General features: G+C 31.0%; 3 protein-coding genes across 3 annotated transcripts; all 3 read left to right on the top strand.

The window, feature by feature from the left end:
• The first annotated feature begins 21511 nt into the window (after positions 1–21511).
• Positions 21512–22240, top strand: LOC135139358 (odorant receptor Or1-like). Its single transcript, XM_064069562.1, has one exon. It carries the CDS (start codon positions 21512–21514, stop codon positions 22238–22240), a length of 729 nt encoding a protein of 242 aa, XP_063925632.1.
• Positions 22241–25484: 3244 nt separating this feature from the next.
• LOC135139359 (odorant receptor Or1-like) lies at positions 25485–26213 on the top strand. Its single transcript, XM_064069563.1, has one exon. The coding sequence runs from the start codon at positions 25485–25487 to the stop codon at positions 26211–26213; it is 729 nt and encodes a 242-aa protein (XP_063925633.1).
• Positions 26214–64149: 37936 nt separating this feature from the next.
• Positions 64150–64906, top strand: LOC135139360 (odorant receptor Or1-like). The gene is made up of 4 exons (XM_064069565.1): positions 64150–64517; positions 64567–64666; positions 64715–64819; positions 64895–64906. The coding sequence occupies exons 1-4, from the start codon at positions 64150–64152 to the stop codon at positions 64904–64906; spliced, it is 585 nt and encodes a 194-aa protein (XP_063925635.1).
• Positions 64907–72089: the final 7183 nt, after the last annotated feature.

Raw genomic sequence — 72089 nt, forward strand, 5'->3', positions numbered from 1 at the left:
TAGTTTATTGATTCATCAAAAATGACAGCTTGTTTTATTAATAATAATGCATAATGACTACCGGTTGTTTTGGTTATTGTCCTAAAAAAATAAAAGGTGGAATTTCAGTCACCATTTCTACTAAGAAATGAGACAGTAAGCCAGAGGTATTCACGCATTAGGTGCGTGCAGTGTTGCCAATTTTACTTTTTCAAAATTTCGTTCTTTTCGTAATCTACACTATGAAAAACTTTTTATTATTTTTTTTAGGACTCCCTAAATTCCCGTACATAACGTACAGAAGAGTTAATCCGCTGTTTTCCAAACATCCGGTATAGCCAGAAGTTTCCTCGTTTCTGAAGAAAAATTCATTAACAGGTCTAGTTTCTTAGTCAAATTATAAAACTTGGTTTTACAAATTTAATTTTTTTTTTAAAGAAAATATTTTAAAATTAAAATAGGGATGGATTATTAAACTATAGATAAATTAGCATACTGTGCTACATGTCTCAAGTAAGATTTGCTTAATACATCTTGTCGTGAAATCATCAACTAATAGCAATGTTGTGTATCCAGAATTTCGGGAAAATTAGATAAAGTGTTTTGGATTTAATCACTAAAACAAACCGCTTCATTCACTATGCTTTTAAGGCATATTTGATAAACAATTCTAAAAAATATGGATACGCTATTCACCTAGAAATTTTGAAATGACGTCATAAAATTTTTAGAAGCATTGAATCGGTGAATTCTAAGTACGATGTCGTCGGGTATAAGCTAAACTGTACAAATTTATTGCATTAAGTGAATTTTTGAAATAACCCATATACATAAAGTTGAAAATAGAGGTGATTTAATAAATAACAGATTTACTTTAAATATGAATTACTTATTTAGCAAAATTTTGAGGTAACGTCATCAAATTTTTGGCGGGGATGGTTACACAAATTTTGGTTTGCGTTTTATCATCTGCACCATCTGCTGAAACTAAACCTCAACTTTGATAACAATGTCAAGTAATTTCTCAGATTACTTGTCTTAGAAAATCAGTAACAGATGACATACAAACGGAAATGGGCGACCTACTGTTTCATGTTCTAGGAGTCACAAAATGTTGAGAAAATATGAAAATACAATTTATCGTAGTTGAGGTCATTGAATCGACTATGACTACGATGTTTAAAACTCAGATACATAAATAGAAGTTTCCAAAGTATAAACTGACAATTGTGATACTTTGAGAAGTAGTTCTATTAATTCTTTGAAAGTTGCTGAAAAGTGGATTCCTTTTTCGATGCAGTTCAGTACCATGAAGGTGTTTTTTAAAACATTTGATGCACTTAAAGTCATTCTTATTCTAATTTGTAAATAAATCAGAAAATAATTAAAGTAGTTTGATTTAAATATAACAAAAGTCAATAGAAAAAGCCACTCTTACCTTTCTTAATATACTTCAGATATTTAGAGACAAATATTTTTGTAGGATAATTCTTCACTCGCTCAGATAAGTGATAACCTTATAAATAAAATTGCCCAATAATTAAATTTTTACAGTAACAATGAAAAATTAGTTCTCTTGTTTATGATAAACAAATTTGAATTTTATAATAAAATGTTTAAAGAGTATTATATTTGAAAACCTTTATTTGTCCATTTGAGACTACTAAATTTAGGACGGAAAATAATAACTCGATGTACATATTATATACCAAAATAAGAACATTTTCTTAAAAAAACAAAAGTAAAGAAGCTAAATAAAATTACCGGTGAGACGCTTTTTTTGTAAATTTCCAGGATATCTAGTGATGTAAAATTTTACCTTGCTAATCCCCAAACCAATTTATGTATTCGGTGCCTTCTACGTTTTTCTTATTAAAATAAAGATAAAAATTAGCACACTTATCAATGAGGATTCTTTTTAAAATTTCGTGGTCAAAAACGTTGACATGAGCAATAGTAGCATTGTGTAGCAAATTAAAAGTTTCATTCTTCAGTAGTTAAACTCCCTAAACCATACCAGGAGTCATCAGTTCACTCTAAAGTGTATCGATACAATGTGACTTAAATGCATATAGATTTTGCATGTTGTACACTTCGTGATTAACTTACAATATGTAACGCCCTGTAGTATTCTTGTTGAAGTTAAAGCTAAAAAAAAACTATTAGTAACAAAATGTAAACATCTGCTAATACGTAACATCAAAATTACATAATTGCTTACCGATTTTATAATTTTTTGTATTTTTATTATATTTCTTTTGGTCACCAGGTTTTCTAGTATTGAAGCCATCTTTATAACAGTAAAATTTTTGCCAAGTTACATATTTTACTATGGGATATTTGTTGCTATAATAATCAGTCAATTCTGTGGCAGTTTGTTACACACTGGCTTGCTGATGATTTACTGTAGAAAAACTAAAAAAATTAAATTATAAAATTTTCATCCATCTAAAAATTAGTAATTACATGGTATAAGAAAATTCGAATATCGTGCCTACGTTTCTACCCCTCAATTAAAATTTTCAGTCATTTGGAAACTACGTATTAACTCTTTATCAAAACATTTGCGTGGGAACAATCAGATGTAAAAGAAAATCAAAAACCAGGAAACAGTCCTTAATCACTTTAATCCAATTTGTACCTACTAATTAAATAAATAAATAAATGAATTTTATAGGTAATAAAAAAGCGGCCGCCGCACAAGGGAAACATTCAGTGTTTAACTTAATGTCATTCACTTAGTTCTAAATGGCGAATTTTAGTTGGGAACATACAATTCGTGTTAATATTCTGATCCTGAAGTTCACAGGATTGTGGCCTAAAGACAACGAAGGCTATAGATTCAACACATACGCAATATTTTCAGCAGCGGTGCTTCTTCTTGTCAACAGTCACACCATTTTCCAAACAGTGAACATTTATTTTGTCTCCGACTTGACAGAACTTTCGGCAATAATTTTTATCCTTTTCACTGAGTGGTTGTCTTCTATTAAAATGTACTATTTCATTAGAAACATGAAAATTCTCAAAAAGCTCATGGTGGAAGCGGAAAGTGACGATTTTCAACCCCGGAATAAAGAACAAATTGCGACTGTCCAAGTGACTGTGAAAATGTGGAAAACTATTTACTTTGCATATTATGTACCGGTGATTATAACGCTAGTTTTGTGGAGCGTTTTTCCTCTAGTCGATGGAACATTTAGACAGTATAGACTCCCGTATTCTGTATGGTATCCTTACAATACCAAAAAATCACCTATGTATGAAATTACATACTTTTATCAAATGGTGAGCTTCTGGACTATAGCTATCACAGACTTCAACATGGACACAATGGTAGCGGCTCTCATGATGTTCAGCGATGCTCAATGCGACATTCTCTGTAATGACTTAAAAAATCTGCCTTCTTCTAATTACAACGAAAAATTAATACTTTGCATAAAGCACCATAAGAAAATTTTGAGGTATTATTAGAGGTTGTGCTGTCAGGATTTATAGTTTAGTCCCGTTTTAGGTTCTCTAAAGGTTGTAATCACTTTTTTAATGAAATTTCTTTGTGTCAGTTTTTTGTTAGTGTGGCATCTCTGGCAATGGCCATGTTTCGCCTGACACTGGTATGTAGTTTTTTTAGTTTTATTAAGTTTAATGTTGCATAATTCAGGTTAAACCGACAAGCGGTGAGTGCTTTTCAATTTTGTTCTACTTGGGGTCAATCACGACAGAAATTTTTCTTTATTGCTGGTTTGGAAATGAGCTGGAACTTAAGGTGGGTCCTTAGCGTGTATTTTCTAAGAGGAATTTTAGAAATTTCTTCTAATTATTTTTTCCCCAAAAGTGTAGGGTATAAAATAAGAGCTAGTTAATAAACCACAAGTATAGAGGCATTTTATTTTATAAAATTTAAACAGAATTAACCCACCTACCAGTTTGTTGGTACGAATAAACATCTGTCTAGCAGCTAGCTTCATAGACTACATGTCCAATAAAGTCGTTAACTGCAAACCGACAGATGAAAATGATGGCGCGCCGGTACTTTCTGTAAGCAAAAATACAATTTTATTCAAGACGCAAAAATACAATTTTATTCAAGACGCAAAAATTACGGCATTAAAATCAAATCCATGTGTTCTTGTAAAATACTATTATTACTTTATTCTTATCAGTTCTTTCCACACATAGACTGTGTTCTGTTATTTTTTTTTTTTTTAGATGATTTAAAAGTGTTCACATATACTTCAGAAATTTGGCTCTTAGATGCACCTTCAAAAATAATACATGCATTTAGTGTGTAAAATATTAACAAACTTGTATTTTTTACTTACCAATATTAAATCGTCTACGCATAAGTAACTATTCAACGTAATCAAATTTTTACTTAGACTAAGTATAACGTGGGTGATTTATGATCCAGTGTCGCCAAATCCGAAAAAAGAAGACACTCCATATTAAATAATTTCGTTCACTAATTGTAATGTCTTTACATAAAAATGTACTTAAAATGTTTTGAATGATCATCAAAAATATATTTGTAGCTTTGCTGTCGGGTAAGCATTTAAGTACTTTACTTGAACGATATGTTCAAAACGCTTTCGAAATTCATTTAATCTTCGCAGTTTATATCATTATTACATAAAAAATGTCTTCTTTGTTGACATTTTCAATTAAATACTTTAAATGCACAATAATTGCCGATTCAGGAGTCGTGTTTTTAGTTTGGTGCCTATATGCACAGTATCGTGAGTGCAGCAGAAACTATTGGTTATATCTATATTAAACCAATTCCAAGTATTGTCAATATGCGCAGGTAAAGGAGCAAGACATCTCATTGCATTCAAGAGATGGGGGGTCGCCATCAGACGAAAATCCAAGTATTTCCATTCCATGTTCTTTGCCCATAGATATTATCTTTTTCCATTTTTTGCAAACGTCTTAAAAATTAAACTTGTTATTGTTGTAAAAATTGATAAACAAAAACATGTTTTTTATCGTCTAAGGGTTGAGCTAAGATTGCAGACGCATATGAAGCTACTTCCTCTTCTTTAAATTGGCTTTCAATTTCGTCAGCTGGTGTTGCCTAAGATTTGTTATTATAAACTTAATGTAAATTAATTTAATTTTTTCCGCTTCCTACAATGTAAGTAGAGTAGTATGACTAGAGCCGGGCAAAAATAGTTGAAGGGCTCGATTATTTCTCCCACTCCTCATTATCATTGCTAGCAAAGAGGAGAAATATTCAAGAGGAGACACTCCTGTCGGAATCTTTGATGTTCACAGCTCAATTTAATTGACCTTGAAACTCCATGTCCCTTTAAATCGGGGTAGAATTTCGGCGCGAAGTTCAAATTAAGCACGTTAGCATTCGCAAAAAACTTAAGATATTTTTTTGATTTATTGAGGGATAAACAATCTTGTAAACACTCTTAATACAGATAAGGGGAAGAAGATTGACTATTACTGTTTCAGAATTTAATAGGTCTTTATTTGGATAACAAGCATTACAAGTTCACAAACCCATCAGAATACAGATTTTACGATTCTTTTTTGAAGTATTTTTGAAATTTCTGTTACTGTTCTTTATGACATAAAAAAGTCTTAGACGAACAAACAATCGTAATAAATAATCATAAGGAAAACTCGTACAAGGATGCGTAAAACCTACAATTTCTTTACATGAAAGATACAAACTATAACCAACTCTAGGTTGAACAAATTTGTCTTCGATATTACTAAAGAATACTTTTTCTAATAAGTAAATATAATTATAAAAACTTTCATGAGGTGTTTTTAGTCCTCCAAATAAAGAGTATTCATTAGAATACGCTTTATAATGAACAAACAAGTTACTATCGTCTAACTGTTGATTGTCGGTAGCAAACTGTGTACAAACATCACATTTGTGAGCTTGAAGACATTTGTGAATCAGATAACCGCACACGTATTTGAAGGCATTCTGTTCTGGTAAAGGCTGAGTATGATAATCACAATTGTTAACAGCAAAAGATAACTTATTTGCAGCTTCTTCAATTTCTAAAGATGCAACAGATACTTCACGAAACTCACTTAAATTTAAGAGTAACTGATCAAAATCTTCCATACAGTTCATTTGTTCTGAATGTAAATAATTGATGATGAATATTTTTTTAAAGGCACGTGCAAATTGCACAGGAGTTGGATTAACTGCATTACCAGATTGTTGCCGGACAGTTCCAAAGAAATTTTCCAGTGCATCCTGATTCAGCCTTCTGGTAAAAATGAAGGCAAAATTTTGTTCTTTCAATTTGGCCCATATGTGTAGTAAAGCATTGATGGATGTACACCAACAAGCAAGACATTTTATCAAATTTGTAATATCTCTACCCCGAGCATTGATGACCTTCAACTTTTGTAAGAGCTCTAATGCATTTTGTAAAAACTCTATTTGAAATGGTTGTCCACTGAAAGGCTTCGCATATTGTTTGCATGGATATAGTTTTGACGAATTAAAAATATCAAACAATTTATCAAAAAACGCAACAAATTCCATGGTTCCAGTGGCATCTTCAGGAAGACCTTTCAATTCAATATATGTGTGAAGACTTCCAGCTACAGTGGCACTTAATACTTGTGTTGCGTATTTCACGCGCATTTTCTCAAACTTCCCTGGTGCAATATGAGCGTTTGTGAGACGAGGAGCACATCTGTTGGTTAGATTTTTATCGCGATTGTAAAAATCCACTATATATTGCCAGCATGTTTTTTTGTCATCCCAACAGAAGGAGTTTAAAAGCATATTGTTCCTAACTGCTTTCACCAGGTGTGGTGGATCAAAAACATAAAAAATTTCTTTGTTTCCCAGTGTAAAAACTGGCTTCTCTTTCGTGACTCCCAGTAATTTAGACAATTCCATGAAGTTTGAACCCATATCAGTTACTAAGGCTATGGTGTTTAAATCAACGCTGTCTAAAGCTATAATAAATTTTTCTAGCAAGTCTTTCGTTTTCACTGCTGAATATGTTGTTGAGGTAAAAACATAACCCAAGGGCTGTTTCCAATTGCTTTTTAGTCCTCTAGCCATTATGACTGCAGCAGTACTAGCTGGTGTGAGGGATCTTGAAATGCCATCGTCTTCAACTCCTCTGACGGTATCTCTTCCGTAGTTGTAAAACAAATTGGCCTTTATTGGTAATTCGTCTATACACAAAACACACATTTTATCCTCTTCTCTCATATTGCTAGTTTTTAACTTTAGTATCTGGAATAATGTATCATTTATGCCTGGCACAAAATCAATTTTGTGAACAAATCGTTGCAACGATCTTGGCGATGGTAAAGAAAATGTTCTTTGCAGCTGTTTATAACATTTAGGTCCAAGAAAGAATAAAAATAACGAGAATTTTTTGAACGCATTGGAATATCTTCTACCCTGAGATGTTTACTAAGATAGAAGCAAAAGTATAGATTTAAAACACAAATACTGTATTATTTTTTTACAATTTTCCAGCTCCTGTGTAATTTATCCGAGAACGTCATATTACATTCGAATAAACCACACAAGAAACTATAATTTTAGGATAAATTTGCTACCACCACATTTTTCATCTATAAATAATAAAAAAATAAATAGCAACGACTGCCGTAATGTACGTTTTTAACAGTAGATCAATATTAAAACGTATAAGGAGGTGTGACACTCTGAAGCACTGCCTGGTATTTGATTTTATGTTAATTATGTACTGCAGAATTTAATATTAAGTAAATTACACGTTTGTATCTTATAATGTAGTGGGGTTAAAAACGATAAATGTCAGAATATTTCATTTTCCACAGATGCAATATTTCTCTTGCGGTGACAAGTAGTGGAAGTTATACAAGAATTAAATCAGTGTAATTACGCCACTTCTGAGTTCGTTAAATGTTGTAAATTGTGTTAATTTTATATGCGAGGATTAAACAAGTAAAAATCTGAAGGTATGTAATAAAATCTGAATGCAATTCATTTTGTGCGTTTTTACTTCCCGAGGGCAGATTGGGTAGGAATATCGTATATACAGAAAACGCTAACCAAAATTTCTCTGGTCTGCCCCATTAAAAATTTTATGTCACCATCTCAAAGTTTAACATAGTAAATGCTACTTAAATTTTATAAAATAACATATATATTTCCATGCTTACGATACAGACATCCCGATTTTTTGAAAAAAAAGTTCAAATTGTATTACAACATTTTATAATTTAATTTGGATCTACATTTTGTATAAAAAAAAAATCTCGATTTGGGCATATTTTCCACTTTAGGGAAAGTTTATCCTCATTAAGCCATAATTTAAAGGTAAAGTAAAACAAATCAATATTTACATTTTTTTGTTTTTTTTTTATTTTTCGATACAAATTTTGGGAAATTTTGAGATGACGTCATGACATTTTCTGGGAGAATGTTCAGACAAGTTTTTAATAGTGTTTTTTTAATGTTAAAATAAAACACAAAATTAATTCCTTCTCCAATTTTTTTAACCATTGCTCACAAACTAAATTTATTGCTTTATTATCAAATTGACCACCTTTTTGTGGCTTAGCTTTCGTGAGAAATTTTCATTTCACAAAATGAATATTAAAAATCTTTTAATGCAATCTGCCAAGCGGAGACTTACCAATAAAAAATATTATTTTTAGTATTTTTATCTCTTCTGACAGTGGACATCAGCCAATTATATTAAAGAAGTCTAGCAGATCACCACTTCTAAAATAATGAAAAAATTTATCTGGAAAGCTACAATTAAAGTGAATATTTTTGTTCTAAGATTAATAGGGCTCTGGCCTAGACGGAGAAAAAACTACAAAATCGATTCTTATACGTTGTATTCTTTACTTTTGTTAATTCTCTTTATGACCATGCATGAGATTGTGTTAACATACACACTCTTCCAAGTTTACACAAATCTAGAAGCATTAACCGAAATTATATTCATGTATGGTTTGGAAACTCTACTCATTTTTAAAGTGTGCTGCTTCATGAAGAATATGACCTCAGTTAAAGAAATAATGCACCATTTGAACGACGATCTCTTTCAACCGAAAAACCAGGAGCAAATAATTCTCGTCCAACCGGGCTTAAAAGAATGGAAAATTACTTACACCATATTTTCGACATCCATGGTGGCTAATATTTTTTTCTGGACGTTTTACCCAATCCTGGATGGATCAGTTAACGAGCGCCGCTTACCATTTCTGGCTTTATATCCCTACGATTTCAAAGAATCGCCGTTTTATCAGCTTACATATCTGCATCAAATTATCAGTGTTTCTCTAATGGCAATAGCTGCTATAAATATCGACATGTTTTTGGGTGCGGTAATGGCATATTTAGGAAGTCAATGTGAACTGATTTGTGACAATTTGAAAAATATAAAGGAAAACTATTTTGGTGAAACGTTTTTGGAATGTGTTCGTCAACATATGCTTACTTTGACGTATGTGAATTCCTATATTCAAAAATTGTCTTGCATGCAATGAAGTTTTTCAGAGTTGTGGAAAAATTTGAGCGTTTTTTCAGTTTTGTTATTTTGGGACAGCTTCTTACGAGTAGTGTGTGTATTGGCCTGGCGATGTTTCATCTAACTTTGGTGAGTTTTGTGTTTTATAATATTTGAAATTTGTACTATTTTGGCGTAGGTGGCGCCTTTAAGTAGCGAATTTTATTCTCTTCTTTTTTACATCATTTCTATTTCTTTGCAAATCTTCCAATATTGTTGGTTTGGGAATCAAATTGAAGCTAAGGTAAGAATCGTATTATCTTAAGTTAAATATTACAAATTATCTGAACTATTGAAAACTGTTATGACTCGTCATTTGACATTTTAGTAAAAAATTATATCAAATTTATCAACCTCAAATTTAGTAAATAATTTACTAGCGTTTATTTTATTATTCGTACCTACTCACTTTTACAATGACCTAATTTTATCCAGGACTTACATTTATATCTGTACACTGTTATGTATGTTGATAATAATGTCATGTCACAGACTTATGATTTCATAACGGTTATTAAAGACGTTATTCCACTTTTTCTATTTTCCCATTCGTTACCAATCACGATCACAATCAGGTCATTTTTCATTAACATGAAGTTAAACTGAAAATATAAATCACAAAATTTATTAATTTTATCCCATGTTGTTGGTCGTTGGTCAAAGTCTAAATTTACTACCAAACTAATAAGATTCCCTTGATTCCAAAATTATCAAACCTTCCATGAATAATGAAAATGAAATATTTATTGTAAAATCATTTCACGGAAGTTCGTTTCAATTACCCGAAGCTTTAATTTTTTTCTTATTTTGTGGCTTAACTTTCGTGGGAAATCCGTCATACGGGCTTCTAGTAAGTATTTGACAAAATAAATATTCGAAAAGTTATAATTTCATCCAAAACCTGTAATTAGGAGTAATTAATTATAAGAGCGTGTCTTTTATCCGCATCTAGTGGACGGAAACTTATCAATAAAAAATTATTATTTCAAGTATTTTAACTGTTCTGGTGGTGCCAATCATTCAGTCACATTAAAAAAGTTCTCCATATCACTCGGTTCTAAAATAATGGAAAAATTCGTGTGGCAAATTACAATTAAAGTGAACATTTTTGTTCTACGATTAATAGGGCTGTGGCCTAAAGGTAGAGACAATTACAAAATTGATTCCTACACACTATATTCTTTATTATTGTTAATTTTCTTTATGACCATGCACGACGCGGTCTTAACATACACTCTCCTCCAAGTTTACACAAATCTAGAAGCACTAACCGAAGTTATATTCATGTATGGTTTGGAAACTCTACTAATTTTTAAAGTGTGCTGCTTCATGAAAAATATGACCTCAGTCAAAGAAATAATGCACCATTTGAACGACGATCTGTTTCAACCGAAAAATCCGCAGCAAATAATTTTAGTCCACCCGGGCTTAAAAGAATGGAAAATTACTTACACCATATTTTCCACATCCATGGTGGCTAATATTTTTTTCTGGACGTTTTACCCAATCCTGGATGGATCAGTTAAAGAGCGGCGGTTACCATTTCTGGCTTTGTATCCTTACGATTTCAAAAAATCGCCGTTTTATCAGCTTACATATTTGCATCAAATTATCAGTGTTTCTCTAATGGCAATCGCTGCTATAAATATCGACATGTTTTTGGGTGCCGTAATGGCATATATAGGAAGTCAGTGCGAACTGATTTGTGATAATTTGAAAAATATACAGGAGTACAATTTTGCTGAAACGTTTTTGAAGTGTGTTCGCCAGTACAAGCTTGTTTTGACGTATGTGAATTCCTGTGTTCGAAAATTGTCGTCTAATTCAGTTTTTCAGGGTTGTGGAAAAATTTGAGGGGTTTTTCAGTTTTATTGTTTTGGGACAGCTTCTTGCTAGTGGTGTGTGTATTGGTCTGGCTATGTTTCATCTAACTTTGGTGAGTTTTGTGTGTCATAATATTTGAAATTTGTACTAGTTTGGCGTAGGTGGTGCCTCTAAGTAGCGAATTTTATTCTCTTCTTTTTTACATCATTTCTATTTCTTTGCAAATCTTCCAATATTGCTGGTTTGGAAATCAAGTTGAAATGAAGGTAAGAATCGTTTTGCACTAAGTTTGACATTACGATAATATAAAAATATAATATTAGGAAGTTATAGTTTTTTGTTCATTTCATTATTCGTATCCACTTTTAAAATGTTATTTCAGAATAAGCAAATGATTTTCGTGTTTAATAACCGATTAATTATGTTCTTTTTCCATAGTTAAGTGAGAATAAGTCAATAACCCACTGTGTTAAAATTTGGCGTCACTTAATAAGTGGTTTCAATTTGATGGGATATTGAAAAATGGTGGATGCGCCGGGATAATTTGTAATTCGGAAATTTCTTGGGAAATAAAGCGTGATAAAAAAGTGTAAGAATTTTTTTAATGAATTTTTCTCAAACTTAGGTCTATGGGCTTAATCTAAACGTGACAGAACTATTTTTCCATGAAACACTGAATTATTTTTATGTTGCCTTAAAATATGTGTACAACAAGTTCAAGCTCTTCGTTTATAATGATCTCTTTAGAATTCAATAATTTATTCTTAAACTGTCGCAATTTTGGTACACATTTAATTTTTCATTTAGCTTAACAACAAACACTCAAAACAATAATTTAAGTTAAAATATAACCGTGCTTATTTATTGGTTCATGGTGAAATTTCATTAATTTTTAGATTAACTGTACACAAAAGTAGACTATACCAGGTGATTTAATTTGGTATTCGTACCCATATAATTTTGTAATTTCTGACACAAATATGACTTCTGGGACACCAAATATATAATTATATAATTTGAAAATCTAGCTTATTCTTAGGTGAAACAACATAACCATGTATTAATTTTTTGCGGAAGAGTTTGACAAGTACCTTTTTGACTTAAGCAAGTTGGTATTTCTTTAGGTAATTAAAAAAAAACAAAAATCACAACATAAAACTGAGGGCACCAAATGTCTGTATTATATCCAAAATTGTAATTACAATATAATCTTTATAGATCTTTATTAAACAAATATATAAAGACATCTGTAAAATTGTAGCTTGATTTAAATATTGAAATTTTTCTTAGATTCGATTTTTCAAAATTTTACATTTATAATATCCATCCATTTCACTTAAATTAAATTGATATCAAGATTTTTACTCACAAGTATCAAGGAGTCATAAATAAGACGTAGGTGTGTTCAAAAATCTTAAAAAGCAAATTCCAAACTGAATCACCCGGTATATACATAAAAATAATATGGATAATGTATGTCTAATCTGCTGCATTTACTCAGTAACCACTAAATTGCATTTCTTCCTTGAAGCTTCTTACTGTTTCCCTTTATCCAAAAACCTATCACAACTTCTTGACGAAAATCTAAAAGCTATTATTTATAATTAATTTGTATAAAAATTTATCACAACAAATTGAATCTTATTCTCCTTCATTTCGTCGTCAATGTCCATAGTTTTTAACACCATACATAAGTTTAAGTATACATTGTGTGATGCTATGTACGTATAAATAGGTTTCACCACTATTTTTTTTAAAGTCACTTCTTTATAATAGTAACGACTCAAAACGATCCCAACAAAATCGGAAATTAATTAACCAACTAAACAATTAGATAAACACTGATCATTAATTTACGACAGGAATTTATCAAATTATAGGCTTCAATCCAAAGTTACCAGGAAAAATTAAAAATGTATTCTTGTGTTTCTGCGCTTAGTTTCGGTAAACCTGTAATTACGGTTTTACAGAGTACACCGTATCATTATCCAATAATTTACGTATTTTGAGAGAATAACACTAAAACATTTATAAAACTTTATAGTAAAACTGCTTTACTTCCGCATTTGTGTGTATTGCTTTCAACCAACTCGAACAAAAATGAATGTGTGGAAACTAACGATCAAAAGAAATATTTTGATGTTGCGAATTGTGGGTTTGTGGCCTAAACGAAACGAAATTTTGAAACTCAATCTATACACTTTCTACGCAGTTATTTCGACGCAATTATATCTCAGCTGTCACACGTTTTTCCAACTAATGCAAATGTATTTTGTCGACGATTTGGAGGCTTTAATATCAACAATAGTTGCTTCATGTTCTGAACTACTGGCATCCATAAAAGCAATATATTTTCTCATAAATGCCAAACTATTGAAACAATTGATGGATAAGTTGAATACCGAATCCTTTCAACCAAGAACTAGCGAAGAACTGGCGCTAGTGGAACCAGAGCTGTATGTGTGGCAAGTTATGTATTTAGTGTTTTCGCTTTCTGGATATATGACGATTGCGTTATTTACGTTTTTTCCTATTCTGGACCATTCGGTTTACGACTACCAGTTGCCGTTTCCGGCTTGGTATCCCTTTAATTTTAAAGTCTCGCCAGTGTATGAAATTACATATTTTTATCAAGCTATAAGTACGTGGTATTTGGGAGTGGCACATGTTAATATGGACTTATTGATGGCGGCTCTAATGCTCTTTGCTGGAGTTCAGTGTGATATTTTGTGCCACAGGCTGAAAAGTCTGACAGAATTAAGCAAGGAAAGTGATAATGATATAACTGAGTGTATTAAACACCATCAGAAAATAATAAGGTAATAACAAATTATTTACTTAATATAGGAAGGAAAGAAGGAAAATAGTAGTTGATTTATGGCCCAAAAAAAAAATACAAACTAGATGATCTTTTTAGTTTTACGAAAGAGTGCAATACGTTTGTCAACATGATGGTGTTAGGACAGTTTTGTTCTGGTTTAACCTCGCAGGCTTTATGTATGTTTGAGCTCAGTGTGGTAAGTTCACATCGTGAGTTTTTAACCAATACTCATTTTAACACTAGGTGGGATTTATGAGCAACGAGTTTTATTCCTATCTATTTTACATCAAGGCCGTAACTGTCCAGATTTTTCTCTACTGCTGGTTTGGCAATGAAATCGAACTAAAGGTGAGTCACGTTTATTAAAATTGAGACATTTCATTAAATACTTAAACGGTGAAATTTGCAAAATTTAGAGTGTATCATCTGTTTGTACTTTCAACAGGTCTTCACTTACAAAGTTTTTTAATAAATACTTTTCTAAAAAGCGTAAATTAAAAGAAAAATACACTGCCCTACAAAAAAACTCGGACACCTGAATTTTTGTATTCATTAATAGATAAACATTTTTAATCTACAACATATGAAAACATAAAAAAAGTAAAAAAAGTTATAACACTAAACATCGGGGCAAATCTACAAATACTCAAATGTCGGGGAACAGAGAACATTCTTTGATTACAAGAATAGCCTTGTGTTTTTTTTTTAAGTTGTAATCAAAAAATATTGCAGCTGAAACTGTTTTAATTTACGTTTAATCGTAGAAATCTTGGTCTTTACTGCATATTATTTTGAAATCAGTTTAAATTTGCAGTTATAATTGCATTAATCATGTTTTCAAATTTAGTAGCACAGAAAGTAAAGAATGTTTCAAGCACAAGATTTTCTGATTTAAAGTTTTCAGAATATTGTAAGCCTGTAAATACCGAAAACAAAACCTGTTGAAATAAAGTTCAAAATATTTGATATAAAGAAAGCTTAAATTTAGCTCATGATAAAATATGGGAAAACTCATAATGCTCCAGATTCAGTCACCCTGTATATTACATTAAAACTGTGTTCAACTTGCTGTATTATGCGTTAAAAATTTTCTGTATGAATTTTTTTAAATAAAAATGAAAAAACTTTTCGTAGGGAAAGCTTTATATACATACTTACATAGCATTTTACTTCCAAACATTCTAAATCTGTGAAAATATATATCATATTACATTTTAAATGTTTTAAGACAAGCATAGTGAATCTTTAATCGAAATTTATCCGATGGTCCTCCCTTCCTCCAAAAAATTTATAACGTCCTCTCAAAATATGATTGCAATAATATTGTCTAAAATGTGCAAAATATTATATGTTTTTCAATATTTTCAAAAAATTGATGAACGAGGACATTTATTTTATCAATCAAATCAAGAAAGACTGACTCGATTTTCTCAAAAATTTGAAAATGCAGTAGTATTATTATCTATGCCTCTCTTTGATCGGGTTTTTTATTGCGCTTTCGTATAATGACTTATGCGCATATGTCATTTAAAAACGTTTTATAATTCATAGTGCTGTACAATCACGTGTTTTTTCTTGAATATTTCGTGCCAAATTCGCACGTAGTTAGTTATCTCAAATTTGGAGAATACAGATATAATTAGAAAATTAAGAAGTATAGTATATCAGTTTAAAATATATACTTTTAAAAATCAACTGAAGTATTTTTTCTAACATGAATAGAAAATGGACAAGGCCTTTAAAAAATAAAATATTTAAAACTTAATATGGGTGGTAACAAGCCATGAAATAAAAAACTGTAGTTAAATTTTTTTGTTACAATTTTTTTGGTGGTTTTTCAAAAATTTTTCGACGATTTTAGAAATTCGATTAAAGATATGTTCTTACATATTTCGATTTTCCAAAATTCGTTTCGGACTCATTTCTTCGATAGCTTCATTTTCTAAAATCGACGAGTGAAATATTGCAATTTTTAAATTATAAAAGATATATGTTTAAACCGAATATTTTTCAAACTTGCACCGGCAGCAAAATTTTTCATAACCGGTCCCCTATAAAAATTTCGGCCAATACTCGACAATTTTAGAAATTCAACTAAAGACGTTTTCCCATAGATTTCGAAATTCAAAAGTCAGTTTCTGACTCATTTCGTCGAAACGCTCCTACGGTTTTTCTCGATTCGCCCATTGAAATATTGCAAATTTTCGGCATTTAAAAAACATATTTTCAAACCGAATATTTTTAAATCTTGCATCAGAAGCATTAACATGCTATGTTTTTGAAATCATCACGACAAAATCTATAACCTAAAATTTTTTGGGAATTTTTTGGCAACTTTCCCAAATTCAAAAATTTTCAATACCATCTTCTATGAAAGTTTCGGCGAATTTTCAACAATTTTCGGAATTAAACTAAACACATTTTCTTATAGATTTCGACCTGCGCAAGTTTGTTTCATACTCATTTTTTCGATAGCTCCTATCGCTTTTCCAGAATCGGCCACTGAAATACTGTACCGGAAGCATGAACATGCTATATTTATTTAGTAGCATTAGTACATCACCAAACGGTAATAGAAGCTTTAAACTTGTTTTGCGATAAATAATAAAACTTGTAAACCACACGCGTGCGTGTTTTGCGTTGCAAACATCAAGGGCGGCAGTTTACGTTGGCGATTATTGTTTTGAAAATCTTCTTTAAATTTTACAGCCTCCCTTACAAGTGCGGGAAAATTAAATACCGTCTATAAATCACCAAATAATTAAAGACGTGAAGAAGTACCTAAAGCTGGCTTATGGTATTTAAATTTGTATTGAAAAAACTGAAGTGATAAGATAATACTTATGCAGTTAACAGTACTACAGAACAATTTCGTTTCGATGGTGATTTCTGGAAGGTTCTAAAGTTGTTAAACTCTGTTATCATTTTATTTTTTACTACTAGAGATTTTATTATTTGTTATTATTAAAAAAAAAAATAAAAATAAAATTGTACTAAGCTTATTTCAAGATACATAAAATAAATTTTTCGCCAAAACATGTTATAAGTATTTTTAGCTTATTGCTAAAAAAAATAAGCGTGCGGCAAAAATGTAAAGATGACAGGTAAATAATAAAAGACCTAAAGTTGGCATATAGAAATTGTTGTGTGGTAGTTTTGCTGATTTTATGGGATCGCAAATCGTTGTCATGTTAATGATACATTAACAAGAGACTTAAATTTATAATTCACAACAAGCTATTTCAAACAAGACACAATGATATTTAAACAACAAAACATTATTTATTAACTCAGCTTTAAATATGTCTCATTTATATTCTGCTGTAGAAGACTATAATTAAAACCAGTAGCTACAATATTTAAGGACTTACCTCATCTTTTGAAACATTCAGAAATTTAGTTCGAAATTTAGATGAAAAAGTTTTTTTCCTCTGTCTTACAGTAATAACGATGTTATATGTTACGCTAAAACTATATGGGACAAATTTTTCCTTTCTGCTTTTAGTAATATCATTTCTGACGCTTTTATATTTGTTAACACTGACACAGCGACGTATCAGAAACCACTGATTTTCTGTGTCCCTCTATCAAAATATTTTTATCTAGACAACCCTCTTTTTGTGATAAGAACCCAGCAATTATCTTCTTATTAATTAACTTAACTGGTTATTACTTTTCATTTCAATTCTCTATAATTATCTAGACGTGAGAAAAGCCATTTGTGAAGCAAATAGTCGTTAATAATAAAAATAACTGAAGTAATTAACGTACGAAAAATGTAGGTAAAATTCTTTGAGACCATCAATAAAGAATGAACTCCCTCAATAAATTTAAAATATAAATTTGGGGCATTTAGTATGTCGGAGATTAGTAAAGGTGCACGGTTCGCTCAGTTCAAAGTTTTCAAGAGATCACTAAAGTATAAAATGAACCGATTTGACTGGAAAGCGGCAACAAGAATAAACACTTTAATGTTGAAATCTGTGGGACTGTGGCCAGAAGGTGACGGAACATACGCCTTCAACATATATACGATATACGCTATTATTTCCATTAACCTGTTTGTCACAGCACACACGCTTTTCCAGGGAATAAACATAGTTTTTGTATATTCGAATCTGGAAGCTCTAGCAGAAACCATATTTGTCACACTATCCGAGATCTTAGTAATCATCAAAATCTACTGTTACGTGCAAAATTTAAAACTACTGAAAAAACTGAAAGTCGATTTAGACTGCGATCTCTTTCAACCGAAAAATCAAGATCAAGTATTACTAGCCGACACAAGTCTGAAAATGTGGAGAATGACGTATTTCGGATTTTGGTTTCCAAGCGCCGCAACGTTGACTCTGTGGTCCATTTTTCCCATACTGGACCGAACGGTGAAGAAACACAGGCTACCATTTTCTGCTTGGTATCCATACGATGCCAAAATTTCGCCTCTGTATGAAATTACCTACTTATACCAAGTGATCGGTATATGGTTCTTGAGCGTCGCTAATATAAACATTGACACTTTAATCAGTGCATTGATGGTGTACGTTGGAGCTCAGTGTGATATTCTCAGTCACGAATTAAGCACTCTAAAAATTGAGAACCAAAATTTTGGCGAAAAATTTATTATCTGCATTAAGCATCACCAACATTTACTTAGGTAAAGATTTTTTCGCTGACATTTAGCCGGTTTATGGTTGAATATTTTTAGTTTTGCAACGGACTGCAACAATTTCTTTAATTTTATCGTTTTGGGACAATTTTTTACAAGTGCTATATCTACCGCAGTGACTATGTTTCATTTGACTTTGGTAAGTTATAAAGTTGGGATCAAATTAGTGTTGATTTTTTTTTTTTTTGAACAAAATTAGGTGGCGCCATTCAGCAGTGAGTTTTATTCACTTTTATTTTTCGCTTCCGCTATCACTACACAACTATTTTTGTATTGTTGGTTCGGAAATGAAGTGGAGTTTAAGGTGAGAATTATAATAATAAACATTTAGAAAATGTCGTTTTTAATAACCAAAAGTTTTGAATAGTTAGAATTTTGATAATTTGTCAGTGTTATTTCTATACCTGCGAGCGCAAAGTGCGTAACTCCAAATTGTCAGTTTTCAGTGAGAGCAATTATTTGTGGCTCGTTTTACATACCAGACAAATTATTAGCTTATTCTAAGTATATAATACAAAATATTGAATATAACAAATAAAAAATTGTAAATAGCTGAATTAGACAAAAAAGCGTCAACATTTTTTTAGCAAAAAATATCCATTATCCAATTTTATGTAAAAATGGAGTTATGCACTTTGCGCTCTCAGGTACAGATTTATGTTAATGCATAAATTAAATGGAAATAAATTAACTAATTTTGTCGTCATTATGTTCATGAGTTTATTTTGTTAAAGCGAAAAAGTGAATCTAGTCTTTTTAACCATAATTCCACATCAAAGTGAAGCTATACACGTTAAAGATTAATTAAGAAATTAAAAATAGTATCCCCTAATTATTATTATTATATTAATAAATTTAAACCTAAGTCCGAAAGTATAAGATAAACTCGAGGACGACTAATTTAGCGATATTTACAAATGTGGATAACTTCAAAAAACAAGTCAAAACCGAATTAAATTAACTACATTTAACCAATCAAGGGCACATTTACGTTTGATAGTTAACTGAAATAATCTAGAAAATTTGGTTGATTTAGATTTATCATTAAGTAGTGTTGAATTTCATACTTTATTTGTATTTTGAAGCTAATAAAAATATTTGTTCTCTCATATTATTATTTTGACAATGTTTTCTTCTTTAAACACAAAAAAAATCACTTCGAAATACTTCGAATAAATAAATGGGACAACAAGAAAAAATTCTTCAGATGCACTTAAAAATATTCAGCATTTCATTTGAAGAAAGAAGTTGATAATCATTTCCGAAAAGCTTGGGTGGTACTTTAATAAGTGAGCCATTTTTATAGTAAAGGTTTCAACTGAATTCAGTAAATTTTTCTTTCATTTTATTATGCGTTTTCACGCTAATTTCTCGGCAAATTTTGATTAAAATTATGAGATGTTTTAGATGTTTACTTTTTATTCATTTTAGAAAAACTTTCTAACTGCAAATATGTCGTTACAAAAAATTTCATATATGAAATTGCCCTTGAGTTTCTATATTTTTCAATTAATGATAGGTAAAAATTAAGGACACGTATCACAAAATTTTTAAATAAAATGCAGTGATATATCAGTACATATTATATTAAATTTGTGTTAATTTGTGATTTAACCAATAGCAAAAATTGATTCATTCCTGGTTTCATTAATCATCCACGCATAATTTTTAACGAATATTTTTTTAATAAATTTTTGGCATTACGTCATTAATTTATATATAGGGGAAATAAATAAATAAATTTTAATCGTTCTGTTATTACTTTTCAATTAAATGAATATTAACATCTATTACAATTAAAAAAAATCGTTGTTTAGATTATAAAGCAGACCCTCAAATATACTTTCATATTAGATTTTAATTTGTATTTAGCACTAATGTGAAATCAAAGATAAATGAAAACGAGCGACCTACTTTTTTATATTCTAGGGGCTAGGACCTGTGGAAAAATATTTTTTTTGTCGGTCTTTTCTTGTGTTAACGAACTTTTAGCAGTAAAGTTACACATAATTATATTTTACAGCCATAAACTTCAAACAATAAATGCCTTTATATTTCACTAACTAACCTCCACTTTTCACTTTTCTTCAAATGTTTCTCTTCTTGCCTGCTTTCAAAAGCATTATTAACACAGTTTTAACTGTATCTATATACTTAATAGATATTTTAAAATTTGAAAAATTGGTAGCGTCTTTTGGAAGTTTATATTAGCATTAAAATCTGGCACCTCATGAGCATAATAAGACGAATAAGTACACAATTTGCTCTCTCAATAAGCGCGTCTAAACACAAAAGAGTGAATTCCTCTAAATTGTTTCTGTGCCATGGGAAATGCCCACGTGTCTCAACAATAATTATTTCCAAATAATTTACATAGGCAACCCTTTTTTTTTATAAAACCCATCAATTATCTTCTCATTAATTAACTCAACCGCTTATTACATTTCCGTTCAATTCTTTGTTTTCATCCAAACGTATTTTTCATGAGAAAAAGCCATTTGTGAAGCAAACAATCATTAATAATAAAAAACCGAAGTCACTGACGCACGAAAAACGTAGATACAAATCTTTAAAATCATCAATAAAGAATGAACTTCCTCTATAAATTTAAAACCTAAGTTTAACAGACATTCAGTGCGTTAGAGATTCGTAGCAGTGACTGTTCAATATTTTCGAGACACATTAACGTTATTTTGTTTGAACCAGTTCAAAATGAATAAATTTGATTGGGAAGCAGCAACAAGAATAAATACGTTGATGTTGAAATTCGTGGGATTGTGGCCAGAAGGTGATGGAACATATAACTTCAACATATACACAATATACGCTGTTATTTCCATCAACTTGTTTGTCAACGGACACACATTTTTCCAAGTGGTGAACATATTCTTTGTTTACTCGAATCTTGAGGCCCTAACAGCTACCATATTTATAACAATATCCGAAGTTTTAGTAGTCGTTAAAGTCTACAACTATCTGCAAAACTTAAAGTTATTGAAAAAACTCAAAAGTGACCTTGACAAGGACATTTTTCAACCCACAAATGAAGCCCAAATAGTGCTGATTGAACCAAATCTGAAAATGTGGAAAATGACTTATTTCGTATTTTGTATTCCTAGTACTGTAGCAGTGGCTCTATTTGCGGTTTTTCCCATCCTAGACCAAACCATAAAAGAGTACAGGTTACCATTTTCGGCGTGGTATCCATACAATACCAAAATTTCGCCGCTATATGAAATCACCTACTTGTACCAAGTTATAGTGATATTGTTCACGGCCATTGTTAATTTGAACACTGACACTTTGATCAGTGCTTTGATGATGTACGTGGCAGCTCAGTGTGATATTCTTTGCGACGAATTGAGAAATCTAACTGGAAGTGAAAATATTCACGAAAAAATTATTATATGTGTCAGACGTCATCAAGCGGTGCTTGGGTAATAATTTTGTTCCTAACACTTCTTAGAGTGAAATTACAAAACTTAAAATTTTTAGTTTCGCAGCAGGGTGTAATCAGTTTTTTGATTTTATCGTTTTGGGCCAGTTTGTTACAAGTGTTATATCGAATGCGCTAACAATGTTTCAGTTGACTGTGGTAAGTAACAGTTATAATAGATCTAGATTTTTGTTATTTTGGTTCAATATTAGGTGGAAGCGTTCAGCAGTGAGTTTTATACACTTTTCTTTTTTGCTGCGTGTATTCCTACACAATTATTTTTATATTGTTGGTTTGGAAATGAAGTGGATTTGAAGGTGAGGAATATCACAAATATATTATAAATACATTACAAAAATATTCATTACTTTATTAGATCTGGTTGTATGTTATTTAATATTTCTCAAGTTGTGACCCTTTATGGAAAACTGAATAAACTCACGTCTAAACAAACGATGATTCAAAATATGTATAAAAATAAAATATTATAAACGCACAAATTATCCATTTAAAGCACAGGTTACTCAGTGTGGCCAAATTTTCTACCTTAAAAAGCGGACTATATAAGTCCCAACATAAAGAGAAGAACAAAATTATGTAATCAACTCATTTAAGCTTATTTTCAAAACTTTCAAATAAACTAGTTATTTAGTGTCAACTTGATTTTATTAGTATACATCATTGTAATAAGTTTTGTCTGGAGACTTTATATTTTGACGTTTCCGAGTTTTTGTTCCGTTTGATGAAACGCTAAATCAAAATTTGTCTGATCGAATATCTTTGTGCGATTTTTTTACGAAAATTTGGATGTCTCGGGGAAAACCTCAAGGCGAGTTCATAGCCCACAAGTAAGTTACACGTATGTTGTTCGACAAGATTAAAATCATACTTATTATGGAAAATTTTTGAGGGACGTTATCACATTGTTATTGGAGATATTCAGACATATTTTGGTTACTATCTGGACGATATTCCTAAGACACGTACCTATATGAATTGATAACAACCGGTTCGAAAATTTCGGAGATTATCTGTCCAATAAAAATCGACACTGACGGCGGGCAGATGGTAGACGGAAAATGGCAGATACACTGACAGACAGACGGAAACGGTGGACCTATTTTTTCATAATCATGAAACGTTCAAAGAAGATGAAAGTAGTTATTCGTCGGAAAGTAAAAACGAAAACACTCATATGTTAGGTAATTTTTGTTTTATTAGTTTATACAACAACCAAATAATTAAGGTGTAGGCTAAGATTAAATCTGAAATAAATTTAAATGCGGTGCAGTTTTGAGGGATGACTTAAAATCGAAAATAGTTTGACATTTTTTCGACGAGAATCTCTATTTAAGTTACAGTTGCAATGATTTTAAACTTGTAGGTCAATAGGTAGTAAGACAAAAAAAAATATTTTAATTATTCACGACTACTTATAAGATTAAAATAAAACACTTGTGTTTTAAGATACATATTTTTATTTAATTTATTAACGTTGGAAAAGAAATTTTGTACATACCTTTCTTATGGTGGATGATTTTCACTCGCCATGACGTTGCACTGTAGTGACATCAGCTCCTGTAATTGCTAAAAACGCTTCAGATTGTGTCCAGTGTATATTTTAATTTCACGTAGTTTCAACGAGGACCTACCTTATCTACACACCTTAGACACGTCGTTGATTCCAATAGGATGGACAACGCAGTTTTTTTTCTCGCAATGAGACAAAAAATTGGCATGTGAATTTTTTAGTCTAACATATTTGCTATAAAACTCCAAAACATTCGTCTAAAAATTTTGAAATTTTTGGTACTTTTGGGTTTACGTGAAGTATTCAAGCAACCGTATCTTCTATAGCTTGCTGTGTCGCTGGTTGTGAATTTGGTTGTTTTAGAAAAACATAAGTGTATTTTAACTTGAAACTCGAAAATTTTAATTTCAAATTGAATTTCATTTTCAAATTTGTGGACGTATTTCCTGTGAAATATTCGATTACTTCTCAGAGAGAAAATTAATCTCTCATTTCTTGTATCTCAATCTAAAAAGTAACATTTAGTGTGAAACGTGCTAATATCTTGTGATTTCCTCCATTTTTCTCTAGTTGACCATGATCCGCACGTTAGCGGTGCACTTAAAACATCTGAAGTATGTGTCATGGCAACCCAGAGTAGAAATTTAAAAATCACCCTACATTTTGACAGAAATATCCTGGTATGATTTTTTCATTATTTTCGGTTGTACGCCACTGTCTCCTACGATCTCCAAATTGAAGAAATTCTTCAGCATAAAACTGCAGCTTCTTTTCTTTCAAAACACAAACAATTTTTACTTCTTTTGAGTCATGTCAACACATTTAAATAGTTTATACGTGAATAAGTTTTAATAAGAGATAGTTTTTATTATTTTTGTTTTGTCTTAAAGCAATATTTAATTCTTGTATTGTTACAATTGTGTTAGGAACACTTGAGAATTAATTTTCACTTTAAATATTCAACAATTACTTCGGTGCTTTCACACCATTTTATCTCGAAGCGCTGAGAATTAAAACTGAGTCAACAAATTACGTAAATGAGATGTTAGTGTGGCGACCTATGCATTTTGTTGTGTTTGTTATATTTCACTAACTAACCTCCACTTTTCACTTTTTTTCAACTGTTTCTCTTCTTGCCTGCTTTCAAAAACATATTATTAACTGTATCTACATCATAGATATTTTCAAACCTGAAAAATTTGTAGTGTTTTTTGGAAATTTACATTGCAATCAAAATCTGGCACTCCATAATAAGATTAATAAGTACACACACAATTTGCTCAGTCAATAAGGGCGACTAACCACAAAAGAATGATTTCCTCTGAATTGTTTCTCTCTGCCATGAAAAATTACCACGTGTCTCAACAATAATTGTTTCTAAATATTTTACTTAGACAACCCTTTCTTTTATAAAACCCATCAATTATCTTGTCATTAATTAACCCAACCGCTTATTACATTTATTTCTTTCAATTCTCTGTATTCATCCAAACGTATTTTTCATGAGAAAAAGCCATTTGTGAAGCAACAATCATTAATAATAAAAAACTGAAGTGATTGACGCACGAAAAACGTAGATACAATTCTTTGGGATCATCAATAAACAATGAACTCCTCTAATATTTTTAAACGAAAAATTTAAGACACTCAGTACGTTAGAGATTCGTAATAGTGACTGTTCAGTATTTGCAAGACATCATAGCTTAAGCTAGTTCAAAATGAATAAATTTGATTGGGAAGCAGCAACAAGAATAAATACGTTGATGTTGAAATTCGTGGGATTGTGGCCAGAAGGTGATGGAACATATAACCTCAACATATACACAATATACGCTGTTATTTCCATCAACTTGTTAGTCAACGGACACACGTTTTTTCAAGTGATGAACATATTCTTTGTTTTCTCGAATCTTCAGGCCTTAACCGCCACCATATTTATAACGGCATCGGAAGTTTTAGTATCCGTCAAAGTCTACAAGTATGTGCAGAACTTAAAATTATTGAAAAAACTCAAAAACGACTTGGAGAAGGACATTTTTCAACCCACAAATGAAGGCCAAATATTGCTGATTGAACCGCATCTGAAAATGTGGAAAGTGGCTTATTTCGTATTTTGTATACCTAGTACTGCAGTAGTGGCTCTATTTGCTGCTTTTCCCATCTTAGACCAAAGGATAAAAGAGTACAGGCTACCATTTTCGGCATGGTACCCATACAATACCAAAATTTCGCCTCTGTATGAACTCACTTACTTGTACCAAGTCATAGCCATATTGTTCATGGCTACTGTTAATGTGAACACTGACATTTTGATCAGTGCTTTGATGATGTACGTGGCCGCTCAGTGTGATATACTTTGCGACGAATTAAGAAACTTAAATGCAAGTGAAAATATTCACGAAAAAATTATTATTTGTGTGAGACGGCATCAGGCGCTGCTTGGGTAATAATTTTGTTGCTATCACCTCCTGAGTGATATTTGAAATTTTTAGTTTCGCAGCAGGGTGTAACCAGTTTTTCGATTTTATCGTTTTGGGCCAGTTTATTACAAGTGTTATATCGAATGCGCTAACGATGTTCCAGTTGACTGTGGTAAGTTACAGTTACAATAACTTTAGATTTTTGATATTTTGTTCAATATTAGGTGGAGCCGTTTAGCAGTGAGTTTTATACACTTTTCTTTTTTGCTGTGGGTGTTCCTACACAACTATTTTTATATTGTTGGTTTGGAAATGAAGTGGATTTGAAGGTGAGGAATCTCATCAATATCTAGAAAATGTTTTATAAATCAAATATTATACATATATACTCAAAATTTTTCATTCTTTTTTTGGTCTAGTTGTTAAACTGTATCTTATTTAATTTTTCTCAAGTTGTGGCTCCTTATGGAAAACTGAATACACTTACGTTTAAACAAACGATGATTTAAAAATATATAAAGTGTGGCGAAAGTTTCTAGCTAAAAAAGTGGACTACATAAATCCCAATATAAAGAGGACAAAATTATGTTATCAACTCATTTGAGATTATTTTTAAAACTTTCAGATAAACCTGTTTACTGTTAAATCGATTAGTTTACATCATTGTAATAATTGCTACACAATTTCGATTTTTTTGCGAAAATTTGGACGTCTCGGCGAAAACCTCAAGGCGAATTCATAGCTCACAAGTACGTTAAAAATATAAAATTCTATAAAATTTAAATCATATTTACTATGTAAAATTTTTGGGGGACGTTATTATATTGTTGGTGGGGATATTTAGACACATTTAGGTTACCATATTTCTACCACACGTATAAGAATTCATAACAAACGGTTTCGTAATTTCGGAGATTATGTGTCCAATTAAAACGACACTGACGCCGGGCAAATGGAACGCGGAAAACGGCAGATACACTGACAGACGAAAATGGTGGCTCTATTTTTTCATAATTATGAAAAGTTGAAAGAACATGAAAGTAGTTATTCGTCGGGAAGTAGAACCGAAAACACTCATATGTTAGGTAATTTTTATTTTATTACTTTATATAACAACCAAGTAATTAAGGTCTAGTCTAAAACTAAATCTGAAATAAAATTTTTGTATGAGACGTCACCAGGCGGTGCTTGGGGAATTATTTTCTACCTGATTATTACTAGACTAAAATTGCAAATTTGGAAATTTTTAGTTTTGCATCAAGTTGTAACAAGATTTTTACAAGTGCTATAACCAGTACGGTAACCATATTTCATTTGACTGTGGTAACTCCTACTTTGGAACTTTAACAGACTCGATTGTTTTGTTCAAAATTAGGTGGAAGCGTTCAGTAATGACTTTTATTCACTTTTAATTTTTGCTGCCTATGTTCCTATACAACTTTTTTGTACTGTTGATGTTGGTTTGGAAATGAAGTGGAATTTAAGGTGAGAGTTATTATGCACTTTTGAAAAATGTAGATAAACAACAAGTAAAAACTCATCATATTTTACACACTTTGGGAAGAATTTATTCGGCAAAATTTTGAGATGACATCATCAATTTTTTGCGGGAAATAAACAGATAGATTTTGATTAACAAAATTTACGATGCTTACAATAACTTCAAAACTTCTCCGAGATTTCGAAGTATTCAGTATTGCAACTTACTTGATTTATTCAATAAAATAAATTGACTCATTCATTAATTTTTTTAAGTAACCCTGTATAAGCAAATCTAAAAAATGAGGTTCTAAATCAATACGATTAATAAAAAATTGGTCGATGGCTATAAGTAGAATCCGAAAAATCCGGCTCTTTAAAAAAATTATAAAATTTGTTGTAAACTAAAAACCAGAGGCATCCCTTGTCCTTCAGCACTAGGTAATAGCAATCTGATGCTGAAGTGTTTATTTATGTTTATACATCGAAAGAACATCACATAGAAATTAGTTTGATTTGAATGAGTTTGTCTTCTCACAACAGGACTGAAATTAAAAAAAAAAAATTAATTAAACCACAATCGAACAAACGTTCTGAACATTACAATTCTTATTTTATTACTACATACGTGCATATTCTTCACATTTTCGAGAAAATGGGCTGACTCGTTCTTAATTTGACCAATAAAAAATTTGTGATGCCGTCATTAACATGGATAATACTAATCACAGTATAAAAGAAAAGTAGTCACAGCGTATTACCAATGAAAGAAAAAAAAAGTAAAAAGCCAAGTTCGGTCTCGAACCCACGACGGCAGGTCGTACTGGTTCGCCGCAATCACAAAATTTTTTATTAAGTTCCAGTGATATACAAGCATATATTACATTAAAATAAAAATTAGATTGTGCTTTCAAAGTTTTGGAAAAATTATAAAAAGCGTTTGGGTTTAATCAATAACAAAAATTGATTCATTCACAATTACTTTAACCATCCTGTATAAACAAACTACTCGAAACAAGTTACTAAAACGTAAATAATGTTACATTACCACACAAAATTTTTAACAAATATTCGTTTAATACATTTTTGCGATGGCGACGTTAATTTATATATAGGTGAAATAAATAAAGAAATTTTAATCGTTGTTCTGTTACTATTATTCATTAAATTAATAATAATGTATATATTTTAATTTGAATTTAATACTACTGTGAACTTAAAGAGAAATAAAAATGAGGGACCTACTTTTTCACATTCCAGGGCCTAGGAGCTGTGGAAAAATACAACATTTTTTTTGTCCCTTTTTTTTCATGTGTTAAAGAATTTTTAGCAGCAAAGTTACACATCTTACTTGCAACCATTGATTTCAAACACTAAATGCCGTTATATTTCACTAACTAACCTACACTTTTCACTTTTCTTCAACTGTTTCTTCTTTCACCTGCCTTCAAAAACACATTGTTAACCCAGTTTTAAATATGTTTCCATATTATACATATTTTAAAATTTGAAATATTGCTAGCGTTTTTTGGCATAAAAAGCTGACATTCCATGTGCAGGATAAGATTAATAAGTAGGTACACAATTTGCTCACTCAATAAGCACGTCTAAACACAAAAGAGTGATTTCCTCTCAGTTGTCGCTTTGCCATGAGAAATTACCACGTGTCTCAACAATAATTCTTTCCAAATATTTTACTTAGGCCACCCTTTTTTTTATAAAACCCATCAATTATCTTCTCATTAATTAAATCAACCCCTTATTACATTTCCTTTTAATTCTGTTTTCATTTAAAACGTATTTTTCATGAGAAAAAGCCATTTGTGAAGCAAACAATCATTAATAATAAAAAACCGGAGTAATTGACGCACGAAAAACGTAGATACAATTTTTTGAGATCATCAATAAAGAATGAACTCCCTCAATAAATTTAAAACCAAGGTTTAAGAGACTATCAGTGTGTTAGCGATTCGTAGCAGTGACTGTTCAGTATTTTCAAGACACCATAAGGTTATTTTGTTTAGAACTAGTTCAAAATGAAGAAATTTGATTGGAAAGCAGCAACAAGAATAAATACGTTGATGTTAAAATCCGTGGGGTTGTGGCCAGAAGGTGATGGAACATATAATTTCAATACATACACGATATACGCTGTTATTTCCATCAACTTGTTTGTCAACGGACACACGTTTTTCCAAGTGATGAACATATTCTTCGTTTACTCGAATCTTGAAGCCTTAACGGCCACCATATTTATAACAGCATCGGAAGTTTTAGTATCCGTCAAAGTCTACAATTATGTGCAGAATATAAAATTACTGAAAAAGCTCAAAAACGACTTAGACACGGACATTTTTCAACCCACAAATGAAGCCCAAATATTGCTTATTGAGCCACATCTGAAAATGTGGAAAGCGACTTATTTCGCATTTTGTATTCCTAGTACTGCAGCAGTGGTTTTATTTGCTGCTTTCCCAATCCTAGACCAAACGATAAAAGAGTACAGGCTACCATTTTCGGCGTGGTATCCATACAATACCAAAATTTCGCCTCTATATGAAATCACCTATTTGTACCAAGTCATAGGAATATTGTTCACAGCAATTGTTAATCTGAACACTGACGCTTTGATCAGTGCTTTGATGATGTACGTGGCAGCTCAGTGTGATATTCTTTGCGACGAATTGAGAAATCTAACTGGAAGTGAAAATATTCACGAAAAAATTATTATTTGTGTTAGACGGCATCAGGCGATGCTTAGGTAATAATTTTGTGGATTACATTTCCTAGAGACAAATTACAAAATTGGAAATTTTTAGTTTCGCAGCAGGGTGTAACCAGTTTTTTGATTTTATCGTTTTGGGCCAGTTTGTTACAAGTGTTATATCAAATGCACTAACGATGTTTCAGTTAACTGTGGTAAGTTATAACTACAACACCTCTAGATTTTTGATATTTTTGTTCAATGTTAGGTGGAAGCGTTTAGCAGTGAGTTTTATACACTTTTCTTTTTTGCTGCATGTATTCCTACACAACTATTTTTATATTGTTGGTTTGGAAATGAAGTGGATTTGAAGGTGAGGAATATCATAAATATCTGGAAAATGTTTTGATAAATCAAATATTGTCTTCAAAAGTTTTCACATGATACAAATATTCATTACTTTATTAGACGTTGTTAAAGTTTATCTTACTTAATTTTTCTCAAGTTGTGAGTTCTTATGGAAAACTGAATAAACTGTGTTTAAACAAACGATGATTCAAAATACTCAGTATCGCGAAATTGTCTAGCTTAAAGAGCACACTACATAAATCCCAACATAAAGAGAAGTACAAAATTATGTTATCAACTCATTTGAGCTTATTTTGAAACTTTCAGATAAACTACTTATTTAGTGTTAAATCAATTTTATTAGTTTACATCATTGTAATAAGCTTCACGTGGGGACTTTATATTTTCACGTTTCCGCGTTTGTTCCGTTTGATGCAACGCTAAACCAAAATTTGTCTGATCGAATATCCTTGTGCATTATTATTATTAATATTGCTAGTCATATAATTTCGAATTTTTTGCGAAAATTTGGATGCCTCGAGAAAAACCTCAAGGTGACTTCATAACCCACAAGTACAGGAGTATGTTATTCTATAAAATTTATGTCGTAGGTACTTACTATGAAAAATCTTTAGGGGACGTTATCCCACTGTTGGTGGGGGTATTTACATTTTGGTTCTGCTCGATATTCCCAACACAAGTATAAAATGTGATAATAAACGGTCCTGTAATTTCGGAGATTATCTGTCCAATAAAAATTGACACAGACGTCGGGCAGATGTTAGACCGCAAAAGACAGATACGTCAGCAGACATACAAACGGAAATGGTGGACTTATTTTTTCATAATTATGAAGCGTCCAAAGAACATGAAAGTAGCTATTCGTCAGGAAGTGAAAATAAAACAGTGATATCTTAAGTAATCAGTTTATATAATAAGCAAAGTGACTAACATGCAGTCTAAGATTAAATCTGAAATAAAATTAAATGCGTTGCGGATTTGAGGGATAGTTAACAAAAAAATCGAAAATAGTTTGATATTTGTTTTACCTGTTCTGGTATTTCAGTTATAGTTGCAATGATTTTAAGCTTAAAAAAGGATTGATAAGTTACTAGTAAGACAAAAAAACATTATTTTAATTATTCACCAGAAAACACAATAAAATTTAAATAAAACACTTGTATTTTAAGAAATGTTTATTTTGTCTATTAATATTAGTGTTGAGGGAATTATCTAATTTTGCTTGAATGGATGTAGTATTTTGGCTATTTAAATCATGGAAAAGCATATAATCCTCTTTCACTAGCCATGGCGTTTCACTGTTGTGACATCAGCTTCTATATAATTGCCTAAAAATGGCGCAGACTGTGTCCATACTTAATTGAATTTCACATAGGTTGTTAATTCCAATAGGGCGGATAATGCAGTTTTTTTTTACATTGAGGAAATAAACTAAGAAGTGAATCCTTTATTCTAACATATGTTTAGTAAAATTCTAAAACATTCGGAGAAAAATTTTACAATTTTTGATAATTTTAGGTTTATGTGAAGTATTCGAACAATCTTAAACCTTTCAGGCTTGTAAAATTTCCACTTGCTTATCAGAGAGAAAATTATTTTCTCGTATCTTGTCATCTCAATCTAAAAATTAATATTTAGTGTGAAAGGTGCTAATATCGTGTGATTTTCTCAATTTTTGCTCCATCTGGAGCCATGACGGTTACGTTAGCAGTCCACTCAAATCGACTGAAGTAAACGTCAAGGCCAACTAGAGTAAAAATTTAAAAAATCACCCGATTATTTTTACAGAAATATCCTATGATTTTTTCATTATTTTCGGTTGCACGTCACTGTTTCCTCCGCTCTTCAAATTGATGAAATTCTTTATTATACAACTTGAACTTCTTTTTTAACTTCTTTCAAAATATAAATATTTTTGCCACTTTTTTTGACTCATGTCAACACATTTCATTGGTTTTTATGTTAATTTTCAGGAAAAGTGAACTTTCTGTCTTACACGAATATATAATTCTTATACTGTCACAATTATGTTAAGAACACTTGTTGGAATATTAAACAATTACTTTGCAGCTTTCGAATTATTTTAACTTAAAGCGCTGAGAATTAAGACATAGTCAGCAAATACACACTTCTGAACCCAAAACGGAAACGACTGATTTTCTCTTAAATATTCTTCCCTACCATGAGAAATTACCAGATGGGATGACACTAATTCTTTCAAAATATTTTTATATAAGCAACCGTATTTTTCTGATGGGAACCCATCAATTATCCTCTCGTTAATTAACTGAACCGCTTATTAAATTTTGTTTCAATATAATCCGACCGGATTTGTCATGAGAAAAACCCATTTGTGGAGCAAACAATCATAAATAATAAAAAACTCAAATAACCATCTTATGAAGAATGTAAATAAACGTTTTTAATATCATCAATAAAAAATAAACTCCCACAATAAATGTAAAATCTAAATTCCAATCATTTAGTGTGTTAGAGATTCTCAACAGTACATAGTAGCTATATTCAGTTCTTGAAGACATTACATTATAAAATGAACAAATTTGATTGGAAAGCAGCAACAAGAATAAATATTTCGATGCTCAAAATAGTGGGACTGTGGCCGAAAGGTGATGAAGCATATAAATTCAATATATACACGATGTATGCTATTATTTCCATCAACTTATTTATTAACGGCCACACTTTTTTCCAAGTGATGAACATATTTTTTGTGTACTCGAATCTAGAGGCCTTATCGTCCACCGTTTTTATAACAGTATCTGAATTTTTGGCAGCCGTCAAAGTCTACTATTATGTTCAAAATATAAAATTACTGAAAAAGCTCCAAAAGGACTTAGAAAAGGATATTTTTCAACCCAGAAATCAACACCAAATATTCTTGATCCAACCAAACCTGCAAATGTGGAGAACGACTTATTTCACATTTTGTGTCCCATGTGCTGCAACAGTGGCTTTGTGGTCTGTCATCCCCATTCTGGACCAAACGATAAAAGAGTATAGATTACCAGTTTTCGCTTGGTATCCATACAATACCAAAATTTCGCCTTTATATGAAATAACCTATTTCTATCAAGTCATAAGCCTGTGGTTCTTGGGCATTGCTAATTTGAATATTGACTCCTTGATTAGTGCTTTGATGACATACGTTTCGGCTCTGTGTGACATTCTTTCCGACGATATAAAAACTCTCAAGAGTGAGAGTGAAAATATTCACGAAAAAATTATTTTTTGTGTTAGACGTCACCAGGAGGTGCTTGGGTAACAATTTTGTATTTTATTAGGTAACGTTGCAAATTTGGAAATTTTTAGTTTTGCATCAGGGTGTAACAAGTTTTTTGATTTTATCACTTTGGGCCAGTTTATTACAAGTGTTATAACGAGTGCAGTAACCATGTTTCATTTGACTGTGGTAAGTCATATATTGTAGCTCTAACAGATTTCATTGTTTTGTTCAAAATTAGGTGGAACCGTTTAGTAATGAGTTTTATTCCCTTTTAATTTTTGCTGCTTGTGTTCCTATACAACTTTTTTTGTACTGCTGGTTTGGAAATGAAGTGGAATTGAAGGTGAGAATTATTATGTACTTTTTAAAAATGTAGTTGTGGTATAATTTTGAAATAATTTAATTTGTAATATTTAATTACATATAATAAATATTACACTCTCGCTTTCTGTGTGTAATTACAAAAATTCAAGCATGAGTTATTAATACTAAAATCTACTTTAGTGTAAAAAGCAAACCACGTGAATCATTGTTTGTAGAAAAACAAAAATTAAGACACCAATGAATGAAAACAGCTTATTTTCCAAAATTTATTGCTAGATTATTTTTTTAATGCAACTTTTGCCTTTAAATAAGATTTTATTATCATTTATTTTGTTGGTGTAATGAAGTCATTATTAATTTTTGATATACTTTGTCGGGTAATTTTTATTTGTTTAGATATTTTATGTAACACCGAAATTGAAACCTTTAGTAGGCATTTCAAACTTGGAAAAGCGATATTAGTATAAAAAAAAAAATATATGAATTTATTACTTAAAAGCAAATGACAATAGAAATTTTTTCGGGTATTTATCTTGCACTAAAATCTGTTACATTTACCCCTTGCGTAAAAATAATTAACTTTCCTGTCGTTATGGTTGTTGTGATCTTAAACGTATAAGGGAAAGTCACTTACTATAGACAAAAATCATGATTTCAATTATTCTAAGACATTTCTATTTTATTACCTAATCTTAGGATTCAAAAAATTATCTACGTGTGCTACATCTTCTCATGCGAACACTCCCCCAACACGAATGAGAAACCCTTCGAATATTGTTGCAAATTTTCTTTAAACTCAATGACAATTGACAGGTTGAGGGGAACTCTGGTAACAAATAGGACATGAGATCGTTGTTCAGAGAGCATGATCACTTTAAAAATTGTGTGGAAACGAGTACGTAGCATTACTACTTAGTTAGATAAAGAAAGAGTGTTCGAATGAGAAGACTCAAGGTCGAATGTCCTAAAATCGTTTGACCTGTTTAATTTTGTTTGACTGGATTTCGTGGCACTTTGGTAATTACAGTCTTGGAAATGGAACCTTGTGTACATGGTGGATAATGTTCACTAATCTCGTCGTTTCAGCTTCCGAAGTGTTGCTGAAAAACCTTTCAGACTGTGCCCAGTATACCTATGTTTCAATTTCACAGCTGCTTGATGTATCTTAAACATCTGTCACAAAATGCAACTTTATCCTTACAACTTGGAAAAAATCTACGATGTGAAAATTTTAATCTCAAAGAAATAGTTTATATAAAATGCACAAATGTTTTCTTAAAAATTACAAAAAAAAAATATTCTTGATTTTTGGTAATGTTGGTTTTCGTATTCATTTACCATAGTATATGTGACTATTTCTCTCGCTGGACTTACTTCATAATATAACCTTCTTGTTTCTTAACAGTTATCAATATTATCTGGATGAAAATAATAAGTGTTTAATTTAAGTTTCGTAAATTTTAATTCGACATTAACACGTAGGGAGATTTATTTGTTAATAATTTTTTAACAGGGTTATACTTACAATTTCTAACAATCTGCTATAAGTATACAATTAGAGTACATTTAACCTACTAGCTTTAATTTTTCTAGTTTTCTTAAATTGTTTCTTCAAATATATTATTAACCCAATTTAAAACACATCTCATGTATTTTCTGCTTTAGACGACTATAATAAACACTGAGAACTAAAACTGAGTCAACACAGACAACTCTGAATACAAAATGGAAAACACTGATTTTCTCTTAATTGTCTTGCTCTGCCATGAGAAATTAGCACGTGGCTCAATATTAATTCTTTCAAAATATTTTAACTTAAGCAACCCTATTTTCCTTATAGGAACCCATCAATTATCCTCCCGTTAATTAACTGAACCGCTTATTACATTTTCTTTCAATAATCTGACCGTATTTTTCATGAGAAAAAGCCACTTGTGAATCAAACAATCATAAATAATAAAAAACTGAAGTAATTATCTTACGACAAATGTAGGTAAAATTCTTTAAGACCATCAATATAAAATGAACTCCTTCAATAAATTTGAAACTTAAATTCGAATCGTTTAGTGTGTTAGCGATTCTTAACTGTGCACTGCCGCTTTGTCCAGTCTTTCAAAACACGATACGATGAGCAAATTTGACTGGAAAGCAGCGACAAGAATAAATACTTTGATGCTCAAAATGGTGGGCTTATGGCCAAGAGGTGATGGAGCATACACATTCAATGTATATACGTTGTATGCTTTTATTTCCATCAACTTGCTCGTCAACGGACACACGTTTTTCCAAGCGATGAACATATTTTTTGTGTACTCGAATCTAGAGGCCCTAACAGCCACCATATTCGTCACATCGTCAGAATTTTTAGCCGCTGTTAAAATCTACTATTACGTACAAAATTTAAAACTACTGAAAAAACTTAAAATGTATTTAGACAGCGATCTCTTCCAACCCAAAAGTGAAAATCAGAGATTATTGGTTCAACCAAGTCTTAAAATGTGGAGGGCGACTTATTTCGGGTTTTGGATTTCTAGTGCCGCAACGATGACTCTGTGGTCTGTTTTCCCTATTCTAGACCAGACTATAAAGGAGTACAGACTGCCGTTTTCGGCTTGGTATCCATACAATACCAGAATGTCGCCTTTGTACGAAATTACCTATATATATCAAGTCATGGGTATATGGTTTCTGGCTACTGCTAATTTAAATATTGACACTTTAATCAGTGCTCTGATGATGTATGTAGGAGCCCAGTGTGAAATTCTTTGCGAAGAATTAAGAACTCTCAAAAGTGACAACAGTAATATTCACGAAAAAATTATTATGTGTATTAAACATCACCAAGAAGTACTCGAGTAAGAATTTTGTTTCTAATTTTTCGTTACTTGAAATTACCAAACAGAAGATTTTTAGTTTTGCAAAAGGATGTAACACGTTTTTTGATTTGATGGTTTTGGGTCAATTTTTTACAAGTGCTATGTCGAATGCGGTAACCATGTTCCGTTTAACAGTGGTAAGTTATAAAGTATTTTTGGTTCAAGTTGTTTGATTTTTTTTTCAAAATTAGGTCAGGCCGCTTAGCAGTGAGTTTTATTCGCTTTTGTTTTTTGTTGGTTCCATCACTACGCAGCTCTTTTTGTATTGTTGGTTTGGAAATGAATTGGAATTTAAGGTGAGATTAAATAAAACTTACGATATAGCTTTATTGTAAAAAAACGCCAAATAACAATAAGTTTACACTAAAAAATCATATTGTATTTTAAAAATCTTACCGAGTGTGCTACAATCAGGCGTCTTTCCTAAAGTGTCGAATTTGCTTCTGTAAGTTTTTATAATTTTGAATTTTCACAAATTGTTGCTTGAATTGAAATTTTAAAACTATTTAGAAAAAAAAGGAACGTTTTCGGATATGCTTCAAATTATGTAAAAAATTCCATAAAAAATTATTTTAGCGAATTTAATAATATTCATTTTTATTCCTACAAAAAAATGAATTTGGGATTTACGAAACAAATAAAAGCTTTTAAAATGGTTAAATAATTAACGATTAAGTAAAATAAATCATATTTTTGTTGGGTTAACCAAAGAAATAAAAACTGTCTATTAGTTCCATCAAATTTTCACGGATTAATTTTGTTGTCAAATTTAGGCATGTTGACATTTTATTAACTATTCTATTAGTTCCAAAACATTCAAAATAATAAATTCACTATTTTTGTAAATGTTTTTTCAACTAATTGTGAGAAAATCTGGCCACTATAACAAATTTATCAAAATTATTTTGAAAAATTTTTGATAAACATGTCAAAATTTGTATTTTTGTCGATTCATTCAAAACACAAAAACCTTAAGATATGTTGTACACATTTCTTGCACAGATGAAGTTAGTGGTTTTTGAATATTTTTCTACAGTCTGCCCATTTTAAATTTTTTGTAGGAGGGGAAATGTGACTGAAAATTATCTTTATTTGTGAGGAAACTTTTAAGTTTCTAAAAAAAATGATTTTAACTTTTGAAGAATAAAATGGTGACATTAAAATTTAATCAATAAAAAAATCACAACCGTAAACTTAATACACCATATAATTTGTGATTAAGTGACATTTACTTCCAAAACAAATTTAAAGATAAATTGAAACATTTTTTTAATATTGGAAAATCGAACAATTAATTAGTAGATATATATTTTTTAATATTTTCAAGAAAACATTTATTTCGAAAATTAGAAGTTAATTTAGAGCGTAGGTAATCAGTTTTATCACACAGGCTATTCCAAAACTTCCGCAAAATCAATGGCTACAATCAACGGAATTTCTCATTTTTGCTTCTAATTTAAAATTTAATTCTCCCATAATTTGGTACTAAAGTTGAATTTATTTAATAATTTTGTGGATGAAGTGGAAGTTGAAAGAATTTTTCACGCCGAAAAAGTAATTACGATAGTTTTCAGCTAACATTCACGTATTGGGTTCAAACTTTCGGAACAGCCTATATAAAACCGTACTAAATAAATAGAACGGTAAACTTTTTGAGAAAAAATGTACAAAATATTTTACTGTTTAACACAAATACTTAGTCTTAAAGTGTTATATCTTGTTTCTATGTAATAATATATAAATATATATTTAATCTCCAAAAAGTTTAAAATCCTATTAAATATAATGGGGAACCTACGAACTTTTACATTTAGCAACGTTATTATTAAAAAAAAAATACCTTTGACGTGTAAACACGTTGTACACCTGACAAATATTTTAAATTATATATGCAAGTAAATAGTTCTTCATATTGAACAAAAACATTTTTATTCAACTTTTACCTGACTAAGCCAATGCTTGATGTATAAACATGTCTATACGATAATCAAAATCTGTGTACCTGCTTTCAGAATCCACTGGTTTTAATATTATTAATAAGTATATATTTTAAGAACTAATTTTACAATCAAACTTGACCTCATTTAGTCCACTTGTATTCCAAGGCGTTTCAAATGAAGGAATCCATTTAATTCGCAAACACATTTAAGATTTACACCCATTAATACCGACAAATCATTATCACATTTGTGTTATTAAATAAATAAAATATTTTAGGTGATTAAATAGGCTGAAACTGGGTAGATAGAAACAAAAAAAACTTTAATAAAATCACAACTACTTACCTGTTAAAAATCATAGTTCTTAAACGTGCTTTTTCCTCCTTTTTTTTTGTATAGAACTTTTTACCTTACGTTAAGTTCCGTTACAATTTTTTTACTGTCGATTACCTGATACCTGGCACCATGCTTACTCTACTTATAAAAAGCGCACAATTAATTAAAGCTTCAACTACAAAGCCAAAGACAACGATGAATAATACACAAGTAATGTAATTTACTTGAATCCACTAATTACCAATTCTGTTTGAGATGGCAAGCGCACTCATAAAATATGTACATCATCTCAAATTGACGAAATTGCAGTTGTTTCTTTTCCAACCCTCCAATTATTATCCTTATTAATCAAAGAAGCCGACTTTAATATAACTTACCTAACTTAAAAGGATCAATATCATCTCCTTCACAATTAGCCACAGTCGACAAAAAATATCAATTAAGTTTAGACCCATCTAGGGTGGTCGCGAAATATGTGCACCATCTACCTATAATAACATTGGTTAAAAAAGAAACTAAATATTTTGATTAGTCACACACTAAAAAGTATACAGTGTGTTCCTTTAATTTTGGACCATGGAGATGTGTGAAAAGATTGCAGAATCAACTTTTACCTCAGTGGCTTTGTTATACGTTATGATTAAATTTATGTACTGTGAACGCAAAAAAGCACTAATTAAGAATCTAGTACGTGCCACAATTGGACTCAAGTTTCAAGACAAAAATCATCGAGAAATGTTTCTTGGTATTCAGTTATGTATCTGTGTTACTACATTTGTCACAATGGCGATATTTCTGTCGCCTTTTTCTCCCATTTTGGACAGTCTTGTTTATGATAAATCTCCAGTTCTTGTGGTTTCCGTGCAAACATTATTTGTTTCTGTGAAAATATTCGTGGGGACTCAACGTCACATTTTAAAGGATAATAGAAAACTGTTAGATATGAGTATAAGGAGCAATCAAATTTTGCTAATGTGGCTGCAGCACCACCCTTCAAGCTTGAGGTAAATTAAAAAAATTAATTGTATTATATATTATTCGAAACAATTTTAGTCCAGACGAAGAATATAATAATTTTTTCCAAGTGGTTATCCTGATGAAAGTAGTTATTAATTCTGTGTTTAGTACTTCTGGAAACTTTCGCTTGACCTTGGTAAGTCGCCATTGCTTTTTACCTTTAGTTTTTATTTATGTTAGTGGAGAATTCTGAGAATATTGTTCTATTGTTGGTTCCAGAATTCAACAGTAGTTAAAATTCAATGGAAGTTTAACTGATTTATTAAATTAAGCCAATTTCAAGACAAACAAAACTGAAGCAGCAATTTCAACATATATTTTGACTTAGGACTGCTACCTGAAACTTTTCTTTCGTATTACACATAAAATGAAAAAAACCTCAAATTTAATTATAAGTATATAACTTAATTTAATCATTTTCATGTTTAATTTAACTTTCAAAATCTTTGTTTTTGGGATTTTTGTAAACAAATACATTGCAAATACATTAAAAGTAAAAAAAAGTGCATTATAAAATCTTTTGTAAACTTATTTTTCACTTTATTCATAAAATGGTTTCATGGTGACTTGAACCAGAAATATTGTCAGAGCTAAAACAAAGATTTGTCTTTTCAGACACTGTAATTAAGAACATCAAATAAACCTACGAAATATATACATTATATATCTACCCCACTTGACATCATTTATTTTAATAATATATAGCGATTACAAATTCCGTTTTTCTAAACTCTCATTAATATTTCACAATTTTTTTCACACTTCTAGATCGTGTTCCTTCATTCTTACATTTTTTCAGTGGTGTTGGTTTTATTCAAGATGTTGCGAAACAAAGTAAAAAATTTTCAAAATTTTAACTGGCGCGATGTTATCAAAGTGAACCTTTATTTATTATTTATTGTGGGTTTGTGGCCTAAAGGAGGTTTATACAAAACGAGTTTCTATACTTTCTATGCAATCATCTCAAACATATTATTTATTGGATGCAGCACCGTTTTCCAAGCAATGGTGATATTCTATGCGTATTCAAACATTCTGGATCTGGCAGATGCTCTTTTTGTTTCTTTGGCAGAACTGGTTGTATTTGGAAAACTGTATTGTTATATTAAAAATATGGCGCTTGTCCAGAAACTACTAGCTATTTTTCATGAACCAATATTTCAGCCTGTGAATTTTAAGCAGGTGTTAATTGTTCAAAAGGCTACAAGACAATGGAAAATATTTTACTGGGTATATGTTCATACAGCAGCTGCTACTGTGCTCTTCTGGACTTTTTATCCAGTTTTTGACCAGTCAGTCAAAGAATACAGATTACCGTTCTCTGCATGGTATCCCTTTAATACTTCGTTCACCCCAAACTACGAAATTACGTATATGTATCAAGTTGTCAGCATTTGGTTTATCTCTGTTGCTGATGTTAACATGGATATGTTTATCATTGCATTGATGATGTTTACTGGAGTTCAGTGTGACATTTTGTGCGATAATTTACGGAATATTAACAGTTTGGATTACCACCAAGATCTTGTTACGTGTGTACATCACTATAGAGCCATTTTAAGGTACTTTTGACAGAATATTCCCTATTTGTAACAAATATATTTTTATTATTTTAGTTTTGCTAAGCACAGCAATGATTTTTTTTCCTGGATGATTTTTCTGATTTTTGGTTCTGTCATTCTTTCTAATAGTGTGAGCATGTTTCGACTGACCATGGTGAGTTGGTGAAAGTTTCTGGTTTTTGGTTTTTGAGAGAATTTTTTATTAGGTTGAACCATCCAGCAGTGAGTTCTGTTCACTGGCGTTTTATGTTACTTGTACTGTTTTGCAAATTTTTATACACTGTTGGTTCGGCAACCAAATTGCGGCCAAGGTAAGAGAAATGATTTAAAAAAAAAATCGTCAAAAAATATTAGCATGCAACGCTTTGTAACAAAGAAGCGCTAGTCAATTTTCATTGTGATTTTTCCAAAATACAAAAAATTGCACACCAATTCTATGACACGTTGTTCAGGACTATACAGAGCAGAGAAAAAATAATTAGAAAAATTCTTTTGTCGAATAATAGAAGATTGGAAGTTTAATTTTTCTTTTCGAAATTTCACCATATTTTAATTCACTAATTGTATTGGGTATCCAAAATCGATTGGACCTTCATTATTCGAAATAATTTTGAAGGTATCTTGTTTTCTTCTTAGACTTGTGAATTTAGGCATGTATTGTTGAGTTGGTGTGCCATTTTTTGAAAACCCTGTCTATTATATATTATTTCTGTTGGTTTTTTTATTTTTCTGCGATTTTTAATTGTGTAGGTGAAAATCACAGTGGAAATCAGAATCAAAAGTACATAATAATATAACGAACCCATAAAAAACCATAGTATTTTGGAGATGAGAAGTAAAAAATACAAACGTAAAAGTCCACACTTTCGAAGAAATATGTAACATTTTTTTAGTTATTAGATTCTCTCTTGGGTCCGATTTGATAATCATTATAATAATAATTATTATTACTGTTAATTTTAATTTGCTATAATTTTAACACAACATATGACTAGAAATTCTATCAAACTTTTGAAGAAAACGACATCTGAAAGAATTCTCATACGCCTATATAGAGAGTGAGTCACTGTGAGCGTCCTCCTCAATGCCTCCTTAATTATTAGAAATAGATAAAAAGTCAAAAACTAAGGTGTAAAACTAAACCTATTTTTTTCAAATGGAATACCTACATATTTTTACATATTGTGATTGCCCTCTTAGAATTTATAATAACCACAGAGCGACGTTGCGAACCTATTTTGATCTTCTACAATTTTTGTAGCACTGGGGGTCTCACAAAAATAATCGCAGTAGGGTTATTTTTAAAATCTGTATTTTAATGTTTTATGACGATATAAATAAAAAAGTACACGTTTTGTTGATACAGATAAAGCTGAGTATTAATATACAGTGTCTATATTTTTTTTTTAATTATTACATTGTTCAAATATCCATGTTTCAGTATTTTCATATAGAACATTTTATTATTGTATTTTATTTAATGCATCTTATTTTGTTTGTTGTTTTCTTTCCTTTTTATTAAGTATTTTCTATATTTTAAGTTGCTAGTTATCGCGGTTCTTTACTTTTTTAAAAAACAGCGACATATTGGAAGAAAGAGAATAAAAAATAGAGTAAGATGCAATAATAATAAAAGGGTATTTCATTTGAGGAAAAAAACGAAAAAAGAATATTTGTTTGTCTGCAATATTGCAACACATCTTAAAATTACATTATTGTAATTTTCTTGTGAAGCCTTCTATTAATAACAAAATCAAGAAAATTGAAATATCGTGGCAATGTCGGATGGGATTTTTTAAAAGGAACTAGTATCTAAAGAGAATATATAAAAAATATAGGATGTTCTATAAAAAAAAATAAGTGAGTTATGTACTGTGCCTAAAAAACAAAGCACTCAAAGAATGGTAAAACTTTAATCTTCAACTTTTTTCTTTCTCTAATAGTTAATGAAACATTGAGGATCTTGCGCTTAGTGACTATCATGTATATTAGAACTACATTTAAAAACGTTTAGAAAAGATAGAGCACAAGGGGTCGCTAAACGAAGTATAGTTTCGCCTGTTCTAATTTGAATTTATGATAGTACCGCATTGTGTAAAAGTTAACTTGTCTAACAATAGATCACTACTGCCGGTGATGGGATAGTTATTAATAAGGATTTAACCGTTATACAGGACCATGCAATTACCATTATCCTGTATAATGGTTAAATCCTTATTTATGGCAGTAGTAATCCAATTTTAAAGAAGTTTTACACATCATAAAACCGAATTAGAACTGGATAAACTATACTATACAAATTGAATTAGGTTTTTATTTTTTCTATGTGTGGTTTGTTTGTATTGACTTTTTTAAATAATAATTAAATAAAATTTTAGTTACTTACTGCTACATTTCTACAAACCGACAAGTATTTCCTAAGTTCTTTTAAATATTTCATATAAAAACCAATCTAGGTCTTAATTAAAAATCTAACATAAAATGATTTGTACCTGTTGTCAGTTAATAGTACCGAACATCAATGACTAGTACATTAAGGGCCAATTTGTAGAATATTTTAATTGAGATTAAGTCAATCACGCATTTAATGAGGCGTTTAGTGACAATTGATTGGCGTAAAGTGGGTCACGTGGTACTTTAATGCTGCATTAAAATTTTGATTGCAGTCAAATATTTAATTGACCTTACTGGCTCTCAATATTATTTAAATGAAAACAACAAGCTTCACAATTATTTTTTTCAATTATTGTGTTTTTTGTTTTACTCCGATTACAAATTTAACTAACAGTTGTATTGTTTAACAATGTATTTATTTAAAAAAATGGGTCTTATTTTCTATTTAATCAGGTGATTTCTCTATATTATCTGAACGATTTCTTCAGTTTTTTTTTTTCACTAAAATATTCCTTTATGTGGCAAAGTTTCAACAAGCATTATTATTATTATTATTATTATTATTATTTTGGTGCGATCGGGCAGAGGCACTGCCTGTTATGCCCGCGCTAATCAAGTGATTGGTGGCTAGAATGATAAAATCTGGAAGAGAAGGAATTTCTTAAACATTGTAGGCGTCATATTTGCGTTTGAAACTGGAAATTGAATCACACATTACAATGTCGGAGGGTAGAGAATTCCATGAATCGAAAATTCTGTTTACGATAAAATGTTGTCTAACGGTGGTCTGAAATTTATCTTTGGACAGTTTTAGGCAGTGTCCTCTAGTTCTACTGTTATGTGCTAATGGAAACAGGTGTTTAATAGGAGACTGAGGAGCTTTTAAGGCTTGAAACGTAACAATTAGATCTCCTCTCTTACGACGATCAGAGAGCGTTGGAAGCTGCATCATTGATAATCTGTCCTTGTATTTTGGACGAGTACGTCCAAACGGGATTCTTGATGCTTTTCTTTGCACTGACTCGAGCAGCAGCACATCCTTTTGGAATATAGGAGCCCAGACACTATTAGCAAACTCGAGGATGGGTCTAATATAGGTCCTATAAAATTTACTGACGACGCTAAAGTGACTTTTTGCAAATACTTTACTAAGAAGAAACACCAGTGAATTTGCCTTTTTTACAACACGCTGAACATGCTCAGACCAAGATAGGCAAGAAGTCAAGAACACCCCTAAATCCGATAGTGATTCCGATTTTGTTAACTTGGAATTATCAATGGTATACGTATGTTGCGGGTTATTTTTACCAATATATAGAACCGAACATTTACATACGTTTAGAGGTAATAACCAGACAGAGCACCATTCGCCGATAGCTGACAAGTCGCTTTTCAAGATAGACTGATTGTTGCTGGTGTTGTATATCTTTATATCATCAGCATACATGGCGAAAGGTGATTGAATGATAACTTTTAAATCAGCAGTGTATGCTGTGAATAATAGTGGACCTAAAATCGATCCTTGAGGTACACCACTCAGGACCGGTCTATGCTCACTTAGGCCGTCACCAACCCTCACTCTAAACGTACGATCAGACAAAAAGGCGCCAATCCAATGAAGTAGATTCCCTGCTATTCCAAGATTTTCAAGCTTGGCTAAAAGCCGGCGTTTGGGAACCCTATCGAAAGCTTTGGAATAATCCAAATAAACAACATCAACTGGAACTCCAGAATCATAATGCCGGGTCCAGTTTGAGAGACAGCAAAGGAGATTCGAAATTGTGGACTTGCCGGGAAGAAAACCGTGCTGTTCTTCCGGAATAAGATGTTGATCCAATAGGAACTTAATGAGAGTTTCGTAGATTATAGACTCCATGGTTTTAACAACGAGGGAGGTCAGACTAATGGGCCGATAATTACAGGGATTGAACTTATCTCCCTTCTTAAAGATAGGTCTCACGATTGCTGTCTTCCAATCAAAAGGTAAGATGCCTGAAGTAAATGATTGTTTCATTAAGAGACTCAGAGGCAGAGAAAGACATTCGGCACAGTGGGCCAAAACGGAAGCAGTAATTGCGTCCGGCCCAGGGGATTTAGAAAGTTTTAGTTTCTTCAACTTACTACAAATTACATCTTCAGGGAACTCAATACTATCGAGGGAGACATTCGGTTTGGGTATTATTGCACTTGGTAATGTACTGTCAGTTTCAAGAGTGAAAGTTTTAGAAAATGTGTCTGCGAAAATATTTGCAACAGTAGCACAGTCATCGGTGATTTTGTCGTCGTCGTCTCTTAATTGAAGAGTCGACACGGGCCCAGAAAGTTTGTTACGAATATGTCTGTAAAAACGCTTAGTGTCTGTTGAGTCGGCAAGTTGCTTTTCGTATGCGATACGAGCTTCTCTAATTATGACTGAAAGATTATTGGAAAAATTACGATGTGCTTTGTAGTCGTTTTGATTTCCTGATCTCTTAAATGCTCGCCATAGAGCTCTTTTAGTTCTTACCATTTTTAGAATTTTTTTACCAATCCATGGTTTAGTTGAGGATCTTTTGATGCTAATACTAGCGGAGTGTTTACACACGAGGTCGAGCACTGTGGTCTTAAATAATTCCCAGTTATCTGCGACCGAGGAGGTAACGAACAACGACGGCCAGTGAACATCGGTTAAGGCTTTATTTACAGATCTGTAGTCAATATGTTTATTACAATTATTCTTTTATTTACGAAATTTAATCTAAAATTTTAACTAAATATCGTATCTTTGCTGCTTATCGTTTTTTAGTTACATTGCAGATCATTTAAAATTTTTCCCTTTCGTAACCTTTTGAGTAAGATTTTTTATTATAGGTCGTTAGAGACCTTAGTTCTAAGATAAATTAATTTTTCAGTCACCTAGTTATATGGATCTTCGTGCAAAGTAATAAGATTTTATAACACTATTTGTAACACTAGAGATTTATTTGTGTCGAAACTTTTACATAAAGTGGATTGGTTAATCTTAGCAAAAATTTAACTAGGTAAGAGCAGCTGTGCATTCTTTTCTAAATCTACAAATCGATTCTATAATTTTCCAGTTTCCCCAAGAATTTTAAATCTAAAAAATAAAACACATTACTCTCTGTCTTGAACTTAATTATTTAATATATGATTCCTTTTTATTCCTCAAGCGTTGTCTGATTTTTTACCGACATGTTTCGTACTTAGCAGCCGCTGAAAAATCGCAGTTCCGTATCAAAGTCCACCCATTATGATTTCTTGTCAGTATATCTTTCTCGTTGAAATATTCGTCTTAAATTACCTAATTCCCAACTAAAATGAACGCGCGAAACGAAAAGCTCGCTTCCAAACCACAAAGTAAATGAAACGACAATTAAAAATACATGAATCGCCTTAAACTGGCTGGTGCTCTTGATTATCAATTCTCTTTATTGCCGTAATTCCAGTAATAAAGTATGTACATTTTCTCAAAATATTGAAATTGCAAGTATTGTATAAATTTCAAACCCCTCAATTATCATTTTTACCAATCAAAGGAACCGACTATTGGAAATTTCTTTCATTACTTACCTGACACAATTACATCAATAATTATCTCGCTCGTAAGCTCCAAGGATGTTAAATGATTCCTCGCGATGCAACTAGTCGTGCTCACTGAAATAACGACACGCAAGATTTAGTAGTAGATAATTCTCACATTTATTTAATGTGATCCCGCTTATTTCAGCAAACCAGTTTAAATTACGATAGATAGTGGAATCTTAGTTGAAAATAACTATCGAGTTTTTCTTCAGATATGGTATAATACGCTAAATTGTAGCTAACATTGACTTACGAATATTTTTTCAGCACTAGACAGGACATTTTCTTTACATTTTACAAAACTGTGTCACTGATGAAACGCGTCAAGACATAAATATTGCAAAAATTTAAACATCAGTTTCAGATTCCCAACATTTTAAAATTATTTTTATACTTATATTCAGAGTGGATTTTATTGCAACGAGTACTAAACTGGAGATCTCTTTTTCCACTATTGTATGTACGGGAAAAAAATAGATGAATGAAAGCTTGCATAATAAACTTTAATGTGGAGATTTCTCCCGAGTTCGAAATTATATATTTTTTTCGTAGATTGATTTTCTTTAGTGAAACTAATATTTTATAAATTTTTGAACAGTTTTTTTTAGATTCATTTTATATCAAATTTGAACTGTTTTTGACAAATTTAACCTTTTAAAAAAGTGTGAATTAAGATAAACATTAACTAACGGGCTATGATGTAACTATTGTGTTACTTGTTTTAAACACATATATAATTTTTTTGATAAAATGATTGATATACATTTTATAAGCTATAGAATTTTTTTGTCGTTGTTCACTCACCCAGAATATTAAAAAAAAATATGCATGTTTGTTTGGACGTTCTAAAACATTACTTCACTAATTAATAGCAGAAATATTTTAGTAAATGACAAATCTGCTTCATCTAAATTAAATTTTATATCTCAGATAACAATGAGTTTCACTTATAATTAAATTATCACCGTTTTTGCAATATTTTTTACCAATGAAAGTCTACTTAGTCAATCAGTTTTTGCCACTTTCAAAAATTGTTTTGTTTCTTTATTTTAACTTGAAGTACTGACGAAGTCCTACTATCAAGTCATGTACATCGTAATAAACTCTACTGTATAATTAAAATAGGTGTAAATAATGTAACCATCACGCAAGCCTTTAATTAGGAAATTTTTAACTCAACAGAAAAACTACTCAAATTTTCAATTTTCCCCGCAGTATACATTGTGTAAGTAAAAAACCTATACATTTTTTATTTACTTTCAAATTGAGGCCCAATTTAACAGACTTATAAACTGACCTAAACCCCAACTATACACGTTTCATTAAAAAGTAACTTCCTATAACGTTTAATAATAAAATGAATCATAATTACCTCATCAAACTTTTCTTATCTACCTACACGACAACGAAACGATGATTGTCTTGGTAACAGTTGAACAAAGTATCTCATCAAGCACAAGCACCATGCCTGAAACTGAAAAATTTAACTGGAAATTAAGCATACGGGCTAACGTTTTAGTACTACGATTAGTGGGTCTTTGGCCTCAAGAAGACGAAGTGTATGGACCAAACTTATACACAGTATATGCGATTTTTTCCACGGTTATTGTGATGGGTAGTCACAACGTTTTCCAAGTTATAAGCATCTTCTACGCTTACGACAACTTAGAAACTTTAACACAGACAATTGTAATAACAATAACCGATCTTCTAGCTTCAGTGAAGATGTATTTGTTCATGAAAAAGATTAAGCTGCTTAAAGAGTTAATGATAACTTTGAACAGTGATTTATTTCAACCCAGAAATCCAGAACAAGTAGAACTAGTGCTACCATCTTTGACGTTTTGGAAAACCACATACAGTGTATTCTTTGCGATGGCCAGTACGTCCGTGTTGTCGTGGTTGGTTTTACCATTCGTGGATCAGTCATTTAAACAACACAAGTTACCATTTGTTGCTTGGTATCCGTACGATACTCAAATATCACCTTGGTATGAAATTACATATTTTTATCAAGCTGTTTGTGTGCTTTATTTTGGGGTGACTATTGTCAATATGGACATGATGATAGCAGCTTTGATGATGTTTGTTGGAACCCAGTGCGAAATTTTATGTCATGATTTAAAAACGTTACAAAACTGTCCATACGTAGAAAAAGGAAATAAATATTCGTTTTCCCAAAAATTCGTAAGTTGTGTGAAACATCATCGGCAACTTATACGGTATGAGGCAGCAAAATTTTGAAAAATAATTCTACCAAAAATTGTTTTCGTTTTAGTTTTGCCCAGGATTCCAATATATTTTTTAACATGATAGTTTTGGGGCAGTTTGTTACTAGTACCGTTGCGATAGCAGTGTCTTTGTTCGAAATTACTTTGGTAAGCATTGCCATAACTTGATTTCTTGTTTGTGACTTTTGGTTTTGAAAGGTTGATCCTATGAGCAGTGCGAGTTTGTCTCATTTAGCCTATGTTTCTGCTGTGACAGCACAAATTTTTCTTTATTGTTGGTTTGGAAACGAAATTGAACTAAAGGTGAGTCTGAGTGTTATCAGAAATCCAGAAATTTTAAATTTTTTTGGTTGTTATGATAAGATATTTACAATAAAAAAGCGACATCAGTCTAGTGTACAATTTCATATCTGTTTATATGCAAGACTGAAATTAGTTACAGAATAAATTCAGTAATTTAAAATAATATACATGACACCGCAAACACTTGAGTTTAATTTTATTTTTTGCTTCTTTGACGTTATACATCTGTTTGTGGAGCCAGAAACTTTTTAAATGACACCATATGCGTTTTCTAAAAAGTTAAACATACTCCTTTTTGGATAAACTGCTAGTCCTCGAAATTCTAAAATAATAAATTTTACAAGAGACAAAGAATATTTCCTAACTTAATAAAATTGATCTCAAACTTTTCAACTTTCCGAAACATTTTTATATTTGATTTGCCGAATTTGGTTCCTAGCTTCCGATTAAAATTACGAGGATTATTATTTACCAATAAATTTTTATTTATAGTATTTATTAAGTACTCGACTTACAAATTAAAACTCTTTTGCTGTATATTTATATAAACCCATTTATTTTTATATAAGTTATATAAGAATAAGCATAAGAATTTCTTAATATTTTAATCCCAATAGACTAATACTGAGTTGCACAATAGTTGATAATATTTTTCCTAATTTTTTTCATTCCCTGGAAAAATTAATTTGAGTATAGATATTTAGAACAAAGGCATTGTAAATTTCAACAACAAATGGACTGAGTTTTCGTTGGTAAATCATAGTATCATAATTAACACACCCATATTTTTAACAAAAAAGAAGATTTTTTAATGATATAATAAGGTACGAGTACCTTTCGTGATTTGCAGATTTCTGCAATTCCTTTTTGTTTAAATTAATAGAAGTGTGTACATTTCTAGTCGTAAATAAATTAAAATATCCCACATATTTTTCATCGATACAAAAATTGAAATAATTCTGTTTAAATTGCTTGCTAAATAATTTTGCTGTTAAAATTCTTGGCGGACTCTGTTGTTGAAAAAAAAAAAATTGTTATAAATTGGAGATAAACTTAGCTCAATGTTTTATTATTTTCGAACGGGGAAGAAAAAACTATGAAATATCTTTGCTTCTGGCAACAAAAATTTAATAAGAAAAATTTAAACTTATAAAAAAAAATCGAAGTACTTAAATATGTACTCATTGGCTTCTTCCTGGGCTTTAAAACCGTAATTTATTTTTGAATTTCCGATGCGACGTTGCCACTTTATTCCAATTTTGCAAATGCAAAAAATCCCAGTAAGGTTATTTTTAAAATCTGTAATACAATATTCTGTGGAGAGATCGAAAATGGCACGCGATTTGTGGTGGTCCAGTGATCTTAATCAAATTGAGTTTTATTATACAGGGTGTTTGTAAAAAATAAAAATATTACAATTTGCGATTCTGTATTTTTCAGTTTTTTTTTGCAAGTAGAACAACACCGTGTTTGTATTATTACAACTTACTCTGTTTTTTAATATGTTTCCTTTATGTGAAGTCATTTCTGTATTTAAAATTAATAGTTTTTAGCAATTTTTCACGTTTTTAAGAGACACAGCGAGTTATCGAAATGTAGAGAACAAGAAAACGAGTAAGTTGCAGACTTAAAATACTCGGTATATTAAAACTAAATGTAATTAATATCACAACAAAGCACGGACCCTCTGTTTACTTCCCCATAAATATTGTAACACGGGTTTTAAAAATAATCCGATTGTGATGTTTAGTGAAACTCTGTATTTCAAATTTAAAAAAATTGGAATAACGTGGCAACATCGCATTAAAATATCAAAAATAAAACAAGGATATCAAACCCCCGACGGAGTCATTGAGATAGTTAAAAATATACTCACCGACAAAAAAACACAGCCACCCTGAAATATTTCGCACAATCGATATCAAAATTATTAATTGAACTAGTGATTGTTATTTTATTTAAAGAACCCTAGACTGTAGATACAGCAAAACAAATTAGCTGAAGAAAGAAACAAATAAATACAATTACTAGTTGAAATATAATTTTTAAAGTAGTTTTGCGAAATATTTCAAGGTGGCCGTTTTTTTTGTCGGTCAGTGTATATAGATATTATATTTAAAAAAAGTAAGTTGGAAGTACGCCTCAAAAACAGAATGCTCTGTATAGTTGAAAATAATTTAATATATGGTACTCAAAGAATTTTGCGTCGCAAACTTTTTTTCTATCTCTAACAATAATTAATGAGATATCGAGGACGGTGCCCTGAATGACTCACTCTGTATAAACTAATTCTGTCGGACTCCCACGTAACCATTCATACTTGTTTTTGTACGGTACTGGAAGTTCGAAATTGATATTTGTGAAAGCAGATTATTCTTCAAAATTCAAAGTGAAACATATACGGAGTGTTTCATTTGAAGACGCTAAGTTAGGGTCTTATCCAAAATAGGATAAAATTAAAATATCGCCAATAAATGATTCGATTTGTGTCATATACTCAAACAAATTAAAAATAAATTCAAAATTACAGTTTAGTTTTTCAAAGAATATTAAAACTCTTTAAGGACCAGAAACCAAAAATTGCGGAACTAGAATGGCAAAAACCTAAGAATTTTTGTACAATTATTGATATCAGTTGGTATTACAGTTTGTCATTCTGCCACTAATATAAATTAGTTAAGTAAGTGGCATTATCTTAACATTCAAATAAAATATATCTAGTTTTTAAAACATCGATTTTAACCTATAACTAAGTAGTCTCAATAATTGTACTCCTATCAAAAATTTAACAACCAAATGTCTTCTGACTTTCGAACATCTTGCATTCTCAAATATTTTATATATCTACTATCAATTGAGTTTGTCTCATACAAATGGACATACAAAAATATAACAAAAAAATTACTTACATTGCTGTTCGTCTGATGTGTTCTAGACAGCACTCTAGTAAAACATTTCTAGATCTAATACCGACGCGCAAAAGCAACTGACGAGTGTATACATTATGCGTGGATTGTGAGAAACGTAGCAAGTTGGCGGGGATACTACACAAGTAGAAAAGTAACCAAAGTTTATAATTTCGGCTATTAACTAACCACATCAAAGCATTTAATTACAAACCTTAAACTTACAATTTTTCTTAAATTATTCATTGAAGTTCTAGTTATAATGTTTGAAACTATCACAAAAAACTGTGAAAAGTTACTTAAAATTTAATAAAACCATAATTTATGGGTACCGTCTAAAATAAAAAAAAGAAAGAGTCGTTTATAAATTTTAATAGATTGGATAAATTAATCCGTGCTATTAGTAATCGCTCATCAGTCATAGTTTAAAATGTAAAACGTACGCATCAAAGCAAAGTAAATGGTCGAGGCGCCAAGGCTATTATCATTTTTTAACAAGTCTTACTAAATTTCGATAAAAATGAAGCATTTTGACTGGTGGTTACCACTAAAACATAATGTGACGGTGTTACGATTAGCTGGACTGTGGCCAAAAAACGAAGTATATGAGCGAAATGTGTACACATTCTACGCCATTTTTGTCTGGGTGATCCTAACAGGCAGCCACAACATGTTCCTACTTGGAACCATTTACTTCACCGACAATAATTTAGAAAGTTTTACCCAAACAATTGTCATACTAGTAACCGACCTTTTAGCATCTTTTAAAGTATACGTATTTATAAGCAATATTAAGGTGCTCAAAGACCTAATGATCAGTTTAAACACAGACTTATTTCAACCGAAAAATCAAAATCAAATTGATGTAGCATGGATAAGTTTGAACCTGTGGAGACTGACATATGCTGTGTTTTATACGATGGCTGCAGCTGCAGTGACATTTTGGGTAATTTTACCATTTTTGGACAATTCGTTCAGAACAGGACGATTACCAATCTTGGCCTGGTATCCCTACAACGTTACGATTTCACCGTTTTATGAACTAGCATATGCCCACCAATGCGTGTCTTCGTATTATTTTTGTACCGCTATTGCAAATATCGACTTGATGATAGCAGCTTTGATGATGCATGTTGGAATACAGTGTGATATATTATGTGATAATTTTAAAAAACTACAAGCCTTTAAGTCAACAAGGAAAAGTGAAGATGACTTTTCAAAAAGTATTGTATCGTGTGTTGAACATCACAGACAAATTTTGAGGTATTTCATATCACAGCTTAGAAGTTTTAGATAACAAAAACTTTTTAGTTTTGCTAAAAGTAGTAACGAGTTTTTTGATAAAATTTTATTGGGACAATTTGCTACCAGTACTATAGCTACTGCAGTGTCCCTGTTCGAAATGAGTTTGGTGAGTTTATCATATCTTTCTGTCCAAAATTTCAAAACGTTTTTTCAAAGGTTGATCCATTGAGTGGTACCAGTTTGTCACATCTTATGTATGTAAGTGGAATTATTGTTCAAGTCTTTCTTTATTGCTGGTACGGAAATTCCGTGGAGGTTAAGGTAAGCATATTCCTTTTCGGCTTTAAAGAAGGGGTGGTTCTGATTTTATAAATACTCGTATATTCCAAACAAACAAAGATTAGTTTCAATATTATTCATCTTTATTTTCATTTGAAAATTTTTCAATAAGCAGCAAAAACAGGTGGAACTTGGAAAGTTACTTAAACATGTATCTTCCTGAAATATATCTGATATTTTCATATTTATTATCTTAAAATTTATCATTTTTCTAAGAAATTGAACTTGTCTAACTGACTATGCTTCAGAGGCGAGCGAACATCTATCAAGCCAACTTTAAAACTATTTTTCGATGCTGTGATTTCCTAACTTTCATTTGCCTTATAGTCTACTATATTGATGTATTCGGTAATGTTTCAACTTAGCTTAAGAAGTCTATTATTATTTCAAATTATAGAAATATAACCTGCTATTATCCTTTGTTGGCAACGTATTAAATGTTTTGTCCTAATTTTTTCAGGGTCTTAAGACATTCTCGCAATTTTCGTTTAATTTATTCATTACCTGATAATAAGTGTTCTGAATATTTTATATGATTCGAGCAGAAACAAAGTGCTTATTTACATTCAACGGCACTATTATAATGTGTGAAATTATTCTAAATACCCGACAAGTATTCTGAAATTTTAATAAAACAAATACACCACCCGTACAACAAACAATCCTTGAACAGTTAGACTTTAAAATTTTAAGCGGGCATACCAACGTGCTAAGTTCTTAAATATTATTTTTGTGTGGATACATTGATCTAAAGTTTGGTTAAAAATGCAACAATTTGATTGGAATCTACCAATAAAAAATAATATAGCAGTGTTGCGATCATTGGGGTTGTGGCCTAAATACGACACCTACAAGATGAACATGTACACAGTCTACGCCATTTTTGCTTGGGTGTTGCTAACAGGTAGTCACAACACGTTCCTAACTGCAACGATTTATTTTACCTACGAGAATTTAGAAACTTTTACCCAAACAATTATTATACTAGTGACATATCTTCTAGGATCTTTTAAGGTATACATATTCACAAAAAACGTACCGTTGCTCAAAGGCTTAATGATCAAACTAAACACCGGGATATTTCAACCGAAAAATAAAAACGAAATTCATTCGGTTTGGATAAATTTGAATTTATTTTCAAACGTCATATAACTGACACTTATATGACGCTCTTACCGGGGTTTAAGTGTCATTTCTATGACACCGTTTTTGAGCGGCGTATAAGTACTACTTATACTCCGCCGGCGTATAAATAAAACATTTATACTCCGCCGGAGGTGGAGATAAAGGTAAGCACGTTTTTTAATGCTTTCATTGACGACCAAAGCCAAATTAAGCAATGGAATTATTTTTTGTTGATCCTTTAAGTTTTATAAACTTAACTGTCTGATGAAGGTACTACACCGAAAATACTTATTTATAAACTTATTTATAGGTACTAATACTAATATTTGCAAAACGTTAACTGGTAATGAAATTTTCATCTGAATCTGTTTCTTGTTGTTAAGGGATTTATTTGAGCAACTTTTGGGTACAATTCTAGATTTTCGTCTTCCAGATTTCAATCTGTATGGCTGAAGTCTTTCTCATGCAATGTTTGATAAAGCTTTTCATGAAGAAAAAAAGTTGCCAAATAATCTTTAAAATTTAATGTCACAATAATCGTATATTAACTTGACACTTGCGGCAACAACTGTCGAACAAAATGTCAAATGTAAACATTCTTATTTTAAAAACTAATTTCACAGCTTACTAGACAATTTTCTTTTTGGTTTCTTCCGCTTTGGAAAGTTCCATCTCTATATTTCGAGAAGACTTCTGGGATTTTTTTTAAAGGACAGAATCTTGTGTTCTGTAAATATTTATAAAAGCTTAAACGATTGTTTTTTATTGGTTTTACCTTGATGTTTTTCATTATTACCATTCATCACATCGATACGCATCAAATTTCCCAGTTATAAAAACCATATAATTAAACATTTGTGCGCTTGTTCACCACACCCACAAAGAGTTTTGATTTAGAATTATTATTTGTTAAAAGGGAATTATTCAAATCTACGAACTTCGCAACGGAAACTCAAAATTTTGAAATACCACAGAACACAAAAAATGTGCAACGGACAAAAGAATATTTTCAGATTCTGCGAGTTGTGGACCAAATTTTGAAAGAGAAATTCGCTATAAATGATCCTTTTATAGTATTTTCTTTAATTATCGACTTTTAAATATTCATTTTGGATCTTAGAATAAATTCTGCAATTATTTTTATTCTATTTAACTTATTTATTTGATGACGACGCGAAATTTTTTGTAGTTCCAGCATTTTAGACAGGTTACATTAGTCTTTATGGAGCCAAGCGATAAAGTGTAGTTTACAAATTAATTTACAGCGTCAACAATTCCAAAAATAAAAGTTAGCACTAAAGCATAAGCAATAATGTAATGTCTATTAATAAAAATTAAGGTAATATGTTTTTAGTATGACTTTTAGTGATTTAAAATTTGGACGACATTTTGTATGTATTGTTTGAGATAGAACGTGAAATTTAACTGTATATATACATAAGTTCGTCAAATTATATATAATATTGCTATGATCCATCATTTACGAGTATCTAACACTCAGGCAACAATACTTTGAGGCGATGTAATCGATTTTAGGAAGCAGATGAGCAGATAAAATTTTGTATATCTCATTAAGATGATTTTTAAATTTCGTGGAAATCTCGTGACCTATTTCTGAAATAATCAATAAAATGAACCTCCTCATTTATTTTGTTAATTTTCAATCCGTATTTTCTTAAATTATATGATCAACTTTTGGAAAGCACTAAGTTTTCCTAAGCACTGAAACATAGGAATTCGATTCATGAAAACTTTTTTTTTTCAATGCGTTTAAAATCAAGTGTGTGCATAACAACGGAAATTACACTAAACAGGAAATTAGATTTCAGGAGTGATTCTGTTACACAATAAACAAGTACACTGGAATCCATTAAACGTGTACACTTGCTGTAGTTCATATTCTTTTGCTATGTTTTTTATACACAAAACTCTCGCACAAATCACAACTTCATTTGTATGTTAGCTAGGATTTTAGGGTTGCCAATAGGAATTCTACTCCGGAAAGGAGAAGAATGAAGCAAAAAATTGGGTAAAAGTAAAAGCTGTAGTATTATAAATCATAAAAATAATGAAAAGTAGTAAAAACCATTCGAAAATTTTAAACAGCAAAAAAAACACTTACTTTATTGTTCGTCTGATGTGTTCTAGACAGCACTCTAGTAAAACATTTCTAGATCTAATACCAACGCGCAAAAGCAACTGATGAGTGTATACATTATGCGTGGGTTGTGAGAAACGTAACAAGTTGGCGGGGATACTACAAAAGCAGAAAAATAACCTGAGTTTATATCTCGCTACGTCAAACCTTTTAATTAGAAACCTTAAACCATTAACTTTTTTCACATTATTCATTCAAACACGGTTATAATGTTTGAAATTATCGCTAAACTACAAAAAGTTACTTAAATTTTAATAAAATCGTAATTTATGAAGATCATCTAAAATGCAAAAAGCCAAAAAAGAGTAGTATAGAAATTTTAATAGGTTGTATAAATGACCCGTGCTAGTCGCAATAGTTCAACAGTCATAGTTTAAAATGTTAAACGTACACATCAAAGCAAAGTAATTCCACAAAACGACTGTCACGTTTTAACATATTTTACTATAATTCTATAAAAATGAAGCACTTTGACTGGTGGTTACCATTAAAATACAATGTGACAGTGTTACGACTAGCTGGACTCTGGCCAAAAGACGAAGTATATGGGCAGAACATTTACACATTTTACGCCATTTTTATCTGGGTGCTCCTAACTGGCAGCCAAAATTTATTCCTAGTTGCAACCATTTACTTCACCTACGATAATTTAGAAACTTTTACAATTGTCATAACCGTAACCGACGTTTTAACATCCTTCAAGGTATACATGTTTACAAAAAACATAAGGTTGCTCAAAGACCTAATGATCAGTTTAAACACCGATTTATTTCAACCGAGAAATCAAAATCAAATTGACTTAGCATGGATAAGCTTGAATTTGTGGAAAATGACATATGCCGTGTTTAATACCATGGCTGCAGCTTCGGTGTCATTTTGGCTTATTTTACCAATTTTGGACAATTCGTTCAGAGCAGGACGATTACCAATCATATCCTGGTATCCCTACGACATTAAAATTTCACCGTTTTATGAACTCGCATATATCCACCAATGTCTGGCTTCTTATTACTTAGCTGCCGCTATTGCAAATATCGACTTGATGATAGCAGCTTTGATGATGCATGTCGGAATACAGTGTGATATATTATGTGACAATTTTAAAAAATTGCAATACTTAAAGTCAACAAGAAAGACTGAAGATAACTTTTCAAAAAATATTATAGTATATGTTGAACATCACAGACAAATTTTGAGGTATTTTAGATTACAGTTTAAAACTTTTTGGGCAATAAATCTTTATTTTTCAGTTTTGCCAAAAGTAGTAACGAGTTTTCTGATAAGATTTTACTGGGACAATTTGCTACCAGTACGATAGCTATTGCAGTGTCCCTGTTTGAAATGAGTTTGGTGAGTTTACTTCTTCGTTCCGTAAACATTTCAAAATGGTTTTTAAAGGTTGATCCGTTGAGCGGTACCAGTTTGTCACATCTTGTCTATTTAAGTACTATGATTTTTCAAGTGCTTCTATATTGCTGGTACGGTAACGAAACAGAAGTTAAGGTAAGCACAATTATAGTTCACATAGTTTTGGCTGATTTTCGATAAACGGGCTTAGAAACTTATTTAAACCTGTATATTCCTGAAGTACCTGTTTTTCATATACATTACTCGAAAATTTATATATTTTTTAAGAAACTGAACTCGTTTAATTCATTATTCTTCAGAGGCGAGCGAACTTCTATCTAGTAAACTTGAAAGCAATTTTTCGATGCTGTGATCTAACTTTCATTTACATTTATCGTCTACTATCTTGATGTATTCGGAAAAGTTTCAACTTCCAGAATAATTTCTAAAACCGTACAATAAAATTAAGCCAATCCAGTGGCACCTAAAGTAGGAAGTCTAGCATTATTTTAAATTGCAAAAATATAGAATATCCTTAGTTGACAAAGGATTAAATATTTTGTCCCAATTTTTTCAAGGCATTAGGACATTCTCGCAATTTTCGTTTAATTTATTCATTATCTGATAAAAAGTGTTCTGAATAATTTGTATGATTCGGGCAGAAACAAAGTGCTTATTTACATTTAACGGCACTTTTATAATGCTAAAGTTATTCTACATAGCCAACAAGTATTTTGAAAATTTAATAAAATGGATACACAACCCCCAGAACAAACAACCCTTGAACAGTCAAACTTTAAAATTTTAAGCGTGTACATCAACGTACGTTTTTCAATTAAGTTTGGTGAGTATGCTTTTTCTTTTCTGTGCAAATTCCAAAAAGACTTTTAAAGTTTGATCCATTAAGTGGTACCAGTTTGACACATCTAACATATTTAAGTGGAATTATTGTACAAGTCTTTCTTTACTGTTGGTACGGAAATAAGCTGGAGTTGAAGATAAGCACGTATTTTAATGCTTTAATAGACGACCAAAGCCAAATTAAGGAAAGGAATTATTTTTTTGATACCTTAAAAAAATCGTTTTATAAACTTAGCTGTCTGATGAAGGTATTATACAACCGAAAATGGTTATTTATAAACTTGTGTACCATTTCTAGGTGCTAATATTTACAAAACGTCGATTGGTAATGAAATTTTCATCGAAATCTGTGTCTTGTTGTTGAGAGATATATCTCTGCAGATTTTAGGTAGAATTTCTGATTTTCGTCTTCCAAATTTCAATCTGTACGGCTGAAATTGTTCTCATGCAATGTTCGATAAAACTTTTCATGAAAAAAAAGGTCGCCTAGTAATTTCTGAAATTATATTGGTAGTACCAACGCGTTAACTGTTCGTATTAATCAACTGGACATTTGCGGCTAAACGACTGTTGAATAAAGTATCAAATGTAAATATTCTTGTTTTAAAAATAAATTTCACATCTTACTAGACGGTTTTTTTTGGTTTTTTCTGGTTTGGAAAGTTCCATCGCTATATTTCGAGAAGACCTCTGGATTTTTTTTTTCTAAAAGCACAGAAGCTTGTGTTCTGTAAATATTTATTAAAGCTTAAACGATTATTTCTTAGTTGCTTTACCTTAACACTATCATCTGTCATTATGAACATCCTTCACATCGATACGCCTCAAATGTCTCAGTCGAAAAAACTATATAATTAAAAGTCTGTATGCTTGTTCACCAGACCTATAAAAAGTTTTAATTGAGAATTACTAGTTGTTAAAATGGAATTATTCAAATCTGCTGACATCGCAGTACTCAAAAAATTTTGAAAAAACTAATACAATATTCCAAAAAGTATACCATAGAACACAGAAAATGTGGAGCGGATAAAATAATATTTTCAGATTTTGCGAATTGTGGACCAAATACTGAAAGAGAGTTTCGCTACAAATGATGATTTTTACAGTATTTTCTTTAATCATCGATTTTTACATATTTAATTTAGATATCAGACTAAATTTTACAATTAAAATCTATTTCACTTATTTAATGAGTAACGACGCGAATTTTTATTTAATTCGACCATTTCAGACAGGTTACATTAGTTTTTATGGAGACAAGTGAAAAGTATGTTTTACAAATTAATTTACAGTCAGCAATTCCAAAAAATAAAAATTAATTAAAAACTTAGCAATAAGGTAATGTTTATTAATAAAGTTTAAGATACAGTGGACGCCGCTTAATGTGATCACTTCGGGACTCAGACAAATTGATCACACTAACCGACTGATAATAATAAGCGAAAACCACCATCAAAGACAGTAAAACTTGAAATAAAGCAAAATCATGAACAAGACAGTGTTTATTATGCTGGTAGGTACATAAACATTAGAATTTATTTTAAACTTTGAGAAAGGAACCCCCGATTTCCTTTGGTTGTTTTAGAAGTTTGTTAAGAAAGGGCTGAGATTTTTTTTTCTCTGATAAGCTGAAATCTCGTCGTTTCGACGTGAGCATTTTTACTTAAGTACTACTCAAATTTAAAACAGCAAAAATTCGTTCATTCAAAAGACGAAAACGCACTAATTACTAAAGTCTGTCACTGATTGTGGTTGTATAAAGTGAGTAGTATAAGCGAATGCAGTTTTTGCGGGCAATGAATGTTCATTAAAACACAATACTAGTTTCAGTCGTTTTGTTTTTCCAAAAAAGCAATTCCCGCTTGTATAAAAATTTCGAGATTGATCACAATAAGCGAAATATTGATCACAATAAACGGAAAAACTGTAATGCATTGGTATTGCTTGGGGCCGTTCCAAGCTATTTTGATCACACTAAGCGGTTGATAACATTAACCGTGATCATATTAAGCGGCGTCTACTGTAATATATTTTTGGTATGAGCTCTAAATTAGGAAGAAATTTTACACGTATTTCTTGAGACAAAACGTGAAATTTAACTGTCATACGCGTAAGTCAAATTACAACAACAATTATTTACGAGTGGCCAATATTCAGACAACAACACTTCAAGACGGTACAATTTTCGGAAGCAGATGAGCATACAAAATTTTGTATAATTCGTTAAAGTGGTTTTACAATTTCGTGGAAATCTGATGACCCATTTCTGAAATAATCAATAAAATGAACCTCTTCATTTATTAATTTTCAGTCTGTCCCGTATTTTCTTAAATTATGTCATCAACGTTTTGAAAGGGTTAGGTTTTTGTAAGCTCTAAAACACGAATTATGTGACAAAAAAACTCTGTTTTTTCAATGCGTCTAGGATCAAGTGTGCGCCTGAAAACGTAAATTACATTTCAGAATTAATTCTATTACAGAATAAATAAGTACCTAGAATCCATTAAATGTGCACATTTGCTGAAGTTCATATTCTTTCACTATGTTTTTACACACAAAATTTTTGCACAAATCACAACCCCATTTGTACCTTAACTAGGTTTGTAGGGTTTCCAATAGGAATTCTATTCCTGAAAGGAGAAGAATCAAGGAATAAAATTCGTAAAATTAAAAGCCATAATATTATAAATGATAAAAATAACTAAAGTAGTAAAAAACCATGCGAAAATAATAACCAACAAAAAAATCACTTACATTATTGTTCGTCTGATGTGATCTAGACAGCACTCTGGTTAAACAGTTCTAGATCTATCACCGACGCGCAAAAGCAACTGACGAGTGTATACATTATGCGTGGGTGTGAGAAACGTAGCAAGTTGGCGGGGATACTACACAAGCAGAAAAGTAACCTGAGTTATATAAACTCGCTATGTCAAAGCTTTTAATTAGAATTCTCAAACCACTAACTTTTTTCACATTATTCATTCAAACACGGTTATAATGTTTGAAATTATCGCTAAACTCCAAAAGTTACTTAAATTTTAATAAAACCCTAATTAATGGCATCAACTAAAACGCAAAAAATGAAAGAATAATTTATAAATTTTAATAGATTGTATAAATTACCCGTGCTAGTGGCAAAAGTTCAAGAGTCATAGTTTAAAATCTTAAAGGTACTCATCAAAGCTAAGTTATTCCAGAAGAAAACTGGCATGTTTTAACAAATTTTACTCAAATTTTATAAAAATGAAGCACTTTGACTGGTGGTTGCCATTAAAACATAATGTGACAGTGTTACGATTAGCTGGACTGTGGCCAAAAAACGAAGCATATGAGAAAAACATGTACACATTTTACGCCATTTTTATTTGGGTGCTCCTAACTGGCAGCCAAAACTTGTTCCTAGTTACGACCATTTACTTCACCTACGATAATTTAGAAACCTTTACCCAAACAATTGTTATAACAGTAACCGACGTTTTAACATCTTTCAAGATATACATATTTACAAAAAACATAAGGCTGCTCAAAGGTTTAATGATCAATTTAAACACCGATTTATTTCAACCGAAAAATCAAAATCAAATTGATTTGGCATGGATAAGTCTGAATTTGTGGAAAATGACATACGCTGTGTTTAATATGCTGGCTGCAGCTTCCGTCACATTTTGGATGATTTCACCATTTTTGGATAATTCGTTCAGAACAGGACGATTACCAATCATATCCTGGTATCCGTACGACATAAAAATTTCACCGTTTTATGAACTCGCGTATATCCACCAATGTCTGGCTTCTTACTACCTTGGTGCCGCTATTGCAAATATCGACATGATGATAGCAGCTTTGATGGTGCATATCGGAGTTCAGTGTGATATATTATGTGATAGTTTTAAAAAATTACCAGTCCTAAAGTCTACAGGAAAGACTGAAGATGACTTTTCAAAAAATATTATAACATGTGTTCAACATCACAAACAAATTTTGAGGTAATTTAGATCAGGGTTTAAAGTTTTTTGGACAACAAATATTTTTTAGTTTTGCCAAAAGTAGTAACGAGTTTTTTGATAAGATTTTACTGGGGCAATTTGCTACCAGTACGATAGCCATTGCGGTGTCCCTGTTTGAAATGAGTTTGGTGAGTTTATCTCTTATTTCCGTGTAAATTTCAAAACGTTTTTTAAAGGTTGATCCGTTCAGTGGTACCAGTTTGTCACATCTTGCTTATTTGAGTTCTGTGGTTTTTCAAGTGTTTCTGTATTGCTGGTACGGTAACGAAATAAAACTGAAGGTAAGCACATTTCTATCTAGTTTTGCCTGATTTTAGTTTTATATTTATTACTCTAAAACCTATCGTTTTTCTAAGAAACTGAACTGATTATGCTTCAGTGACAAGCGAACTTTAAAACAATTTTTCGATGCTGCAATCTCCTACTTTCATTTACATCGATTATTACTGATGTATTCGGGAAAGTTTCAACTTCTCTGAAAATTTCTAAAACCCTACAATACAATTAAGCCAATCCCGTGGCGCATAAACTGCAGTAGGAAGTCTATTATTAAATCAAATTATAGAAATATAGATTATCCTTTGTTGGCAATGCATTAAATGTTTTGTCCCTATTTTTTCAAGGCATTAGGACATTCTCGCAATTTTCGTTTAATTTATTCATTACCTGATAATAAGTGTTCTGAATATTTAATATGATTCCAGCAGAAACAAAGTGCTTATTTACATTCAACGGCACTATTATATATAATGTCTGAAATTATTCTAAATACCCAACAAGTATTGTGAAATTTTAATAAAATAAATACACCACCCCTAGAACACAAACAACCCTTGAACAGTCAAACTTTAAAATTTTAAGCGTGCATATCAACGTACGAAGTTAAATATTGTTTTTTTCTCGATACATTGGTCTAAAGTTCGGTTAAAAATGCAACAATTTGATTGGAGTCTACCATTAAAAAATAATATAGCAGTTTTACGATCAGTGTTGCTGTGGCCCAAACACGAAACCTACAAGACGAACATGTATACAATCTATGCAGTTTTTGCCTGGGTGCTCCTAAAAGGTAGCCACAACACCTTCCTCAATGCAACAATTTATTTTACCTACGATAATTTAGAAAATTTTACTCAGACAATTATTATCCTAGTGAGAAACACTCTAGGATCGTTTAAGGTATACATACTCACAAAAAGCATAAGGTTGCTCAGAGGACAGAAAAGTTTGACCTTTTGGACACTGACGTTTTGTTTGTTTTGTACAATGGTTGGAATTTCGCCATTATCATGGGTGATTCTGCCGTTTTTGGACAATTCGGTTAAAATGGGAGAATTATGTATCGAGGAATGGTATCCCTACAATGTTAAAATTTTGATCTTTAATGAACTCACGTATCTTTACCAATGTGTGGCTTCGTGTTATTTTTGTACCGGTATTGTAAATATCGACCTGCTGATAGCCGCATTGATGACGCATTTTGGAATTCAGTGTGATATGTTATGTGATAATTTAAAAGAACTGCAATCAACAAGCAAAACTCAGCACAACTTTTCAAAAAAATTTGTTTCGTGTGTTGAACATCGCAGACAAATTTTGCGGTAATTTGGAAAACAGTTTAAATTTTTTTGAACAAGGATTATTTTCAGTTATGCCAAAGGCAGTAACGAATTTTTTGATAAGACTTTATTGGGACAATTTGCTACCAGTACTATAGCTGCTGCAGTGTCTCTGTTTCAAATGAATTTGGTGAGTTTCTGGCTTCCTTCTATATAATTTTCAAAGCTTAATTCATTATCTAAGTTTGTCACATTTAGCGTCTTTAAGCGAAATTATTGTTCAAGTGTTTCTGTACTGCTGGTACGGAAACGAGGTAGAATTTAAGGTAGGCATATTTGTATCCAAATACTTTTAAAAAAATATCTTCCCAAATATATTTATTATTGGCTAAAAAACATGTTATGTGCTTTAATAGTTTTCTTCATTCTTCATTGATTAAACATAAAATACACATACAAACAGGGACAAAATCCAAAAAAACCTATACATCATGTTTAAGGCCAAGCATGAAATTAAATAATTTTCGTCTTGCTAATGTAAAACTAAGAAATTTAATTTTTTTCGTTTCCTCAATAGAAATTTATAAAAATTAAAATTTAGGGGTACGACAAAAAATTTGTTTAAAATTGAAGAAGAAACTGACATGAAAGATATAAACAACAAATAAAATATAATATTCTTAGCTTGATATAATGACTTAATAAAAACAGTATAGTTACTCGTAGAATCAATTCTCTGATGTCACACTTTTGCATATTGACGTCACCGAATAGCCTCGAAAGAACTGATTTGGAATTTCAAGAATTCGAGTGACTGGTATTTATATTCGTTTACATAAATTTTACTTTAAATAAAGATGAGTTGTATTGGATCGACTTGGCCTTAATTTTTTCTAAACATTGTGAAATATGAACACAATAAATCTAACATTTAGTCAATGCCAAATAACAACACAGAGTGGTATAACTTAACCTAAGATTTTCGTATAATAAAATACCTTTTCAAGAACCTTATCGAACGTCACACAAACATAAAATTTTAGAATAATTGATTTATAGTTTCAACACAGACATATTGGAAAACCATATCTCTGTTTAAGAAATTCTTGCAGATAATACTACTAATCCGGAGATTTATTTATTTCCGATCGATTTTTTAAATAAACACATATTTAACTAGTTTAATCATAATCTGACTTAGTAATATATGTTTGTTTATAAATTAATTTCCCATGTAATTACCCCCAAAAATATAAAAAAATATCAAAACATAAGTAATACCGTTGAATTGATGGATAAAGATCAATTTAATATGTTTCTAAGAAGAGGCGAATCAATATAGTTTCGTTAATACCTTGGACATAAATTTTAACAGTTTACCAGAATGTTGAAATAGCTTCCTTACTTTAATATCTAACCTGTTACATAATTTTGGCAACACATTACATAATACGTTAGACATCATTAAACATAAACACAAGTGGTACGTAGGAAAAATAGACGAGTTGAAGTTAAATTGAACTTCACTATTGTTTCGCTTTTTTACTACATTTCACATTTCCACATCTTCTTCACTATGTTTTTTACACACCAAATTCTTACACATCACAATTTAAACAAACGCCGATTCTGCGGCAGATATTTTTTTGGAACAGGAATGTCTATTCCTAAAACGAAAATTATGGAATAATTAACTACGAAAATTAAACTACGGGAGAATAAATGACACCAGAGCAAAACGTTTTACTTACGCTGCTGTTCTGAACAGCACTGTTTTAACACACTTTTCTGCGTAATCATGTCGGTTATTGAGCAACTGCGTGTATAACTTTGTACAGCATGCGTATATACGCACCACGTTCGGTGGGGATACAACACTACGACAAAAGTTATAGCAGAGATGTCTATTTTGTGAAATTAAATACACAAGCGCTTAATCAAAGGTTTTAAATTTATAAGGATCGTTATATTATTCATGCAAACTTTACAAGTGCCCTGAAATTAGTATCAAAGCTGCTCAAGCATAGTTTAAATTTTAATACATTTTCGGTTTATATAAATCAGTTCAAATATAGACAGAGCAAAAGTTTACAATTTTTCCTGATTAAGTTTAAACTTTCGGGTGTACAAAGAAAAGGCAATATTTTTACAAGACCTCCAGCAGTGTTCTCTTAATATATACGTAATGCAGCCCTTTGACTGGAAGCTACCACTACAAAAAAACGTAACATTGCTACGAATATTCGGACTATGGCCTAAACACGAAACATACAAGCTTGACTTGTACACAATCTACGCTGTTTTTACTTGGGTGGTCATCATAGGCAGTCACAACGCTTCCCTGATTGGAACCGTCTACTTTCTAAACGATAACTTGGAATCTCTGACTCAAACAACTGTTCTATTAGTGTCCGCTCTTCTGACATCTTTTAAGATATACGAATTCGCTAAAAATATCCGACTGTTTAAAAAGCTAATGACAAATTTGAACATAAACTTATTTCAACCAAAAAACGCCAATCAAATTTACTTGGCAGGGACAAGTTTTAAATTTTGGAGTTTGACATTTAACGTGTTTTGTACGTCGGCTGCTATCTCTGTATCAACATGGGTGATTGGACCATTCATCGACAGTTCTTTTAAAACAGCACGACTACCAATTTTGGCTTGGTATCCTTACAACACTAAAATTTCGCCTTTTTATGAACTCACATTTTTTTATCAAAGTATGGTTTCGTATTACTTTAGTTTGACTATTGTGAGTATTGACTTGATAGTAGCAGCTCTGATGGTGTACGTTGGTCTGCAATGTGATATGTTATGTACTAACTTAAAACAAATACAAGATCTGAAGGAAATAATGTATAAAACTGAATCTGACTTTTCAGAAACGTTGATATCTTGTATTAAGCATCACAAAGAAATTTTACGGTATGTAAGAATTGATTAGAAAATTTCTAAATAAAAGAACCTTTTTAGTTTTGCTAAAAGTAGTAACGAATTTTTTGAAATGATCGTACTAGGGCAATTTGTTACCAGTACCATAGCTATCGCCGTGTCTCTGTTCCAGATGAGTCTGGTGAGTTAGTTTTCTTTCCTTATGTAAATTTGAAAATGTGATTTTAAAGGTTAATCCATTCAGCAGCACCAGTTTGTCACATTTGGCATATTTAGGTGCCATAATTTGTGAGCTCTTCCTTTATTGCTGGTACGGCAACGAAACGGAAATTAAGGTGAGCATATTGGGCTGATATTAGTTTTAGCTGTATTTAATAATTCATATTATGATTAATCGAAATTGCCACAAAAGAAAAATGACTCACCAATTTAATATTACATTTTCTTTACACTGTTTAATTTCCACAAATAAGTACACAAATAATATTTTCCATTTATATGAAGAAAAACAACATTTTTTCCAAAAAAAAAAAAGGTTTAAAATCCCACCGAAGGGAGTTTTAATCTATGTTTATTTTCTCTGTACCTTTTAAAATAACAACGCAAGTGACAGTTATATATAAAATATTACAGTTTCTAAAATCTATGAAAAATGTACCAAATTATCTTCGTTCAAAGCTGTGTTTGACCTTTCAGTCTATTCAGATCGTAATATACCTGAGAAAGAACATGAGTTTTTCAGAATTTAATTGTTTATACATGTACGTATTTGTTATAAATTCTTATCATAGATTCTTATAAATGTACCCAATTATTATCCCGGCACTTCCACCAATTTTGCGGAAAAAATTATAATTGTTATAAGTAGTTTTACTGAAACAGGGTTCATATTAGGGGAAAAGTATTCAAAATCAGTGATCGGTGGCTCTGTATTTCTTAAAATAAAATAACAGAGACGCAATTGAATTTGAGAGACTAAAAATTTTCAGAGCCGTGAAATTTTGTAAATGGTGTTCCATTCTGTTCAGAACAACATTTCTTGCCAACTTTAGTTTTTTAAAAGCAAGTTTCTTTAAGTTTCTTGGGATAAATATTTGAAAATTCTGCATTTCTTTGCCTGCGTCATTTTTTTTTTTGTTTTCACGATTAATAATAATCTGTGCTTATCATCCTTGTAGTTTTTAAAATAACAAAAAAATGCCAGATATACAAGGTGTTCCAAAACAAGAGCACCAACTCAACAGCACATTGTCAAGTTTAGACGTCGAAAAAAAAATAGAAAAATCGAGAAAAATTATTAAAAAATTCCTTACCTCAATTTGACGTTCACTTACAAAAACAAAATATGGATTTAAATAGATCAAAAATCAGCCGCTGTTGTGAGATTCATCCTAAAGAATTTTTAAGTTTTGTTATATTAGAAAATGAAGAATACGATCGATAAACACAACCTACCTTCAAAATTATTTTGAATAATGAAAGTTTGATAGATTTCAGGTACCTAACACAAAATAATGATTTAAAATATGGTGACATTTCAAAAAAAAAATTAAAATTTGGAGAGCTGTATCTTCTACATTTGGACAGAAGAATTTTTTTAATTATTTTTTTCTGTCCTTAAAAATCTTGAACAACATGTCATCAATTTAAATTGATTCGATTTTTTTGAAAATGAATTCTTCTTTTACGAAATGTTCTCAGGACTAGAACTTTGTGCTTGTTTTTCTGTAGTTCCTAAAAACAGAGTAGAACACAGTTATGTGTGAAAAAATAACGATTTAAGTCTAGAGAAATATAGCCGACATTCTCCTTTAAAATTATCTTTTATAAGGTTAAACGCTAAACAAGATTTTTTTTGTCCCTATCAACAATATAATGACCCCACCTCAAAACTTTGCTAGAAAAATAAATAATTTTATGAAATAATACTCTTTTACACTCATACATTTTACAACGTACTTAGAAAATTTACTTCAAAACAACACATAAAACAGACTGACCTGAAATTCGCTTGTTATCTCCAAAAAAATTTGGTAACGCCACCTCAGAAATTATTTTATAAAACAGATTTTGTATTTTTTTTTTTTAATTTTGCAATTAACTGTGCAAACTTCTAAACCAGTTAGTTGGTCTGAAATTTAGCAAAAATTTGTTTATCCACCCAAATTTTAATTATATCACCTGATAAGTTTGTTTAAATCCTATTTAAATTGCGTAAAGTTGTTTGCCTCTTCTATAGTATATAGTTTCTACAATACTAGAAATAGATCATTCTTTCACCATAAGTTTTAAGACATTTTGCTAATTTAAAGTTGTCCCTGAAACAGACCGTTATTCATAAAAGCGAGTGCCATTTTTAATTATATAAATGCTTTACTGTAGAAATATTTGTGGGTACATGATACAGAAATGATGAATTTTTGTTTCTAATTTTGTAAAAACAACACACTGTATATCTGAAAGTTCTTCCCTTCTTCGTATTTATTCACTGTTCTTGTATTAAAAAAAAAGTTGTTTTTTACACTGGAATATTTCACTATTGGGCGCTTTTATTCTGTTCAGAATAAAATGGATCTGAATATTATACAATACTTGCTCATCTAATTAAATCTGAGAATATTTAATTACCTCAAAAATTTTTTATCTTCGTAGCCGAAACTGGTGCAGTTGCTTTCGTAATTACGTAGAGCAAACCTATTATTATTGTTCTAAATAACCACCTTTATCATATTTCGTGGCATTCCAGTAAAGTAAATCAATGAATAATAAAAACCTTTACAAAATTAAACAAAAATTAGGTTTAAAATATTTATAAACAGTCGTTTTCGCCTAGTTTCTTGTAATCAAGCCTGAAGCTGATCATTCGCGACTGAGTCTTTGTAGTATCGACACAGTTCTCTTGTGCATTTCCGGGTTGTTTCCACAATGTTTGACTGGGTTAAAATAATTAGTTTAAATATTTTCGTTTTACAAAAAGTGGGAATGTGGCCTAAACAAGATAAACAGCTCGGATGTAATTGTCACACCCTATATATTCTCATCGCCGTGATTTTGTTAATCGACGGGTCAATCGTATTCCAACTGATTCACATGG

This window comes from Zophobas morio, unplaced genomic scaffold (genome assembly GCF_036711695.1).
Source record: "Zophobas morio isolate AGI-343-1 ecotype UQ-CSIRO unplaced genomic scaffold, CSIRO_AGI_Zmor_V1 ptg000031l, whole genome shotgun sequence".
Taxonomy (NCBI): Eukaryota; Metazoa; Arthropoda; class Insecta; order Coleoptera; family Tenebrionidae; genus Zophobas; species Zophobas morio.

Coding starts and splice junctions, on each gene's coding strand:
- LOC135139358 (XM_064069562.1), top strand. CDS start 21,512: ATGAATAAATTTGATTGGGAAGCAGCAACAAGAATAAATACGTTGATG.
- LOC135139359 (XM_064069563.1), top strand. CDS start 25,485: ATGAATAAATTTGATTGGGAAGCAGCAACAAGAATAAATACGTTGATG.
- LOC135139360 (XM_064069565.1), top strand. CDS start 64,150: ATGACATACGCTGTGTTTAATATGCTGGCTGCAGCTTCCGTCACATTT. Junction 64,518..64,566: donor CATCACAAACAAATTTTGAG/GTAATTTAGATC, acceptor AATATTTTTTAG/TTTTGCCAAAAGTAGTAACG. Junction 64,667..64,714: donor CCCTGTTTGAAATGAGTTTG/GTGAGTTTATCT, acceptor CGTTTTTTAAAG/GTTGATCCGTTCAGTGGTAC.